Genomic DNA, 60,405 nt, shown 5'->3' with positions numbered 1-60,405 from the left:
TATTTTGTAACTGTTGATATTTTCGTTCAAAATGTGCTGTTGATAATGACCAAGTTCTTCCCTTAGAAAGATATTTCTCCACACTGTATAGACATACATACATATATATATGTATGTATGTATGTATGCATGTGATGTTTCTGTTACTTCGGACCCTTTCTTGTCATGTGTCTGAACTAGATCAATCCATTTAATGTTAGGAATCATTGAATATCTTAGTACTTGTATTGGGCTTCTAGGACATATGGTTTTCTTTTTCTTCTTTTTAGCTGCAATTTTACTTGGAAATTTATGATGAAAAACTGACAGGTGGCATTTACATTTGACGCTGGGCCGAATACAGTTTTAATTGCACGAGATAGAAAGGCAGCTGCTCAATTAATTCAGCGGCTGCTTTTCTACTTCCCTCCAAAGTCTGATACTGATCTGGACAGGTAAATGGAAATGCAGGTGCTAAGAGCATGATACCGAAATTGGATTATTCCCATACCATATTATCATAAGAAAAACATCCATTCATGTATTTTATAGGTTCATTTGTCACTGCAATCTCTCCCCTTTCTCTTACATGAAAGACTTGTCAGATATTGACTTTATTTACTTCTCATTTTCCCCGTTTTATTCAGCTACCTTCTCGGTGATAAGACGATACTTAAAGATGCTGGACTTGAGGGATTGAAGGATGTGGAAGCTTTGTCCCCACCTCCTGAAAATGGTTCAGCTCAGAAATACCCTGGGGATGTCAGTTAGTTCATCTGTACAAGACCTGGGAAAAGCCCTATTCTGCTTTCAAATGACACACTGGCTCTTCTTGACCCAGAAACTGGACTTCCCAAGTAAGAAGTGCCATACTTTCTCTCAGCAACTTTGGTAAAACTTATCTTCAAGGAGAGTTGAATGTCTCTGAGCTGCAAAAGTGTCAGATAGGTTATTTCTTCAGCTTGTTTTCGTTTTATTTATGTATTTGTAGTTTTCTTTTTTTGCCCTTATGTCCAATTGAGGTTTGAATCCTCACCATGATTGAAACAATAATGAATAAATTGGTTGCTTTATTGACCCTCTAAACCTCTGCTACTTCCTTGTAATTTCCAATTGGTAATGCAAAAGACTTGAATTATGTTGAAACATTGGTATAATTCTTTTGTTCTTGAAAGAGTTGATGGTTCCAACGTAAGCCATTCCTATCTTTGCTTGGCCCAATGTATCAACTTTTTTTTTTTTAATTTGAAAATATATATTAAAGTATCACCTTACTTATTCCTTTCTAAATTTTAATTAGAGCATATAAAAAACAGTTTCTCATTTAAAATGTCAATTGCCAAAACATAAAAGTGCATGCCTTTGAATTATTTATTACTCATTAAAATAAATGAAATTAATAAATTTTATTACGATCAACTTTAATAATTAATTTACTAATTTGATCAATTAAAGATAAAATTATTTTAATGTCCGGTTGCTATGCATATAGTCGATGGTGAATTAGGCATTAAGAAAAGTAGGAGAAAATGATTCAATTGTTATATATTGCAATAACATGTGTGCAACAATGTATATTTGTTTCATTAAAAAGAAAGGAGATTAAACAGTCAATCCATAAGCACCTTTTGTCAATCATTAAGACACAAAAAGTTATAGTTTATTAATAGTTAATTGAGTTAATATATTTATTTAAGAAATTTAATAGTTTATTAAATTGATATATTTAATTTTAATCATTAAAATGATTTTATTTAATAAAATATTACTAGTATATTTTCTCACGTGAAAATTAAATATTTTATTAAAATAATATTTTAATTAATATAATTTTATTTAATAAATTATAGTTTTGGTACAACAGTAAAGTTTTTAGTAGAATTAATTTTTATATTTTAATGTTTAATTCGATATATGAAACTTTTTATCAGTTTTAGATACCTCTTTCAACAGCAATACGTTTGCTGGAAATATTTATTTTTATATTTTAATGAATATACTTTCATGATTCCTGTTAAAGGACCAAGTTAAGTATTTATTCTTTCAACATACCCATCTCAGCCTGGACCCCATCTATCAACTTTTCTTTTAAGTTGAAAATATATCTTTAAAATTCCAATTCGGAAAGATAAAACGTAAAACTATTATATTTATTTAACTTCAAAATAATTAAAATTATTTATTTATTCAATGTATAATTGTATCAAAATAAATATATTTGAGATTTTTATCTAATTAATTTTAAGGATATTACAATGAATTTATACTTGACATACACGGAGAGAAGAAATTTTATGTTTTAAAAATGATGTATAGAAATATTTTAAGAAATAATTCTTTAAATTTTTTTACAAAATAATTGTAAATAAAATAATTGCTATAATTCCTTTCTTCTAGATGGGATACCATAGTTGCTTATTACGATGAACTTTAACAATTAATTTATTAAATTGATTAATTAAAGAATGAATTCTTTTAATGTCTTGGTTGCTTCAATGTTAGGCTAGCATAGAATCAGCGGTGAATTAGGCATTTAAAAAGTAGGAGAAAATTATTCTATTGTTATATATTATAATAACATGTTAACAATCCAACAATTAAACTTATCATATATATGTACTTATCATGCGGTAAATTTTGAATCGATCCGATAGCTCTATCATATCTATCTAAAATACCATCTATATTTTTATACATTTAAAGATTGAAAGTTATTTTTTTACGTAAAATGAATTGTTAAAATTTTTAATTTATGCTAAACTTGACATACATGATCAACATGAATAGGCGTATATGACAATTTGAATTGTTAAAATATTAATAATATAAAAAGTTATGAAAGAGAAAACTATTTAAATTTTACAACAGTATAAGTAGATCTCTCTCTCCAAACACATATTCATATATAATATTAATCCTTGAATGCCCAAATAACAAAAATGATGTTGGGTAACAATTTTAAACCTACCCTGGTAAAGATTACTGAATCAAAGAAAATAAATATTTGTATGTATAAATAACTAAACATGAAATTATCTTATTGTTTAAATTTTATATGAATAAAATGTTGTCATTACTTTTTGAGGATCACAACTTATTTGAAAAAGAAATTCCGAAAAATCACGGATTGAAGTTTATCCAGAAATTTAAAAATTGCAGCTGAAAAATATCCTACTAAAGCGCATTAGATTACACGAAGGACAACGGGTATTAGAAGCAAAAATGAAGCAATTAGAAGCAAAAAGGAGGCAGTTAGAAGAAGACATATATGGTGTGAAAAACGAGATGAGGAAGACAGAAAGCATGTTAGGCAACCTAGTGAGAGGTAGCTTAGACTTCGTTAAAAATATTAAGTCTAAAAAATAGTATTAGATAAAAAATTATGTTTGTTTAAAATATAAATAATGGTTGGTTTCAAGATTCGAGTGAGTCTTTTTTTATTAATTTTATAATGAAATTTATATTATATGTAAACTAAATATATGATTTTAAAATGTAATTATGGAAAACATATATTAAGTTGCTCAAGTTTAAAAAATTAATAAAACGAGAATGTTGGAGTTGTAACCCAAATTCTTCTCCTTGTAATCTATTATATTTTTTCTTCTCGATGTGATAAGATAGTTGCTTACTATGATAAACTTCAACAATTAATTTATTACTTTTATTAATTATCAACAACTAATGTATTACTTTGATTAATTAAAGATGGGATTACTTTATCGTGTTGTTTGCTTGCAATATTAGGCTATGCATAAAATAAGTGGTGAATTAGGATGGTGAATTATTGATATGGATTTTGGAGTGTCGAACAATGCTCGAGGCCGGATAGGATGGATAGGTGAGAGCTTAATCCATAAATTACATTGCATCATATAAAAATTGATTATACATTGATTTATTATATGTTACATGAAGAATGCTTAGTTCACTACTATGCTATTTATTATATGCTTTATTGTTTTTCAATTATATGTAATGATTTAGAATTTAGTCTGACACTGAGCCGTTGTAAGCTCACTCCCCCTTTCATTACCTCTTAGGTAACATAGAAAATTAGGACTCATAATAGCAACCTATTTGTAACGCCCCAATTTTCAGGAATTATGTGAATGTTGGAATAGGTTTAATTATGTTAGTGGGCCTCTAGAAGGCCCAAGCTTAAGATAGAACCCGGCAATTTTAGTTAATTTTTTTTGTTCCATAAGAAAAAGGGGGTGAAATTATGAAATAGGACCTATGTGAAAATGTTTGAAAATGCTATAGGCTAAATTGAAGTGGCCAAATAAATAGGAGTGCAAAATAGGAGGATTTGCATGACAAACCTCCTATTTTACATGAAGTGGCCACCATCATGTTGTTGTAGACAATATGAGCACTTGATATCCATAATTCATGGTACAAATTGATAATGGGTTAGGTAAATGTTCCATGATAATGGATTAGGTAAATATTCCATGATAATGGGTTAGGTAAATGTTCCATGATAATGGTTTAGGTAAATGTTCCATGATAGGCATTTCATGTCTTTTGTATTAAAGAATTAAATGGATGAAATATGAAATTTTATTAAAAGAAAAGGGGTGAAAAGAACAAAGTTTTGTCCATCTTTGTTCATCATAGCCTAAAGTTAGAGAAGAGAAAGGAGAGGAGAAAGCTCTTGAATGTTCGGTCACTTGGGAAGAAAATTGAAGGTAAGTTCATGGTACCTTGCTTCTATTTTGAGGTTCATGAGTTCTTCTTGATTCTACCTTAACTCTTGAAGCATATTTTGGTTTTAGTTGTGTTGTGAGCATTTAGTCATGAATTAAAATGAAGGAAATGGTTGTTGTTTCATGTTCTTTTGATGAAAAATGGAAGATAGGTGAAGTTGAGCCAAACAAATGAGCATGCATGTGCCTTAGATGCTAAGGGAAAAAATCGGCTAACATGTTGTGCTTTAAAATGATGAAATGGAGATTATACTTAAGTAAAATCATAGATATGTGATGATTGATTGGTGATATACATGTTTAAATAACAAGCATGCAAGTTAGGTGTGAAAGAGTGATTTGGTAATAAATCGCTTGGGACAAAGACGATAACGTGACTTTGGAAAATCATCATAAATTGTGGGAGATGAGTTAGAAACTGCATAAATTATGTAATTAAAGATTAATGAGTCTAGTTTCAAATGAATTAAATTAAGTTTTTCGATTTAACTCGAATATGAATTACACAATTTGAGTTATCCAAAAATTCGAATAGGAAAAGGCAAAACTATGCCATTTTGATAAATGTTTACCTTTTCTAAAGTTAAAAGTCAAAACCATTAAATTAAAAGGCAAAACTATGTTGTTTTGATAAATGTTTACTCATTAAGTTAAAAGATAAAATCATTATATTGTTTATGTAGTTAAATAATTTTATACATCGTTTACTAGTTAAATAATCTGTTCATGTAAACGCAACATTGAGTATAAATAATAGGATTCGTTAACTCGACTCAACTTGACTCGAAATTTTTTGACTCGATTCGATCCAATTCAAAAAAAATTCAAATTGTGTTCGGTTGCTAAAATAGGATTCGTCAACTCGACTAACTCGAAATTTTTTGACTCGATTCGACTCGACTCGATCGAATACTCACCCCTAGCTTTTATATCATAGATTTAGGATTGTTTAGCTTATTTATTTTAACCATGACATTTAATTATTACTCTGATATTTGCATGCTATTCTATTTAGAAAACCTTAACCGTTTTTTAAAACTCCACATTAATGAAATTGTAATTAAATTGTTAAGTACAATCAGTTTAAATTAATGAATTTTTTTCCCTACAAATTGACAAAAGAACGATTTTCAAACAAATCGATTTTAAGTAAAAAAATGGCTTTACAAGACCAATTTGATGATTGAATGTAATCCCTTCGAGCAAAGCTAAGTATTTGTTTTTCCAACATAGCTGTAGCACCCCAAACCCGGCCCAGAAGTTATGGCCGGATCCGGCATGCCACATCAAAAACGTTAAAAAAAAAATTTCCATTCTAAGTCCAGAAAATCATACTTGATGTTCAAAAGATTAATTCATTAAGGGTTAAAGTGAATGGAAGTCATGCACCGTAGGAAACCGGAAAAGAGGTGGTGAGTCCATCGATCGCTAAGTACCAAGCTCCTTCGGATCTAATCCTAGACATGCATACTTGCCATTGCCACACCTTAACGTCATGGATATTTCTAGGAAACCGATTTGATTAAGTCATTTTTAGGAAAAGTGATTAATTTTGGAAAATACTTTCATTGCGGAAGCTTTGCTTGTTATCGTGTTATTTTGAAATCAACTGTTGTTTTTGAAAACGCGCCCTAAAGCTATCCAATTTCAACAGTTAAAATAAGTATTTCCTATCTTAGTAATACATATTAAAAACCATCAAAAATAAATAAGCGGACTTATTACATTTAAAAACCCAAAACTTCAAACGTAAATAAAAGGATGTCTAGTTCACGAGAAGAAAATCAAACTTCCAGAACGGGTGGCCACTCCGAATTCCCTCACGACTCCAAGCCCACTATGGTTGGAGATTTCTGCGTGGATGAAAATAAAAGGGTGAGTTTGGGAAACTCGGTGTGTAAGGAAAACCCATTCAAAGTCCAAGTCACTCAAGCCTATTGGGCCTAAGCCCATTCAGTAATAGATGGTCTTGGGCGAGCCCTTTTCAGATTACAATAAACCGGGCCTTAGCCCTTATTCAGATAACAATATGGCCCATACGCCCATTTCAAAATACATGCAACATCGGTAAACATATGCAAGCCCATTTGGGTAATAGTGGTCTTGGGCGAGCCCTTTTCAGATTACAATAAAGCGGGCCTTAGCCCTTATTCAGATAATGAAGATGGCCCATAGGCCCATTTCAAAATACATGCAACATCTGTAAACATATGCAAGCCCATTTGGGAGACTACTCAACCCACCAACCACTACACGCCACCCGTACCAGCCATACACTCCATGTGGGAATAGCTCAACCCACCCATTAACACTCCACGATTCTGGTTGTAGCACCCCAAACCAGACAAAGAAGTTATGGTCGGATCCGGCATGCCACATCAAAAGCGTTAAAAAATTTCCATTCTAAGTCCGAAAATCGTACTTGATGTTCAAAAGATTAATTCATTAAGGGTTAAAGTGAATGGAAGTCATGCACCGGTAGGAAACCGGAAAAGAGGTGGTGAGTCCATCGGATCGCTAAGTACCAAGCTCCTTCGGATCCAATCCTGACATGCATACGCCATTGCCACACCTTAACGTCATGGATATTTCTAGAAACCGATTTGATTATGTCATTTTAGGAAAAAGTGATTAATTTTGGAAAATACTTTCATTGCGGAAGTTTTGCTTGTTGTCGTGTTATTTTGAAATCAACTGTTGTTTTTGAAAACACGCCTAAAGCTATCCAATTTCAACAGTTAAAATAAGTAATACCTATCTTAGTAATACATATTAAAAACCATCAAAAATAAATAAGCGGCCATATTACATTTAAAAGCCCAAAACCTCAAACGTAATTAAAAGGATGTCCATTCACGGAAGAAAATCAAACTTTCGAGCGGTGGCCACTCCGAATTCCCTCACGACTCCAAGCCCACTATGGTTGGGGATTTCTGCGTGGATGAAAATAAAAGGGTGAGTTTGGGGAAACTCGGTGTGTAAGGAAAACCCATTCAAAGCCCAAGTCACTCAAGCCTATTGGGCCTAAGCCCATTCAGTAATGATGATCTTGGGCGAGCCCTTTTCGATTACAATAACCGGGCCTTAGCCCTTATTCAGATAACAATATGGCCCATACGCCCATTTCAAAATACATGCAATATCGGTAAACATATGCAAGCCCATTTGGGTAATAGTGGTACTAGGCGAGCCCTTTTGATTACAATAAACTGGGCCTTAGCCCTTATTCAGATAATGATATGGCCCATAGGCCCATTTCAAAATACATGCAACATCGGTAAACATATGCAAGCCCATTTGGGAGACTACTCAACCCACCAACCACTACACTCCACCCGTACCAGCCATACACTCCATGTGGGAATAGCTCAACCCACCCAAATTTACTCCACATTTGCCCTTGCACGCTCGATTATCATAAATTGAGGCAAAGCCTCCGAGACGTGGACAAGCCACTTTCATACTTCCTCCGTCAATATCCCAGTCCATGCATCGATAATAACAACATGGCATGCGATAAATAACAACAATCAAACATGCATTTAGGTCAATTTAACCCTAGGGGTATTTGGTAATTTATCTCCTAGGGGTAAACGTAAATTTTCACTTTTAAAGGTATTTCAGTAATTTATCTATTTTAGGGTTTTTCATGCATATTCTTACCTTTCACGTACTACGAATCACTACTGAGGGTTCTTACTCAATTGGGCAGTTGGTCCATCATTCCAATTTTGGCCCATTAAGCCCAAAAATATCGAGGCACGAAATCATGCACTTTGCGGTCCAAACATTGCAGCTTACCAAAAACATTAATCGATTTACCTCACGAGCATTCGCTTTTCTCGCAAATCTACAAAATACCGTTTTCGGCATTTCGCTTTTTGGCTTTTGCCGATTTAGACTAAGAAAGAGGGTGTTAGTTACACACCTGTTTGTGACGATATGCTGACAAGATCCACACACGAACCGCCTACAATTGGATTACTAACACGTTAATCTAACTATTCAAATACAAACTACGTATTAACCCCTTACAATATTCGGCCAACCACACCTACAGATCATAGTAAGCTTATAAGAAATCAATAAGCAACTCATTAACAAATTTTTGTCAATGTTTACCACATAATCATAATTTCACTGCAAGCTGTCTTCCTGAGTAACAGTCACTAAATCATTTATAACTGGAGCTACGAAACTCCAAATCAAGTTCCGTTAATTTTCCTTGAAAATATACTCATATATCTTCTATCCATAAAATTTTCAGAATTTTTGGTTTAGCCAATCAATACCAGATTTTTCTCAAAGTTTCCCATGTTTCACTGTTTGACTAATCTGACCACTCTTCATTACGAATCAAATTTATCATTGTACAGAATTCAAAATATGTTCTCGTTTATTTCATTAGAAACTAGACTCAATAAGCTTTAATTACATAATTTATTCAGCTTCTAATTCTTCTCCCACAATTTATGGTGATTTTCCAAAGTCACATTACTGCTGCTGTCCCAAGCAGATTTATTACCAAATCACTCTTTCACACCTAACTTGCAAGCTTGTTATTTAAACATGTATATCACCAATCAATCATCACATATCTATGATTTTACTTAAGTATAATCTCCATTTCATCATTTTAAAGCACAACATGTTAGCTGATTTTTCCCTTTAACATCTAAGGCACATGCATGCTCATTTGTTTGGCTCAACTTCACCTATCTTCCATTTTTCATCAAAAGAACATGAAACAACAACCATTTCCTTCATTTTAATTCATGACTAAATGCTCACAACACAACTAAAAATCAAAATATACTTCAAGAGTTAAGGTAGAATCAAGAAGAACTCATGAACCTCAAAATAGAAGCAAGGTACCAAGAACTTACCTTCAATTTTCCTCCTCCTAATGACCAAATACTCAAGAGCTTTCTCCTCTCCTTTCTCTTCTCTAACTTTCAACTATGATGAGCAAAGATAGACAAAACTTTGTTCTTTTCACCCCTTTTTCTTTTAATAAAACTTCATATTTCATCCATTTAATTCTTTAATACAAAAGACATGAAATTCTTATCATGAAACATTTACCTAACCCATTATCATGAAACATTTACCTAACCCATTATCATGGAACATTTACCTAACCTATTATCATGGAACATTTACCTAACCTATTATCATGAAACATTTACCTAACCTATTATCAATTTGTATCAATTTGTACCATAAATTATGGATATCAAGTGTACATTTTGTCTACAACAACATGATGACTAGCCACTACATGTAAAATGGGAGGTTTGTCATGCAAATCCTCCTATTTTGCACTCCTATTTATTTGGCCACTTCAATTTAGCCTATAGCATTTTCAAACATTTTCACATAGGTTCTATTTCATAATTTCACCCCCTTTTTCTTATGGAACAAAAATTAACTAAAATTAGCGGGTTCTATCTTAAGCTTGGGCCTTCTAGAGGCCCACTAACATAATTAAACCTATGCCGACATTCACGAATTCATGAAAATTGAAGCGTTCTGACATGACCTTGCTACTCGATTAACGATAAGTTGAGGCAAAGCCTCCAATCGTGGACAAGCCACTTTCAGACTTCCTCCGTTAATATCCCAATCCCATGCATCGATAATAACAACATGGCATGCAGTAAATAACAACAGTCAAACATGCATTTAGGTCAATTTAACCCTAGGGGTATTTCGGTAATTTATCTACTAGGGGTAAAATTGTAAATTTTCCACTTTTAAAGGTATTTCAGTAATTTATCTATTTTAGGGTTTTTCATGCATATTCCTACTTTTCACGTACTAATAGAATCACGTACCGAGGGTTCTTACCGAATTGGGCCCATTGGCCCATCATTCCAATTTTGGCCCATTAAGCCCAAAAATATCGAGGGCACAGAAATCATGTAGTTTGCAGTCCAAACATTGCAGCTTACCAAATACATTAATCGATTTACCTCACGAGCATTCGCACACTCGCAAATCTACAAAATACCGGTTTTTGGCATTTCGGCTTTTCGGCTTTTGCCGATCTAGACTAAGAAAGAGGGTGTTAGTTACACACTGCTTATGACGATATCTTGTGAGATCCACACACGAACCGCCTACAATTGGATTACTAACACGTTAATCTAACTATTCAAATACAAACTACGTATTAACCCCTTACAATATTCGGCCAACCACACCTACAGATCATAGTAAGCTTATAAGAAAACAAAGCAACTCATTAACAAATTTTTGTCAATGTTTACCACATAATCATAATTTCACTGCAAGCTGTCTTCCTGAGCAACAGTCACTAAATCATTTATAACTGGAGCTACAAAACTCCAAATCAAGTTCTGTTAATTTTCCCTGAAAATAGACTCATATATCTTCTATCCATAAAATTTTCAGAAGTTTTGGTTTAGCCAATTAATACCAGATTTTTCTCAAAGTTTCCCATGTTTCACTGTTTGACTAATCTGACCACTCTTCATTACGAATCAAATTTCTCATTGTACAGAATTCAAAATATGTTCTTGTTTATTTCATTAGAAACTAGACTCAATAAGCTTTAATTACGTAATTTATTCAGCTTCTAATTCATCTCCCACAATTTATGGTGATTTTCCAAAGTCACATTACTGCTGCTGTCCCAAGCAGATTTATTACCAAATCACTCTTTCATACACCTATCTTGCATGCATGTTATTTAAACATGTATATCACCAATCAATCATCACATATCTATGATTTTTACTTAAGCATAATCTCCATTTCATCATTTTAAAGCACAACATGTTAGCCGATTTTTCCTTTAGCATCTAAGGCACATGCATGCTCATTTGTTTGGCTCAACTTCACATATCTTCCATTTTTCATCAAAAGAACATGAAACAACAACCATTTCCTTCATTTTAATTCATGACCAAATGCTCACAACACAACTAAAAATCAAAATATACTTCAAGAGTTAAGGTAGAATCAAGAAGAACTCATGAACCTCAAAATAGAAGCAAGGTACCAAGAACTTACCTTCAATTTTCCTCCTCCTAATGACCGAATACTCAAGAGCTTTCTCCTCTCCTTTCTCTTCTCTAACTTTCAGCTATGATGAACAAAGATGGACAAAACTTTGTTCTTTTCACCCCTTTTTCTTTTAATAAAACTTCATAGTTCATCCATTTAATTCTTTAATACAAAAGACATGAAATTCTTATCATGAAACATTTACCTAACCCATTATCATGAAACATTTACCTAACCAATTATCATGGAACATTTACCTAACCTATTATCATGGAATATTTACCTAACCTATTATCAATTTGTATCAATTTGTACCATAAATTATGGATATCAAGTGCACATTTTGTCTACAACAACATGATGGCTGGCCACTTCATGTAAAATGGGAGGTTTGTCATGCAAATCCTCCTATTTTGCACTCCTATTTATTTGGCCACTTCAATTTAGCCTATAGCATTTTCAAACATTTTCACATAAGTCCTATTTCATAATTTCACCCCCTTTTTCTTATGGAACAAAAATTAACTAAAATTGTCGGGTTCTACCTTAAGTTTGGGCTTTCTAGAGGCCCACTAACATAATTAAACCTATGCCAACATTCACAGGGTTCCCGAAAATTGGGGCGTTACAATAGCCATCTCAGCTTGACCCAATGTGTCAACCTTTTTATTTTTTATTTTATTTGATGATCAAATGTAATCCCTTCGGACGAAGTTAAGTATTTGTTCTTCTAACATAGCCATGTCAGCTTGACCCAATGTGTCAACCTTTTTATTTTTTATTTTATTTGATGATCGAATGTAATCCCTTCATACGAAGCTAAGTATTTGCTCTTCCAACATAGTCATCTCAGCTTGACCCAATGTGTTAAACTTTTTATTTTTTATTTTATTTTAAAAATATATCTTAAAGGTATCACCTTATTTATTCGTTTGTAAAATTTAATTAAAGCATATATAAAATAGTTTCTCATTTAATTTGTAAAAGTAGATAATAATTTTTTCTATAATTATTTCTATTTTCTATTTTTTAAAGTTATATTTCAAATATTTTGTTATACTTAAATTAAAATTTAATAATATTCATAATCTCTTTTATTATATTAAAATTTATTTTATCATGTTACACATCAAATTAAAAATACATAAAGCTAAAGGAAATTCTATGTTTTAAAAAATTTTAAAAATATGAGTAGCATTTTAAAATAATTATTTAAAAATATTACTTTTAAAAGTTAATCTCTAATACTGAATCACAAGATATAATAAATAATGAATAACATGGTTTGAAACTAATTAATAATACACATGAAATATGTACCATATTAAAATTAGAAAACAGATTAAAAGAGTAAGAGAAAATAATTGGATTGTTATATGTTGCAATAACATATTTACAATGATATGTGTATTTTTATTGTTTCATTAAAAGAATGGAGATTGAACATATCAAGCATAAGCACCCTTGTTAGATACAAAAAGTTAAAATTTATTAAGAGTTAATTAAATTGATATATTTAATTAGGAATTTAATATTTTATTAAATTTATATATATTTAATTTTATTTATTGAATTTTTTATTTAATAAGATATTATTAATATACTTTTTGTGTGAAAAATTAAACATTTTATTAATATAATATTTTAATTAATATAATTTTAATTTGATAAATTATAATTAATAAGTTTACTTATATGGAATAGTTATAAATTTACTTAAAATTTTAAACAATATGTTATTATAGATAACTAATTTAATAAAAATGCACATTCTAACTATGGATGTCGCTATTATAAGTGAAAAGTTGTTATAGAGGATTAGAATAAAACACAAAAAATTGGTTCTACTAGAAACTTGGTTGTTGTTGTTGCTATAGAAAAATGCTATTATAGTAGATGGTTGTTATAGGGAGGTTGGCTATATTAATGCATTGTGTGTATATAGACGGTTAATTTTATGATGTAAGCTATTAAATTTTTTTTATTTAAAAGAGGGACATAACGTATAATTCGATATATATGAACTTTAGTTTAGTGCAATCATACACATGAAACTTTAATTGTGGTTCAAATGTGTTTAATTTTGATTCAATCGTGCACATTTAAAGAAATAAATACATCAATTTATTTTTATATTGGATAAACATAATTATTTGTGTATGTAATATATAAACATAAAAGATACTATATCAATAATTATGTTAATAATTTGCAAGAACTAGGTCATATTAAAATTTCATGTATAAAATTATACATTAAACCAAAATTCATATATAGTTTTGAGTTTTATCCCAAAATAAATTAATTATATAAATTTGTTTAGTGAAAAGATTAGATTCGATGATATGAATATTGGTTTTGTGTTAATAATTTTTGGGGTTGAATTAAAGTTTTTTTTTTTACCTTTGTTGTAAAAATTTTAGAGATTAATTCTTTTGGAATCCATGATAACGGATTTTAAAGTTATTTTTATTATTCATAATTCTAAATGGAACTAAGAAATGTTATTATGCAATAACTTTAATGTTATTATGCAATAACTTTCATTTACGTGAAAATAATTAAATTATTTATTTATTAAGTGTATAATTTTATTATATTAAAACTTACTTTATCATGTTACACATCAAAATGATTGTTTATATTAAAATTCTTTTCTTCCCGATAATTACTTATTATGATGAACTTCAACAATTAATTTACTAATTTAATTAATAAAAGATGGAATTACTTTAATGTTTTGTTTGCTTGCAATGTTAGTCTAAGCATAGAATTAGTGGTGACTTATGCATTAAGAAAAGTAAGAGAAAACTAAATATTTTGAAATTACACTTTTCGATTGTTATATATTGCAATAACATGATTGCAACTATGTATGTATTTTCTATTTTTTCATTAAAAAGAATGGAGATTCAACGTATCATCCAACTCTCATCATTAATTGAGGAGGGGAATAGAGAGAGATGGCATGAAAGAAAGGAGATTCAACATGTCATCCATCGCCACCCCTTGTCATTCATTGAGGAGGGGATTAGAATGAGATGGTGTGAAGCATGTTTGGGGTCCTTAACCGGCCCGACCTATGGTTGCATATCTTGTGAGTATTTTATTCATAAATCTTGTCTTGATGAGCAGAAAGCAGAGGTTCAATGTTTCTTTCATCCATTCCCTCTTACCATCTCCACTCGTGCTTTTGGTAGTTCTTGTTTTGTTTGTTTCAAAACTATCGCTTCAAACTTTGTCTATAAATGCAAGTTAAGTCGGTTTCAAACGCATGTCGAATGCGCCCTAAAGCCAATGGTAGAATATTCAGATGAGGAGTGCACCATTCAACATTTCACTCATGCTCATCCATTAAAACTTGTTGATTCCAACCAGAAAGATGAAGTGATCTGCTCCATTTGGGAAGAGCTCTGCTCTTCTTCTTCTTCTTCTTCTTCTACCTACGGTTGCATGGAATGCAAGTTTTTCCTTCATAAATCTTGCATGAAGAGCATTCCGCGAAAGTTGACCAATCATTACATCCATCCATGCACTCTCATATTCATCACAGATCCTTACGTTAGTGACGAATGTGGTTTTTGTGGTGAACGTATTGTCCCCGGCATGAAGTTCAGCTGTGGACCATGTGTATTCGATCTCCATGTCAAATGTGCCTTATTTCCCACCATAGACTCTGACGATGCCAAAGAGATCCAACATTTCACTCACCCGCATACACTAGCTCTTGTCCAAAACGATGAAGAATATGGCAGCGAACATCGTTGTGTAGCATGTGCACAGATTTGCTTAGCTCCCGCACCAACTTTCAGGTGTAGCAGATCATGCAACCACTTCTTTTTACATAAATCATGCGGTGTTAAATTATTTTACAACTCTGTAAATTTTAAGCATCCTTTTCATCCCGAACACCCTCTCACCATCAAATCCCTTCCATACAATGATCATATCCGCACTTGTGATGCATGTTGTCGGGGCATTGATTCAACACTCTTAACATATAGCTGTCGGAAATCTGAGTGTAAGTTTAACCTTCACTTGGATTGTTATAAGCTGCTGCCCTCTATTACGTTTAGTGGCCATCAACACCTTCTCACTCTCTTTGAGAAAACAGCCGATCTTTCTTGCCATCTTTGTTTTGTGAACTGCTGTAACTTCGTCCTTCGATGCGTGCCATGTGACATTAACATGCATCTCCAATGTCTTCCTTCAGCACCTAAAAAAATACAGCACAAATCTCATCTCCATCCTTTAATCCTTACAAAATCTCCTTTTGAATATGAATTGACCTCATATGAAGAAGAGGATGAATTTTATTGTGATGTTTGTGAGCAAAAAAGAAACCAAAAAGAGTTGATTTACTATTGTGAGGAATGTAAATTTATTGCTGAAGTCAAGTGCGTGCTTTCAGAGGTTAGTATATTTTTTATTATTATTCAATTTAAACATTTAATTGAGTTACTTTTAAGGGGAGGGATCTACATACATCGATATAAAATTTAAGAGGTTTTACACCATTCTATAACTTTTTGCATGTTAATATTTTAATAAATTCATTCAGTCATGTTTCATGCTCTATTCATTTATGTTAAGTTTGGTATAAATAAAATTTTATAACTATTCATTTTATGTAAAAAAATCTCAATCATTAAAATATATATTAATATACACAATATTCTTTATCACTATGATAGAGAATTCAGATCGATTAAAAGATTTAGATGCATGAAAAGTATAAATATATTGATAAATTCAACGGTTGGATTGTTAAATTATTAATAGTGTAAAAAGTTATTGAAAGGTGTTAAATCACTTAAGTTTTACAATCAAGTAAATAGATCCTTCCTATTATTTTAATTAAATGTTTAACATAGAGTTTTAACTACTTGTTTCTTTGAGTTTTTGGCTATATATATATATATATATATGAGATTCACTTATACCAATGTAAAACTTAATCGGTTTTACAATCTTTCGTAACTTTTATAAAATTAATATTTTAAAAATCCAACCATTAAACTTATCAATATATTTGTACTTGTTGTGCATGTAAATTTTTAATCGATCTCATATCTCTATCACATCAATCTAAAATATTGTCTACATGTATATATATTTAACGATTGGAATTTCTTTTACATAAAATGAATGAGTAGAAATTTTTATTTATGTCAAACTTGATATGTATGATTTACATGAATAGAGCATGAAATATGACGATTGGATTGTTAAAATATTAATTATATAAAAGTTATGGAATGATATAAAACCTCTTAAGTTTTATACCGATGTAAGTGGATCTCTCACCGTATATATACATACATACATACATGCATACATACATACATACATTTTATTTATACTTTTTAAAATATTTTACTATACTCTATAAAACACTTGTCATCAATCCAATCGTACTTGTAAAATTTAAAAATTCCACTAATAATGTAACAACTATTTTTCTATAAAATATCTAAAAATAATATTCATATCAAATGAATATTCTTATATAATATTGATCCTTGAATATATGAATAATAACTAAACATAAAATTATTTTATTATTTAAATTGTACGTGAATTAGGTGTTACTAGAAGGAATTCCAAAAGACAATATTGGTGGAACGGAAATCCAAAATGGCATGTGAAAATTCTCTACGAAAAGTGCACCAAATTACGTGAAAGACGAGAAGAATTAGAAGCAAAAATGAAGCAATTGAAAGGAGAATTGGATGATGTGACAAAACAGACAGAGAAGACAAAAAATTTGTTACTTGTTAGACTACGGGGTAGGGGTGTATAAAATTCGAGTAAAACTAAAAAAATTTAGTTAATCGATTGAATTCGGTTAATCGGTCGGTTAACAGAATTAATTAGGTCAGGGGACGGTTAATAATTTTTTAAGTTTTCGGTTAACGGTTAATTTGGTTTGAAATCGGTCGCTTAACTGAATTTTTTCAGTTTAACCAAAAAAATTAATAAATAAGATTATAATATATAAATAGCTCACTATTCACTCAAACCCAATCCAACATAAACCAAAATATCCAATCTAATATATATTAACCTAAGTACCCAACCCAACCCAATTACTCAACTCAATCATAAAATTACAAATAATTTAATAAATAAAAATAAAATCTAAAACTAAAAATAAAAAAATATATAATTTTATACAAATAATTCGTTTAATTTGGTTAATTCGGTAATTTAGGTAATTCGATTAATTCGGTTAATTCGTTAATTTTATACTTATTTTAACCAAAAATAAAAATACATATAATTTTCGGTTAATTAGGTTAACCGACCAAATTAACCGAAAAAATTTCTGTTCGGTTAATTTTTTTGAAAACATTTCGGTTCAGTTAACGGTTAAAAATTTTGAAGGGTCAATTAATTCGGTTAATATTATTTCAGGTCAGTTAACCGATTGAACACCCCTAGTTAAAAGGTACTGTCAATTGGATTTAAAATTATATTTATCAAGATAATGAATCTTACCCAACAACATTCTAAATTTATATTATATAAAAATAATAATTAAAATACATTTAGAATATGTAATTTTAAGTTTTTTATTTACAAATTCATAGTATTAAAACTAGAGATTTACGACGTGCAATTATGCATGATAAAATTTGAATCTAAAATTTTAAAGATTCAAAACTTCCACTTTAACCAACAATATCAAAATGTTGGCGGCTTCAATAACATGTTTGTAGATATCAGAAAAAATGAAGTAAAAGACATTGCAATGGGATAATATCGCCACTTTACTCTTTGAATTGCAATGTCATGGTTTTATAGTATAGTAGTCTAAAAACACTTCAAAATATATCCAAAACACCTTCATAATACATCAACGAGTTTCAAATGATAATAACGCAAATTTTAAACACATTTAAGCTCAAAATACAAGTCTTAGGTGTAATGACTTAACTTTAGCCTTTGTTAAAAAATACGATTTCAGAATTCAATTCTGTAAACTGAGTTGATGAAAATATGAATAGAAGTATTTATAAAGTTAGTGTGAAAATATATTAAGGGTGGATTGAATAATTAAATTATGAAAAATAGTTAATTAAATGTAGGGATTAAGTTGTAAAAAATTAATCACTATTGAATTTTAAATTTAAAAATGTTCAAGGACCTATATGGTTATTTAACAATTTTGTGGGAAATGAATTATGGATGTTTATTTTTTAGGTTTTAAAAGGACTAAATCGATGAGTTTTGTATTTTAATGATTTTAGAATTTATTTTTCCCTAAATTACATGGAAATTATGTGTAACTTTATTTTGTTTTAAAATTTCAAGTCATGTATTTAATAATCATGTCACCATTATGTTATTGATTTAACAAAAGTGGACTCAAAATAAATTTCGATAATTCATGTGATTATTTTATAATTTTTAAAGTTAAGTTAAATAATTAAATTATTTATTTATTAACTTACTTTATCATATTACACATCAAAATGATTATTTATATTATAATTCATTTTTCCGATAGTTGCTTATTATGATAAACTTTAACAATTAATTTACTAATTTAATTAATAAAAGATGAAATTACTTTAATTTTGTTTGCTTGCAATGTTAGTCTAAGCATAGAATTAGTGGCGACTTATGCATTAAAAAAAGTAAGAGAAAATTATATATTTTGAAATTACACTTTTCAATTGTTATATATTGCAATAACATGATTGCAACCATGTATGTATTTTCTATTGTTTCATTAAAAAAGAATGGAGATTCAACATGTCATCCATCCCCACCCCTTGTCATTCATTAAGGAGGGGAATACAAAGGGATGGTGTCAAGCATGTTTGGAGGGGTCCTTATCCGGTCCGACCTATGGTTGCGAACCTTGTAGGTATTTTATTCATAAATCTTGTCTTGATGAGCTCAAAGCAGAGGTTCAAAGTTTCTTTCATCCATGCTCTCTTACCATCTCCATTAGTTATTTTGGTCATTGTTTTGTTTGTTTTAAAAATATCACTTCATACATTTCTTATAAATGCAAGTTAAATTGTTGGTTTGAAACGCATGTAGAATGTGCCCTAAAGCCAATCATAGAATATTCAATGAGGAGTGCACCATTCAACATTTCACTCATGCTCATCCCTTAAAACTTGTTGATTCCAACCAGAAAGATGAAGTGATCTGCTCCATTTGTCAAGAGCTCTGCTCTTCTTCTTTTCCTACCTACAGTTGCCTAGAATGCGAGTTTTTCCTTCATAAATCTTGCATGAAGAGCATTCCGCGACAGTTGATCAATCATCACATCCATCCATGCACTCTCATATTCATCACATGTCCTTATGAATATGACGAATGTGATTGTTGTGGCGAACATATTGTCCTCGGCATGAAGTTCTGCTGTGACATATGTGATCTCAACCTCCATGTCAAATGTGCCTTATTTCCCACCATAGACTCTGAAGATGCCAAAGAGATCCAACATTTCTCTCACCCGCATACACTAACTATTGTCCAAAACGATGAAGAATATGCAGTGAACCTCGTTGTGTAGCATGTGCACAGATTTGCTTAGCTCCCACACCAACTTTTAGGTGTAGCAGATCATGCAGCCCCTTCTTTTTACATAAATCATGTTATGTTAAATTACCTTACAAATCTTATACAATTAAGCATCCTTCTCATTCCGACCACCCTCTCACCATCATATCCACACTTGTGATGCATGCTGCCGGGGCATTGATTCAACTCTCTTAGCATATAGCTGTCGAAAATATGAGTGCAAGTTTAACCTTCACTTGGATTGTTATAAGGTACTAGCCTCTATTGGTTTTAGTGGCCATAAACACCTTCTCACTCTCCTTGAGAAAATAGCCGATGTTACTTGCCATTTTTGTGGTGTAAACTGCTGTAACCTCGTCCTTCGATGTATGCCATGTGATATCAACATCCATCTCCAATGTCTTCCTTCAGCGCCTAAAACAATAAAGCACAAATCCCATCTCCATCATTTAACCCTTACAAAGTCTCCTTTTGAGTATAAATTAAACTGTTGAAGTTAGTTCCCATGCAACACATGCAGCAACAAAGGTGGATATGCAGCTCATGCAGATAAGGAGTTGATCACAAAGCATAAGTTATCCGGTTAAAATATGAGTTAACCAGATGAAGAACCATGCTACTGTTTCAGTTTTCATGGTTTAGTTTGTTTAGTCCATATTTTGTGTTCTAGTTCATTTTGAACTTAGTTTAGTTTATGTTTGATGTAATTTGATGGTGATAGAGCTGATCACTAGCTTTGTTTATGATTGCAAGCAAAATCACCTAGTCCCTATGTAACTAGTGTTGTTAGGTAATATTTAGGTGATGAATTTATTATTTTTGACCAGCCAATGTCTGGTATATGTAATGACTTTAAGCCTATGTTTCTTTTGAATGAAAGCATCAGATTTTCTTTCCATATGCTCCATCTTTGTTTGCCTTCAAAATTCTGTTCTCTATTCCTGGCAGTAGCTCAAAGCTTGAATTCCAAGCATTTTTCTTTCATTCTTTATCCGGGTATAATACACTGCTGTTAAAGTCCAGATTGAGGTTCTTACTTTATCCGGTTAAAGTGTGTCAAATCTCCAACATAAACTCAGACGAAGAAGATGATGAATTTTATTGTGATGTTTGTGAGCAAAAAAGAAACCAAAAAGGATTGATTTACTACTGTGTGAAATGCAAATTTATTGCTGAAGTTAAGTGCGTTATTTATGAGGTTAGTATATCTTTTATTATTCAATTTAAATATTTAATTGAATTACCTTTAATTAAATGTTTATCTTTTAAAAAATTTGCTTACAAAAGCTTACATTAAAATTTAAGAAGTGATGTTAACATTAGGATTTGACCTTAGACTTTAAGCATATATATATATATATATATCTTAGTGTTGTTCATACATATGTATATATATGGGAATAAATTATATTAGGATCATCTTAAAACCATAATTTTAGGCACTAATAAAATAATGTCACCTTATTAAAATTTAAAGATAAAGTATTATTATACACTCATGCATATCTAATATCTCTCCAACTTAATTTAAATTTAATTAAATTACTTAAAATAATTAATTTTTAAATTATAAACAAGCATCTTTTCTTTTTTTTTTACAAATTTTAATCATTTTTTTTCATAAGTTAATTTTTTTGAGATTCAGGGTTTAGTTTCAAAATTTAAGATTTTTTTGAGATTCAGGGTTTGGTTTCAAAATTTAAGATTCATGGTTCAAGTTTGGGTTTCAAGGTTCATGTTGAGGGTTCGAAGATTCGGGATTTAAGGTTCAATGGTTTAGGGTTCAAAGATTTAGGGTTACGAGTTTAGATTTAAGATTATGGGTTCGAGTTTGGATTTAGGGTTCAGGGTTTAAGTTTTATACCAGTATACATGGATCCGTCTCTCCCTCCTCACCCCAAACACGTATTCATGTATAATATTGATCCTTGAATATCTAAATAACATAAATGATAGTAGGTAACTATTTTATACCTACCCTAGTAAAGATTAATACTTATAATGAATTAAAGATTAGTACTTATAAATAACTAAACATGAAATTATCTTATTGTTTAAATTGTATGTGAATCAGGTGTTGTCATTAATTTACGAGAACAATTCTTTTGAAAAAGAAATTTCAAAAGGTGATGTGAGTCAAGAAGTTGAATTTTATCCAGAAATTCAAAAATGGCATGCGGAAAATCTCCTACTAAAGCGCATCAAATTACGTGAAGGGCAACAAGAATTAGAAGCAAAAATAAAACAGTTAAAAGGAGAATTGGATGGTGTGGAAATAGAGATAAGGAAGACAGAAGATATACTAGGTAACCTAGTGGGAGGTGATTCAGAACTGTTAATTGAACTAGTTAAAAATAACTCTCAATTGCGAGACTTGCTCAATGATGCCGAAAATCAAGGTTTGAGCATTGACCTGAGTCGGTAAAAATAATTAAAAATATTTGTAAAGATAAATATGAAAATAATATTCTATATTTGATTATACTTTTAAATTAATTTACTAATTTGATTATTTGTTGTTGTTTTTTCACTATTTTGTTACAATTTCACAATTATATTACTACTATTTTATTGTTATTATTTGAATATTGTATAACTCTTGTTTTATAGTTAATTTTGTTACTATTTTTCACATTTGCTTGTTAAGTTGCATTTATTTTAATGTTATTTTAATATTTTTAGTAATTTTGATGTATTATGTATTTTTAGCGTATCAGGTTGGGCTCATTTCAATTTTAATATTTTTATACAGGTCGGGCTTAGAAAAAATTTTAGGTCTATTTTTCAGGCCAGGCCCAAGCCTAGTAAACGTGCCTAAATTTTTTGTTGGGCCCAACCCAAATCCAGCCCGGCCCATAAACACTTCTAATTGTACTGTTACATACCACAATGAGTTTTATTGCAAATAATAGCAATAAAATATTAATAAATAATAAATTATAGTAATATATATAAATAATAAATGAAACTAATAAAGTATAATAAAACATGAAATTTGAAGTTAACCTCAGCTTGAACCGGACGAAATACAAATAGATAGATGGATAGATATATTTTATGTATTATGATAGAGGCTAAGCAGAACAATTGTTTAGGGGCGAATGAAATTTTAATTTTTATAATCTATATCTTTATAATTTTAAAAGATTAAATCAATTTTTATAATTTTAGGGGTCAAAGTATAATTTTATCTTTACTAATTTATTTTTTTAAAAATTAGAGGTCAAATAGTAATTTTCCATTTTAAGGGACAGGAGCTCATGCCAACCCTCTCTAGATTCGCCTCGATTATGTATTAATTAATTATAAGATATAATGTATTAAAATTTTTATTTAAACAAATTAGTGAAATATTAGCATATGGTTCATTGTTATTATATAAATTTATTTAGTAAAAAGATAAGAGTAATTTTTTATTGAATATTTTTTGTACATTTGTTTTTACCGTTCATATAGATTAATTTTTAAAAGTTTGTGGTTACTCTTTAATAATATCATTTTCAATGTTGAAATTTGAATTTTTTAGAATATAATGTGTTTTTATCACTTTGTTATTTTTCATTAATTTGAAAAATATATGTTAAAGGTCGTTTCTAAAATTTAATTAAAGCATATACAAATTTAATTCTACAACGGATTTATACTTGAAATAAAAACAATGTTGGTGAAAGGAAAAATTATCTTAAAAAGTTTATGTATAGGAATATTTTAGGAAATAATTATTTAAAATATTTTTAAAAATAATCTCTAATCCTGTACCAACATCACAAATTGCTATAAAATTTAAAATAGATTGTAAACAAAATAATTGTTTATATTATCTGTTATAATTCCTTTCTTCCCGATGTGATAACATAGTTGTTTATCGTCATCAACTTTAACAGGATGGAGTTACTTCAATGTCTTATTTGCATGCAATGTTAGACTATGCATAGAATCAATGGTGAATTAGGCATTAAGAAAAGTAAGAGGATATTATAGACTTTGAAGTTAGAATATTATATACATGGTGATTTATTTATTATTCATTAAAATAAATGAAATTAATAAATTTTATTACGATGAACTTCAACAATTAATTTACTAATTTGATCAATTAAAGATGAAATTATTTTAGTGTCTGGGTTGCTATGCATAGAGTCGATGGTGAATTAGGCATTAAGAAAAGTAAGAGAAAATGATTCAATTGTTATATATTGCAATAACATGTGTGCAACAATGTGTATTTGTTTCATTAAAAAGAATGGAGATTAAACATGTCAGCACCCTTTGTCAATCATTAAGACACAAAATGTTATAGTTTATTAATAGTTAATTGAGTTGATATTTTTATTTAAGAAATTTAATAGTTTATTAAATTGATATAGTTAATTTTAATCATTAAAAATTATTTTTATTTAATAAAATATTATTGATATATTTTTCACTTGAAATTAAATATTTTTAAAATAATATTTTAATTAATATAAATTTTATTTAATAAATTATAGTTAATGGGCTTGCTTATATGAAAATTTTAAACAATATGTTGTTATAGAGAACTATGTATGTTGTTGTTATAAGTGAAAAGTTGTTATAGAGAATTAGAATAAAAACAGAAGAAAATTGATTCAACTAGAAACTTGGCAATTATAGCAAAATATTATTATAGCAGGTGGTTGTTATAGACAACTTGACTATATTTAATGCATTAATGTGTGTATACAAATGGTTAACTTTATGATGTAATTTAATAAACTTTTTATTTAAAAAAGAAGAAGAAAATTTTAAAATTATACATAAATTTTATTTTAATGAATACTTTCATAATTCCTCTTAAAGGACCAAGTTAAGTATTTATTCTTCCAACATACTCATCTCAGCTTGACCCCATCTATCAACTTTTCTTTTCATTTGAAAATATATCTTTAAAATGCCAATTCCCAAAAGATAAAACGTAAAACTATTATATTTATTTAACTTCAATATAATTAAAATTATTTATTTATTCAATGTATAATTGCATCAAAGTAAATATATTTGAGATTTTATATCTAATTTTTAAGGATATTGTAATGAATTTATACTTGAAATACACGGAGAGAAGAAATTTTATGTTTTAAAAATGATGTATAAAAAGATTTTAAGAAATAATTCTTTAAAAATATTTTTTGCAAAAATAATTGTAAATAAAAGTTAAAATAGATTGTAAATAAAATGATTGTTTATATTATTTGTTATAATTCCTTTCTTCTTGATGGGATACCATAGTTGCTTATTACGATTAACTTTAACAATTAATTTTTAAATTGATTAATTAAAGATGGAATTATTTTAATGTGTTGTTTGCTTGTAATGTTAGGCTATGCATAAAATTAGTGGTGAATTAAGCATTAAGAAAAGGAAGAGAAAATAATTCTATTGTTATATATTGCAATAACATGTTTGCAATGAGGTAAGTAATTTCTATTGTTTCATTAAAAAAGAATGGAGATCCAACATGTCATCCATCGCCACCCCTTGTCATTGTCATTCATTGAGGAGAGGAGTTCAATAGCATGGTGCAAAGGATGTGTGAGGAAGTTATCCGGTCCGACCTATGGGTGCGAACCTTGTAGGTATTTTATTCATAAATCTTGTCTTGATGAGCTCAAAGCAGAGGTTCAAAGTTTCTTTCATCCATGCCCTCTTACCATCTCCAGTAGTTATTTTGGTCCTTGTTTTGTTTGTTTTAAACTTATCACTTCAGACTTTTCCTATAAATGCAAGTTAAATTGTTGGTTTGTAATGCATGTAGAATGTGCCCTAAAGCCAATCATAGAATATTCAGATAAGGAGTGCACCATTCAACATTTCACTCATGCTCACCCTTAAAACTTGTTGATTCCAACCAGAAAGATGAAGTGATCTGCTCCATTTGTCAAGAGCTCTGCTCTTCTTCTTTTTCTACCTACGGTTGCCTGGAATGCGAGTTTTTCCTTCATAAATCTTGCATGAAGAGCATTCCGCAACAGTTGATCAATGATCGCATCCATCCATGCACTCTCATATTCATCACATATCCTTACGAATATGATGAATGTGATTGTTGTGGCGAACATATTGTCTCGGCATGAACTTCTACTGTAACATATGTGATCTCAACCTCCATGTCAAATGTGCCCTATTTCCCACCATAGACTCTGAAGATGCCAAAGAGATCAAACATTTCTGTCACCCGCACACACTAGCTCTCGTCGAAAACGATGAAGAATATGGCAGCGAACCTCGTTGTGTAGCATGTGCAGAGATTTGCTTACCTCCCACACCAACTTTCAGGTGTAGCAGATCATGCAACCACTTCTTTTTACATCAATCACGCGTTGTTAAATTACCTTACAAATCTTATACAATTAAGCATCCTTCTCATCCCACTCACCCTCTCACCATTACATCCCGTCCATACAATGATCATATCCGCACTTGTGGTGTATGTTTCCGGAGCATTGATTCAACTCTCTTAGCATATAGCTGTCGGGGATATGAGTGTAAGTTTAACCTTCACTTGGATTGTTATAATGTGCTGCCTTCTATTACGTTTAGTGGCCATGAACACCTTCTCAATCTCCTTGAGAAATCACCCAATGTTACTTGCTATCTTTGTGGTGTTAACTGCCGTAACTTCGTCCTTCGATGTGTGTCATGTGACATTAACATCCATCTCCAGTGTCTTCCTTCAGCACTCCAGTGTCTTCCTTCAGCACCTAAAACAATAAAGCACAAATCTCATCTTCATCCTTTAACCCTTACAAAGTCTCCTTTTGAATACGAGTTAAACTTGGATGAAGAAGATGATGAATTTTATTGTGACGTTTGCGAGCAAAAGAGAAACCAAAGAGAGTTGATTTATTATTGTGCGGAGTGCAAATTTATTGCTGAAGTCAAGTGCGTAATTTCAGAGGTTAGTATATTTTTTATTATTCAATTTAAACATTTAATTGAATTAGATATTTATCTTTTAAAATATTTGCATAAAAGCTTAATTAAACTTTAATTGGAAGTGATGTTAACATCAGGATATGACCTTGGACTTTAAGTGCTAACAAAGAGTTAACTACTTATTTGTTTGAGCTTTTGGCACATATATCTTTGTATTGTTGATACACATAAACATGGTAAGGATCCACATATTCCGTGTAAAACTTAAGTAGTTTTACACTCTTTTATGACTTTTTATATAATTAATATTTTAACAATCCAATAATTAAACTTATCATATGTTTGAACTTGTCATGCAGGTAAATTTTTGAATCGATCCGATATCTCCATCATTTCTATCTAGAGTATTGTCTATATTTTTATACATTTAGAGATTGAAAGTTTTTTTTACATTTTACTTGACATGCATGATCAACATGAATAGAGCATATATGATAGCTGAATTGTTAAAATATTAATAGTATAAAAAGTTATGAAAGGAAAACCATTTAAGTTTTACAATAGTATAGGTAGATTTCTCTCCCCAAAACACATATTCATATATAATATTAATCCTTAAATGCCCAAATAACATAAGTGATATTGGGTAACAATTTTATACCTACCCTAGTAAAGATTACTGAATCAAAGAAAATAAATATTTGTATGTATAAATAACTAAACATGAAGTTATCTTATTGTTTAAATTGTATATGAATCAGGTGTTGTCATTAACTTTTGAGGTTAACTTATTTGAAAAAGAAATTTCGAAAAATCACGTGATTGAAGCTTATCCGAAAATTCAAAAATGGCAGCTGGAAAATCTCCTACTAAAGCGCATTAGATTACACGAAGGACAACTGGTATTAGAAGCAAAAATGAAGCAATTAGAAGCAACAAGGAGGCAGTTAGAAGAAGACTTGAATGGTGCGAAAAAATGAGGTGAGGAAGACAGAAGGCATGTTAGATAACCTAGCGAGAGGTAACTCAGAGTTGTTAATCAAACTAGTGAAAAATAACTCTCAATTGCAAGATTTGTTCGATAATGCGAATAATCAAGGTTTGATGATCGAACTATTGATATAAAAAAATAAAAAATATTTGTAATCAAATTATTTGTAAAAATAATAATTTAGAAATAAATATGAAAATAATATTCTACATTATACTTTTAAGCACATTAAATTAAGTGAAATATATGAATATATTAAAATAAATCTTGTAGGTTATCCGGTCCTTGTTTTGTTTGTTTTAAACTTATCACTTCAAACTTTTCCTATAAATGCAAGTTAAGTTGTAGGTTTCGAGCGCATGTGGAATGCGCCCTAAAGCCAATGGTAGAATATTCAGATGAGGAGTACACCATTCAACATTTCACTCATCTTCATCCCTTAAAACTTGTTGATTCCTACCAGAAACATACAGTGATCTGCTCCTTTTGTGAAGAGCTTTGCTCTTCTTCTTCTTCTACCTACGGTTGCATGGAATGCAAGTTTTTCCTTCATAAATCTTGCATGAAGAACATTCCGCGATAGTTAATCAATCATGACATCCATCCATGCACTCTCATATTCATCACAAATGCTTACGGTAATGACGAATGTGATTGTTGTGGTAAACGTATTGACTTCCGCATGTTCAGCAGTCGAGCATGTAATTTCGATCTCCATGTCAAATGTGCCATATTTCCCACCATAGACTCTAAAGATGCCAAAGAGATCAAACATTTCTATCACCCGCGCATACTAGCTCTTGTCGAAAACGATGAAGAATATGGCAGCGAACCTCGTTGTGTAGCATGTGCAGAGATTTGCTTACCTCCCACACCAACTTTCAGGTGTAGCAGATCATGCAAGCACTTCTTTTTACATCAATCATGCGTTGTTAAATTACCTTACAAATCTTATAAAATTAAGCATCCTTCTCATCCCTCTCACCCTCTCACCATTACATCCCGTCCATACAATGATCATATCCGCACTTGTGATGTATGTTTCCGGGGCATTGATTCAACTCTCTTAGCATATAGTTGTCTGGAATATGAGTGTAAGTTTAACCTTCACTTGGATTGTTATAAGGTACTGCCTTCTATTACGTTTAGTGGCCATGAACACCTTCTCACTCTCCTTGAGAAAACACCCAATGTTACTTGCCGTCTTTGTGGTGTTAACTGCCGTAACTTCATCCTTCGATGTGTGCCATGTGACATTAACATCCATCTCCAGTGTCTTCCTTCAGCACCTAAAACAATAAAGCACAAATCTCATCTCCATCATTTAACTATTACAAAATCTCCTTTTGAATATGAGTTGAACTCGGATGAAGAAGATGATGAATTTTATTGTGAAGTTTGCGAGCAAAAGAGAAACAAAAGAGAGTTGATTTACTATTGTGCGGAGTGCAAATTTATTGCTGAAGTCAAGTGCCGTAATTTCAGAGGTTAGTATATTTTTTATTATTCAATTTAAACATTTAATTGAATTACTTTTAATTAGATGTTTATCTTTTAAAATATTTGAGTACAAAAGCTTACATTAAACTTTAATTGGAAGTGATGTTAACATCAGAATATGACCTTGGACTTTAACTGCTGACAAAGAGTTAACTACTTATTTGTTTGAGATTTTGGCACATATATCTTTGTATTGTTCATACATATATATATGGTAGGGATCCACATATTCCGTGTAAAACTTAAGTAGTTTTACACTCTTCCATGACTTTTATATAATTAATATTTTAACAATCCAATAATTAAACTTATCATATATTTGTACTTCTTATGCGTGTAAAATTTTAAATCGATCCGATATCTCCATCATATCTATCTAAAGTATTGTCTATATTTTTATACATTTAGAGATTGAAAGTTTTTTTACATTTTACTTGACATGCATGATTAATATGAATAGAGCGTATATGATAGCTGAATTGTTAAAATATTAATAGTATAAAAGTTATGAAATGAAAAACCATTTAAGTTTTACAATAGTATAGGTAGATCTCTCACCCACTAACACATATTCATATATAATATTAATCCTTGAATGCCCAAATAACATAAATGATATTGGGTAACAATTTTATACCTACCCTAATAAAGATTTCGAATCAAAGAAAATAAATATTTGTATGTATAAATAACTAGACATGAAGTTCTCTTATTGTTTAAATTGTATATGAATAAGGTGTTGTCATTACCTTTTGAGGACAACTTATTTGAAAAAGAAATTCCGAAAAATCACGTGATTGAAGTTTATCCAAAAATTCAAAAATGGCAGCTGGAAAATCTCCTACTAAAGCACATTAAATTACACGAAGAACAACTGGTATTAGAAGCAAAAATGAAGCAATTAGAAGCAACAATGAGGCAGTTAGAAGAAGACTGGTATTGTGTGGAAAACGAGATGTGGAAGACAAAAGGCATGTTAGGCAACCTAGCAAGAGGTAGCTCAGAGCTGTTAATCAAACTTATTAGAAACCAGGTAAAAAATAAAAGAAACTGCTCTTCTTTGATTTATTAAACTTGCTTGACTACATGCTCTCTTAAAATCCTTTTATATAGACTTCCTCAACTGCTCTTAACAGCTTAACAATATTCAACAGCTAAACAGCTAATTAACAGACTAACAGCTAACAATCTAACTAACTGATCCTTTACATTCATCCAACTCTCCAACTGAGAAGACCCGGAGAAACTTGCAAAATCGCGAAAACAACGTCGCAGATAATAGTTTCGTGAAAATATCGGCAGCTTGGTCACAAGCAGGAACTTCACTCACAAAAATGGACCCATCCGCAACTTTCTCACGAATAAAAAATAAGTCAAGCTCAACATGCTTAAACTTGGAATGGAGCACAGGATTGGCCGCAACAGCAACAGCACCTGAACTGTCACACCAAATAGTAAGAGTATCAGTGGACTTGAGATGTAGTTCCTGAAGTAGTGAAAGCAACCACATAACTTCACTGGTGGCGGTGGCAAGACTCACAGATTGCTTTTCGGTAGAGACGGAAACCACTTGTTGCTTTTTAGATCCCCAAGACACAGGAGCAGCCCCAAAATAAACACAGAATCCTGAAGTGGAACGACGATCATCGAAGTCCAACCCCAGTTTGCATTCGCATACGCAGTCAGGTATAAACGATCAGTCGGCTGAATGAAGATTCCAAAATCAATAGTACCGTATAGATACCGTAAAATTCGTTTCAAAGAAGTCATGTGCAAACTAGTAGGGTTGTGCATAAATTGACAGATCCTGTTCACAGCGTATGCTATATCAGGACGAGTAAGGACAACATATTGCAGAGCTCTTGCAAGACTCCGAAATTCAGTTGGATCCACTAAACACTCTCCATCGTCTTTAGACATGACTGAGGAGCTGACCATCGGAGTGGTGACACTCTTTGCTGTTGCCATAGACGCACGCGCAAGGATATCACGAATGTATTTTGCTTGACAAAGATGAAAACTTCTAGTGGAAGACCGGGTGACTTCAATCCCAAGGAAAAAATGGAGATCACCCATATCTTTGAGCGAGAATTCCTCATGCAGTAACCGAACAAACCAATCAATAGTAGTAGATGAGCTGCCAGTGATAATGATGTCATCGACATAAACTAAAACATAAAGGGTGGACTTAGACTGGGTCCGAACAAACAGCGAAGCATCAGATCGGGAAGCAACAAACCCAATGGACACAAGAAAACACTTCAGTTTGTCAAACCAGGCGCGAGGGGCCTGCCGAAGGCCATAAAGTGCTTTCTTCAGGCGGCACACTAGTTACTTGCCATCCAAGTTAGTTTGAACATATCCTGGAGGTTGATGCATAAACACCTCAATGTCTATATCTCCATTTAAGAAGGCATTGTTCACATCTGCCTGACGTAAGGGCCATCCTCTTGAAACCGCAACAGATAGAATAACACGAATAGTTGCCGGTTTAACGACGAGGCTAAATGTTTCTTTGAAATCAAAACCAGGAACCTGAGAGCACCCCTTAGATACCAATCTGGCCTTCCGTCTGGCAATAGTACCATCAGGATTTTGCTTAATCTTGAAAAGCCATTTGCATCCAATGACTTTGCGACCCGGAGGAAGAGGAACCAGATCCCAAATGGAATTTCGTATAAGGGCCTCATACTCTGCTTGGGCAGCAGCGCGCCACTCAGTGGACGACAGGGCTTCCTCAATTGTGGATGGTTCCATAACCTCGACTGATAAAGCTCGAGGTTTAAAGATACCTGCCTTAGCCCTAGTTACCATTGGATGAGTATTGATGTTATTCAAGACATCATGTGAACCACGAGATGCAGTAGAGCCATCACTAGGAGCTTGAGACTCAATAGAACCATCACCAGGAGCAGTAGGCTTAGCAGGAATAAGAGGCATAGAAAGTGACTCAGAATCATTACTGGGAACCGCTGGTGATGACGCAGACGGCAGAGTCGGGGAATCAGCAACAGGTACCACTGGTTGAGAAAAGATCCCTCGAACAAGAGGAACAGTGGTGGAAACAATTACGCCAGGATTCAGACCAAGGGTTGTGCAAGGATCCTTGGAGGACAAAAACTTAGTTTCATCAAACATGACATGGCGAGAAACAACTATCTTATCATTGGGCAGAAGACACTGATAGCCCTTATGCTGAGTACTATAGCCAAAAAATGTGGATGGTTGAGACCGAAACTCCAATTTATGTGACACAAACGGTCGTAAATAAGGATAACAACAACACCCAAAAACACGTAAATGGTCATAGGTAGGATCCTGGCCATATAGAGCTTGAAAAGGAGACTTTCCTTGTAGTACCGGAGTAGGAAGACGATTGATTAAATGAACCGCACAACAAAAAGCATACCCCCAATATCTCATGGATAGATCTGCTTGAGCTAAAAGGGTAAGGCCCATTTCAACAATATGACGATGCTTGCGCTCAGCAACGCCATTCTGCTCAGAGGTATAGGGGCATGTCAACCGATGAACAATTCTTTGAGACGCTAAAACACGAGTGAAGGCTCGGTACTCCCCATCCTAGTCACTCTGAAATTGTTTAATCGTCTTACCAAACTGTGTTTTAATCAACTACTGAAACCTTGTAAAACACTCCAGAGCCTGAGACTTGTCAGTAAGCAAATATAACTATGTAAATCTAGTGCAAACATCAACAAATGTCACATAGTACCACTTATTCTCACATGCAACTGCCCCTGGTCCCCACAGATCAGAAACCACTAACTCAAAAGGTTGATACACAGTAGTTGAAACAGAAAAGGGCAACTTATGTGACTTTTCTTTTTGACAAGCAGAACATACACCATCAACACAAGACTTATTGAAAGCAATATTACGTTTTTGTAAAACACTACGAACAACAGTACCAGAAGGGTGACCAAGTCGACTATGCCACAGAGCAAACACAGGGCAGTCCACAGGTTTATTTTGCAGCTTTGTATGAGCAACAAACGGATCCACAGCAGACACCGAAAAATGATACAAGCCATAACGAATGCGGCCCTTCAGCAAAGTGTCTTTGGTCTTGATGTCCTTTATTACACAATATGTCGGATGAAATTCAAAAAACACCTCGTTATCCTTAGCAAATTGGGACACCGATAATAGATTCTTTTGTATACTTGGCACACACAGCACGTTAGATAAACGGAGTAGCTTAAGCGGAGTAGATAAATTTTTAGAACCAATCAAAACAATTTTAGCAGGAGTTCCATCTCCCATTAGGAGAGAAGACGTACCTGAATACAGAGTAGTATCACAGAGAGCCATCGGGTCACGACAGACATGATGACTAGCACCTGAGTCAGGGTACCAAGACGAGGTACCAATCAGCATCGGAAGATACAAATCACCACCAACATCATTGGAACCTACTTGAGCAGTATTAACATTAGACCCAGATGCATCAGAATAATCAGAAGCATTAATATCACCAACTCGAGGAAGACCAATACACGGATCAGAACCAGAGTAAACCCGAGCCTGAGATTTTGTGAGCCAAGGAACCGAGGCACCACCCGGTCCAACATTCGGTCCAGGCTCCCACGGCGGACCGACTTGTACATGATTTGTGATAGGTCCACTTGAAGCATCCGACCTTGCTACATAGTTCTCTTTAGTAGCCGGCCCAGGTCCACGAAGTGAACCACCTGCAGACCCAACATCAAGGCCAAAAGGAATTGGCCCAGAATACCTTGGCAAAGGTGCCAAACGTGGATCATTATAGGCATAATGTGGCCCACGTGCCATTTGAAAGCTTGTATCATTATGGGCAAAAGGCCCACGTGCCGATTGATAGCCATCACCACCTGCTGAATCAGGCACCTGATTTTGACCAAAATATAATTGATTTTGACCAACGCCAAACCTATTTTAACCGATAAATGGGGAATAGCTAAACCTAGTAGCCTTAGCATGACAGCCCCACTCATCTTCCCCCTTACCATCATTCGGCGCACCAAAACCATGCCCAGGCAAGGAGACCTCTGTAGGAGCCCAAATTTGACCCAAATACATTTACTACCCAAACCCAACTAACTAACCCAATTCCTTACCCTTAACCCACTTACAACCCAACACCAGCCCAAATCTTACTAGCCCACGATTAACCTAACCCTAAGCCGAAAACAACCCTAACCCCAAATCCCATCAGCAGCGCCGCAACCACCCCACCCACCGGTCACGTCTGCTACCTACTCTGCCACCATCAACACTGGCCATACCCTGCAATCAGACAAGCACATGCAAACAATAAACAAATATTTGTAGAAGGGTTATAAAAACCCGAAGGAAAGAGTGTAAGAGGGTTCCTCTTTTCTTTTCTGATTTTTGGTATTCTCAATACAAGAAACGATAGAAATTAGAGATTTTTCAGCAATAGCAGAGCAGATTTAAAATGATAGAAATTAGGGATTTTTCAGCAATAGCAGAGCAGATTTAAGTTAGAGGGAACAGTAAGCAGTAATCAAACCGAATCTAAGGTAGTCAATGTCCTTTCTTTCCCATACTTACATCTATACACCGCATACATAAAGATTTCATTTTTATCAGTAATTATACGGAAATACATATATTAAAACGTATAAAAGAAATAAAGAAATAATTTTTTTTTAAAAAAGAGAGAAATTACCTACTCCAGCCACCGTGTATGGTGGCCGGCGCCGGCGCCGACGAGCCTCCGATGACCGGACGGTCCCCTTCCCCCTGGCCGAATTTCTCCCCTCCCCCTCCTCTCTCTTCCTTTCTTTCTCTTTTTTTTTCTCTCCACGGTGCAAGATGATTTTTTTTTTAAATTTTTTTTGACTTATATAGAGGTCCAAACGCACTGCTTTAGACCCCCTCCGCTTAAGCCAAACGACGCTGTTTGGGCCCCGGTCGGTCGACCCGACCCGCCTCAACAGATCCGCGTGTTTTTAGAGAGGGGTTATTCGAGCGTTTAACCCCTCCGCTTTTTAAACATCTTGCAATTAAGTTTTTCGTTATTTTAATTCGGCCCTAGAATCTTACCCGTTTTTCAATTTAGTCATTACTGCCACGCTGCGTTTTGAGGATCGTAATATTGTTGTTTTGGTCCTTTCACGTTCCTCGCGTGTTCTAATAAGTCCTTCCCTGTTTACTTATTTTTAAATTTTGCCCCAAAATAGCGCTTTTATGTTCAATTTAGTCCTCTTTGTCGATTTATTGTTTTATTTTCAATTTACCCGCTTTCATTTTCTCGTTATTTATTGATTTTAAAATTTATATTTATTATATTAAATGTATTTATTGCATGTCTTAATGTATAATTATTTATATATGCATGTGTATGTATGTATTTGTATTTAGTCTTTTAATTATTTTATTTTACTATTTTAATGCTATATTTGTCTTTATATATCAATATTATTATTATCCCTATTATTATTATTATTATTATTATTATTATTATTATTATTATTATTATTATTATCATCATAGTACATGTTTTGTTATATATGTAATTTATATATTATGTATATTATCATTTTATTATATATTATGTATATGTTGAATGTTGTATTGTCCATGTATTTTACTATATATGTACATAGCTTTAATATATATATAAGTATATCTTTATGTAATATTTTTTTTAATATGTATTTAACCTTGAAATCATATGTGTATATATTATGTAAATGTTTTAATATTATATTATATATGTTTTTCATATATGTTATGTAAATAAATTTTAATATTATATAAATATATTTTATATATATTATTATATATATTTTAATATTATTAGTTATATATTTTTATACCATTATATGTATATTTCTAATATTATATTGTATATTTCTAATACTATTATATATATATATATGTGTGTGTGTGTGTAAGTATGTGTGTAGTGTACAAAATAGTTTTCTTATTATTATTATCATTTCTAAGGTATGTATGTATTGTATATGTTCTATATATGTTCTATATATTTTAATATTACTAGTTATATATAGTTCTTATACATTTCCATGTACATATTTTTATGATATCTTATGTATATATTACCTTATATTATTATTACTAAATGTACTTTATATTTATTCATGTTTGGTTTTTATTTCTCTTTAAATATTATTATTATTGTTTTGCTAACGCTCTAGTATTATGTTAATATTTTTCATTGATAATGTCATTGTTTGCATCTTTGATTTATTTTAAATTCTTATTTCATGAATATTTTTATGTTTTAATTACTAATCGAGGCAATATATCGATTTAACATTAAGTCGTAAATTTCATCGCTATGTTGGATGGAATTTGTCTACTCGTGTTAAAACGGTATATCCTTCTCAAAAATCAAAATTGAAAGTTCTCGCTTTTAAATCGGATCACGATTGGAATTTAAATTGAACTAGCATTTTTGAAAATTAAGACAACACATGTTTAAAAGAAACCAATTTTGGGCGTCGCGAGGGTGCTAATACCTTCCTCGCGCGTAACTGACTCCCGAGCCCTACTTTGTCTCTGGATTTTGACGTGGACCTAAACTTAGCCTTCTTTTTATTTTAAAAATAAAGAGATCTAGTAGGTGTCCGATCACACCTAGGAAAAAGGATAGGTGGCGACTCCTTGTTTATTCTAAAATGAAATTTCAGTTTCCAAGTTTTCAATAAATCGCCACAATTAGCGACCAAGCTAAGCCAAATTTTTTTTTACGTCACTACAGGTGGCGACTCTACTGGGGAACCCTTTTTTGAGAGTCGTGTCTGGAATTAAACTCGTGTTGTCAAAATTTTTAAAGTTCTTTGTTCAAATTAACATTTAGTCGTAATCCTCAAATTGTTGTTTTCAAAAAAATCATGTATTTGCATCGTGTTGTATATATTCTTCTAACTTGTTTTATCTGGTTATTTTTCAGCTTTAAATTTTTATGGTTTTAGTTTTTGGTTTAGTTTTTAAATAAAACGTAAAGGTCTGTGAGTTTCTCCCCACACACCGTGCACTTGCATTTTCGCATAACATGAGCTCTTTACCCGGGCCCCGTCCGTTTAAGTGAAAGTAAACGCTACGCCTTCGTGAGTTAAGTCGTCCCTCCGCATAGGCTAGTGAATACTTTCGGGTTACATATGACTTATGCTTTCGTGAGTTAACTTGTCCCTCCGCATAGGCATAAGTAAATGTAATCCCTCGAATTGAACTCGTGAGTCTGTGATGGGCTATGACCGAGGCTTCGTACTAATCTTAGCAGATGATAGTACGGACAATTTGAGTACCTATCTAGAACCAAAACCGCATATAATGAACCATACAAGCCACCTAACTAGAGCCATGCCGAACCTCCGTCCGTTTAGTAGTCACCAAAATAAGTGCACGGGAGGAACGCCTCTTGCCATTTGTATTTTCACTTTCTATACAAGGGAATTGGGTCTGTTTAATAAACTAGATTTGGGTAGTTCAATTCGTTAAATTTTCCATATTTTTTCTGTCTGTATTTAATTACTAATCAAGGTTGTTTTTCATCATGCATTATAGACATCATATTAGAAAGGTGTTGACTAAAGATCGGTTGCCAAAAAACGGGTTTCTAATGGAAGAGTCAATTATACAAACAACCGAGAAAAATGCCGTAGTCTGGGATTGGTCTCTAAAAACTCAGAAAGAAAAAGGGGATAGTCTAGTAGAGGGATATATTGCCAATCTGCCCGAGCACGTAACTGTGAATGTTCACCAGAATAACCTTGAAGATTTGGTTCGGGTTTGGAATTAGTAGGACTCGGACACTAGGGGTATCTTCACTGAGAGATATGGGGACATAGCCAACTTGATTGCTGTCAACATAGACGAACGATTGATCCAAGCCATGGTCAGATTTTGGGATCCGGCTTGCCAATATTTTACTTTCAACCAGGAAGACATGACCCCGACTATAGAAGAGTACGCTGTTCTGCTTCGTATCGATAATGTACAACCCTATAAGATATATGTGAAAGAACCTAAGCCGATGACCTTCAAGAAAAAGTTGGTGAGATTGACAGACATGACTGACGCATGGGCCAAAAAACAGATAAAGAAGAAGAATGAAACCATTTGTATTCCATGGTCTGCCCTACGAGATTTGGTTCTGAACCATTTCGACATGTTGAAAAGGATAAATCTATTCACTTTGGCCATTTACGGTTTGATCATTTTTCCGAAAGTTCTTGGACATCTTGAAGTTGCAGTAGTCGATTCCTTTGAAAGGTTAAAACAATGAATCAACCCTGTCCCGACTATCCTAGCTGAGACCTTCAGATCCCTGAACAGTTGTAGGAAAATAGAGAAATGACGCTTTATCGGATGCGCCCAGTTACTAAATGTCTGGATTTTGAGTTACTTTTGGAAAGTAGAGCGTACCCTGTTCCATATGTTTTCAAAAACATTTGCCCCGTTGGAAGCTTATCTCAAGAAAGAATGGCCAAAGGAAGTCATGAACAAAGATTGGGTCTCGCCGTTTCGAACCTTCGAGCTGAGGATATAACGTGGAGAGCACCGTGGATACGCCCTTCGGTTCTGCTATACAAGGTCGGAGATCAAGATTGGGTACCACTACTCAGATTATGGGGAGTAGTCGGATATGCCCCACTATTAGTCCAAAGGCAATTTTCTTCGCGACAATTCATACCTGCCACTGGAGGATTGGCACAATCCGAATTCACTTTCGCAGGTGAAGGGTATATGAAGAGGGTCCAAGACACTGTAAAGTCTTGAAAGAAAGTTTATCTCATGGAATTGGCTCTATATGCTGATACCCTCACCCAAGATTACGACATATGGAGAAAGCAACGAGCGAACAGTCAGCAAATCTCATCAACGAACTACACCGTCCAGAATCCTTTCTCGGAGAAAATGTCGTTTGAGCTAGAAATGACAAGACAAGAATTTGAACGAGAAAAGGCCAAGATGTCTCGGGACCTTAGTGCTCTTCAAGAGAAAAACTACCAATTGAAGATCGACGTTCAGATTAAAAGATCCAGAATCAAGAAAGTGCAAAAAGAAGTTGAAGTCGTGAGAAATGACTTAAGAGACCTCCATCTGGAAAATAAAAAGTTAAGAGGCACAATAAAAAATAGTGGGCTGGGCAAGTCGTCGGCAGAATGGAAAGAGGAGATAAGCAACATTAAAGGCGGGATGGAATTTTGGAAAGGAAAAGCGAAGAAAGAGGAAGAAAAGGTTGCGCAGGCTATGATAGAATTGAGGAAAAAAACGTCGAATATGAAGTTGTGTCTGCCGAGGTGATGACTAGTCGATCTAAACGTCAAGAACTAAAAGAAAGGATACGAGAGTTAGAAGATATGCTGCAAGATCATCAACAACAGTTAGATACTCTCTTGAAGGCTTTGGAAGAGAAAAATAGTCAGTATGATAGAGACGTTCGTGCTTACGAAGAGGGCCTCCAGGAAAAAGAAAGGCAACTTAGCTATTTGATCAATGAAGTTCGTGGGGCAGCCATGCACATGGTACAATTGTCGGAAGAAGCTGAAAATCTCAGTTGCCAATTCCCACCAAGCCAATGATCGAACATATCAGAATTCTTAGAGCGAGTAAAGAAATATGGCGATATAGCTAGAAAGTTTGTGTAATAGCTGAATCAAAAATGGCAAAATGTTTTGTAATGAACTCTTTTGATGAATGAAATGCCTAAATAGGGGCTATCTTGAAATCAACACCAACTCCTTACATGTCATTCATGACTAATATTCATTTGGCATTCAAGCATTCATGCATTTATTCATCCATTCATGGCATATCCCGTACTCATTTGCTGAGGTTAAAACGTACAATTCTCAGTTGCAATACTTCAAATTTGGAACCACGCCACTCGTATAGAACGCGTCGACAAACTAGAACAATGGAGGCTGAATTCAATGAAAGGATTGAAAGAATGGAAAAAATCCAAAATGAATTACAAGAGCAGTTGGCTAGGTCACAGCAAGAGACGAGAGACTTAATGGTGAGATCACGAGAAGAATCGCTCGAACAGAAGGATCAAATGGCCAAGATGATGGAGATGATATCAGCTTTAGTTAAAGGAAAGGGACCCATGCAGAGCCCTGACATCGAGAAACCTCGGTTAAGAGTTAATCATAATCAAGACCCGCTCTATCCCTCTGGATTCACTCCACCACACGCCTGCACAGCACAAAGAGGGTACACCCAAGGAGAACCCACAGACCCAGAGCAACGGCCGGTGCCACATAATCATTTAGGGCAAGGAATATTCATATCAAATCCTGGGGCTAATCCTGCCAATCCAATTGTTCCAGATTTGGACGATCCAGCGGAAATAGCCAGGTTTAGAACGGACGATCACGAGGCTCAAGAGAAGTATAGGAGCTTAGAGGAAAGACTCAAAGCAATAGAGGGTACTGAAGCCTTCTCTGTACTAAGTGCCAAAGAACTCAGTTTGGTGCCCGATCTAGTTCTACCTCCGAAGTTCAAGGCGCCTGATTTCGAAAAATACGATGGCACGAGATGTCCAAAGGCGCATCTTGTCATGTTTTGCCGAAAAATGACTGGTTACGTGAATGAAGACCAGCTAATCATGCATTGTTTTCAGGATTGTCTAGTAGGATCGGCTCTTCGGTGGTACAACCGGCTTGGTAGGGAAAGGATCCGATCTTGGAAGGACTTGGCATCAGCATTCTGTGAGCAATACAAGCATGTATCGGATATGGTGCCAGACCGGATGACTTTGCAAATGATGGAGAAAAAGCCAGCAGAAACTTTTAGATAGTATGCGCAGAGATGGAGGGATGTCTCAGCCCAAGTGGAACCCCCACTAACAAAAACGGAGATAACCGTTCTTTTCATCAACACTTTGAAAGTACCGTTTTATGACAAACTAGTGGGAAGTGCCACGAAAGACTTTGCGGATATTGTAATATCCGGTGAGCTTATAGAGAATGCCGTCAAGAGCGGTAGAATGGAAGGTCAAGAAAGTTCAAGAAGGGTAGCGCCCATGAAGAAGAAAGAACCAGAAGCTCATATGGTGGGAATGAGAAGCCGTTATAACCCTAATACATATCCAAACCAACCCCGACCTCGAAATTATCCTCCTCCGAATTTCTATTATCCTCCTCAGACCCCTTACTACCAAACACCACCTCCTTCCTACCCCGTTTACGCCATGAACAACTAAAGGCCCGTTACTACATTCCCACAAAACACTCTACCCGCTCAAAGCCAACCCAGAAATGAACCAAGACCAACAAGGCCCAATCCCGAGAAACAAAGAATTCACCCCTATTCCTCGTGTCGTATGGGGAGTCAGATCCAAAACTCTTGGAGAAGCGCAGTTAATATCTCCCATTACATGGCACCCTTAAACCTCCATACCCAAATGGTACGACCCAAATGCTAGTTGTGCATACCATGCCGGGAACCAGGGGCACTCTACGGAAAACTGTCTAGCCTTCAAAAGGAGAGTTCAAGGGCTCATCGATGCGGTATTCGTGATTTGATGCATCAAGGCGGTATCTCGAGAACCCATTCCCAAACCACGCTGAAGAGAATGTGAGCGCAGTGGGAGAGGAGGACAAACGACAAAGTAGAAGATGTGTTTTTGAAATAAGAACACCTCTGCAGAAAATCTGGGAGGTACTAGCTAAAAAGGGGTTGCTCTGTCATCTTAACAGAATATTCGAAGGAAGAAATGAAAAGGGTCAAGGTTTTTGCGGTTTCCATGAAATCATAGGGCACGACATTCAGTCATGTGAGGAATTTAAAAGGGTAATTCAAAACATGATGGATAATAAAGAGATTGAGATCTTTTATAAAGGCGAAGAGGCAGATGGAGGAGAAATATGCGCCTCTAACCATCAATCGTCAGGTTTTTCGTATAACACCGGCCGACGTTAATAATTTATTATGACGCGAAGAAGGAGCCGGTGAAACCAAAATTGATAATCGAGGTACCATCTCCTTTCCCCTACAGGGACAATAAAGCAGTACCATGGAAATACGACGTCAATATCGTCACACTGGAAAATGAAAAGCCCAAGGCCATGACTGGAAGTGTTGGGGAAGTAGGTCATTTCACTCGTAGTGGAAGATGTTATTCGAAAGAGGTTGAACCAGTGAAGAAGAACAGTGACTTGAAACAGAAAGGAAAAGCACCAATGCGTTTGACCGAAGATGAACATGAAACTGTGCCTGAACAAGAAGCTAAAAAGCCTGTGGACGAGGAGGAAGCACAGGAATTTTTAAAATTTATTAAGCACAGTGAGTACAACGTGGTGGAACAGTTGAGTAAGCAGCTAGCACGAATCTCGATATTATCTCTACTGTTGAATTCAGAACCACACCGGAACGCTCTACTGAAAGTGTTAAATCAAGCTTATGTGGCAAACAATATATCCGTTGAAAAACTGGATAGGTGGGTGAACAACTTGAATGCGGATAATTTCATTTTTTTTAGTGATGATGAAATACCGCCCAATGGTAGAGGCTCAGTGAAAGCATTGCATATCACAACCCGTTGTAAGGGCTATATAATACTGAACGTGCTCATCGACAATAGATCGGCACTCAATGTCATGCCTTTGGCCACACTTTCTAGGATTCCGATGGATTTGTCCTATCTAAGGCCCTGTCATTCTACAGTAAGGGCATTCGATGGAACAAGACGAGAAGTCATGAGAAAAATCGAGATCCCTCTAGAAGTGGGTCCCTATATATATGATGTTGAGTTTCAAGTCATGGACATTACACCATCATACAATTGTCTCTTGGGAAGACCTTAGATCCATTCTGCTGGAGCAGTCCCATCATCCCTCCATCAAAAGGTGAAATTCATCATGGATGGCTGTTTGGTCACCGTCGAGGGAGAAGAAGATATTGTAGCATCTATTTCTACCGACGTACCATACATTGAAGTGAGTAAAGATGCTTTAGAATGTTCTTTCCGATCCCTTGAATTTGTCAATGCCACATTCGTCGCTGAGGGAAACAGAATTCCTGCACCAAAATTATCAAGAAATACCAGGATAGGTGTTAAACTGACTGTAGGAAGGGGAGCTCGAGCGAGAAAAGGTTTAGGGAGATATTTGCAAAGAATAGTCTAGGCTCTAAAGCCAGTGCACCACAAGGCCCGATACGGTTTGGGGTTCCAGCCGGACATGCGTCAAAGAAGAAAAGAGTGGAAGAAGGATCAAGAGAGAAGGATTGCGAGAACTTTGGGCCGAGAAGTAGAATGGGAGCCCATAACATACCCTCTTTTGTCAAAAACATTTACATCTGCGGGATTGATATACCCCGGACAGGATAATATACAAAGCACGCTGTTATTAATTGAAAAGGGTCTTCAGAATGTCAGTATAAATGTCATTGACAAAGGAAGTGAGGCTATTAAAGATGTTTCAATGATACGCCCTTGTCTTCATGGTTTCATGTTGAACAATTGGACTACCGATGACCTTCTTGTAGTTTATAAGTCGTCAGAGTAATGCTCAAACATTAACCCTCTATTGTGTCCTTAGATATAATAGAATTCTTTTGTAAGAGCTTGCATTCGTTCTTTATCATTTAAATGAATATCAATGAAGATGCATTTTGTCACGATCTTTCGCATTATCACTAATTTCATAATCATCTCCTCATTTCATAGCCTATCTGTACATTTGCCTCATACCATGCCATAACATTTCATTTGTTGGTTCCAATACTTGGATGCCCCTCTATAGTTTCTTTTTCCATTCAACTTTTAGGTGCTCGGATATCAACAGCATGAACAAACCCGTTACGAGTCCTGAAATCGATTTTGAGAAGATTGTTTGTTTAGGAGAATTGAAGTCGAAGAAAATGCTGAAGACTATGTCTCGTCTCCTGACTTGCTAAGAATGGTGGAACAAGAGGATAAACAGATTTTGCCTCATCAAGAATCTGTTGAAACAATAAATTTGGGAACTGAAGAAAACAAGCAAGAAGTGAAAATTGAGACTTCTATTTCAGAGGACACCAAGCATAATTTGATTGCTTTGCTCCACGAGTACAAAGATGTATTCACTTGGTCATATCAAGACATGCCAGGATTGGATGAAGATGTAGTGGTCCATAAGCTCCCATTAAAGCCAGAATGCAAACCCATTCAACAAAAGTTAAAACGGAAGAGACCCGAAATGTTGTTGAAAATAAAAGAAGAAGTCAAGAAGCAATTTAATGCTGGCTTCCTACAAGCATCCAAATATCCAGAATGGGTGGCTAACATAGTCCCGGTACCAAAGAAAGACGGCAAATTACGAATGTGCGTGGATTATCGTGACCTGAATCGAGCAAGTCCCAAAGATAATTTTCCCTTACCACACATTGATACGTTGGTGGATAACACAGCAAAGCACTTTTTGTTTTCTTTCATGGATGGATTCTCGGGGTATAATCAGATCAAGATGACCACTGAGGATATGGAGAAAACTACTTTCGTAACAATGTGGGGAACATTCTGCTACAAGGTGATGCCATTTGGGTTAAAGAATGCTGGGGCAACATATCAGAGGGCTATGGTAACATTATTCCATGACATAATGCATAAAGAAATAGAGGTCTACGTCGATGATATGATTGCTAAGTCCCGAGGGAAAGAAGAGCATGTAGCAAACCTGAAAAAGTTGTTCGACAGACTGAGAAAGTTTCAGCTAAAGCTCAATCCGTCCAAATGTACGTTTGGGGCTACCTCAGGAAAATTACTTGGCTTCATTGTCAGCGAGAGAGGCATTGAAGTTGATCCAGATAAAATAAAAGCCATTCAAGAGTTACCACCCCCGCGCACACAAAAGGAAGTCAGAGGATTTTTAGGGAGATTAAACTATATCGCCCAATTTAACGCTCAACTTACCAACCAATGTAACCCAATCTTTTGACTCCTTCGAAAACATAATCCCAGAGAATGGAATGAGGAGTGCCAAGTGGCTTTTGACAAGATAAAGTAGTATTTGTCTAATCCTCCAGTGCTAGTACCACGAATGCCAGGAAGACCATTGATATTGTATTTGACTGTGTTCGAGAATTCAATGGGTTGCGTACTGGGGCAACATGACGAGTCAGGAAAGAAAGAAAAGGCGATCTACTACCTCAACAAAAAGTTTACTAAATATGAGGCAAAGTATTCGTCCATAGAAAAATACTACTGCGCTCTAGTTTGGGTAGCTCGGAGACTCAGGCAATATATGCTGTATCATACGACATGGCTAATTTCAAAGTTGGACCCAATAAAGTACATGATGGAATCACCCGCACTCTCAGGAAGAATAGCACGGTGGCAGATCTTACTATCAGAATATGACATCGTCTATGTAAGCCAAAAGTTGACAAAAGGGAGTGCAATAGCTGACTTCTTAGCAACTCGAACAACGGATGAATATGAGCCATTGAAATTTGATTTTTCAGATGAAGACTTAATGTGCATTACAGAAAAAGAATGTGAGTCATCAAAAGAAAAGTCATGGAAGATGAGCTTTGATGGTGCATCGAATGCATTGGGGCATGGGATTGGAGCAGTCTTAGTATCACCAGAAGGGAATCATTAATCGTTCACTGCCAGGCTAAATTTCTTCTGTACTAATAACATAGCGGAATATGAAGCTTGTATCATGGGACTTCGTGCAGCAATTGAACGAAATATCCAAACTTTAGAGGTATACGGAGACTCAGCATTAGTGATTTATCAGATCCGTGGAGATTGGGAAGTGAGGGATTCAAAATTAGTCAAATACAGTGATCTTGTGGCAGGGTTGATTAAAGAATTCAAAGAAATAACTTTTAATTACTTCCCACGAGAAGAAAACCAGTTAGCTGATGCCCTGGCCACTTTGGCTTCAATGTTTAAAGCAAACATAGAAACAGAAATAATGCCTCTTCAAATGAGCATATATGAAGTCCCTGCACATTGTTTCAGCATTGAGAAAGAGCCAGATGGGCAGCCATGGTTCTATGATATCTTAGAATACATCAAGAATCAAAGGTATCCCGAGCAAGCAAATGTGAACGACAGGAGAACAATCAGAAGAATGGCAGCGAAATTTATTCTTGATGGGGACATCCTATACAAAAGAGGAAAAGATCAGGTGCTCTTAAGATGCGTGGATGCAGTTGAAGCCAGGAAAATACTTGAAGATGTCCATGAAGGAATTTGTGGAACACACATTAATGGTTTCACTATGGCCAGGAAAATTATGAGACTTGGTTATTACTGGCTGACGATGGAAAGTGACTGCATTAGTTTCGCACGGAAATGCCACAAATGTCAAATTTATGGTGATAAAATTCATGTAGCTCCTTCGCCCCTTCATGTCATGACTTCTCCGTGGCCGTTTTCTATGTGGGGCATGGACGTTATAGGGCCTATCTATCCAAAAGCTTCTAACGGACACCGGTTCATTTTTGTGGTTATTGATTACTTCACAAAATGGATAGAAGCTGCTTCGTTTGCCAACTTGACAAAGACCGCAGTTTGTAGGTTTTTGAAAAAGGAAATCATTTGTCGATATGGTTTGCCTGAAAGAATCATTTCAGATAACGCCATGAACTTGAACAACAAGATGATGAAAGAAGTATATGAACAATTTCAAATAAAGCATCATAACTCATCACCTTATCGCCCAAAAATGAATGGAGCCGTTGAAGCGCCAACAAGAATATTAAAAGGATTATTGGAAAATGACCGAGACATATAAAGACCGCACGAAGCTACCCTTTGCTCGCTTTGCATACCGCACATCTCAGACGGACATCTACGGAGCAACTCCTTTCTCTCTAGTCTATGGAATGGAAGTCGTGCTACCTATCGAAGTTGAGATCCCTCTCACGAGTCTTAATGGAATCAAAATTAGAAGAAGCAGAATGGGTTCGAGCTCAATATGACCAGTTAAACCTTATTGAAGAAAAACGTCTGAAGGCAATCTGCCATGGATAGATGTACCAGAAGAGAATGATCACAGCCCATGACAAGAAAGTACGGCCAAGAGAATTCCACGAAGGAGAACTCGTGCTGAGAAAGATTCTCCCAATACAAAAAGATTTGCGAGGAAAATGGGCACCAAATTGGGAAGGTCCATACGTCGTAAAGAAGGCATTCTCGGGTGGAGCTTTGATTCTCACTGAGATGGATGGGAAGGAGTTACCGAATCCAATAAATTCAGATGCTGTAAAGAAATATTATGCTTGAAAAAGGAAACCAAGATGAAAACCCGAAAAGGGCATCTTAAAAAAAAAAGGGGATCAAGGTGAAAATTCGAAAAGGGCGTCTTGATTAACACAAAAGATTAGGATGAAAACCCGAAAAGGGCGTCCTAATGAAACAAACACTGGGCTTAAAGAGCAAGGCATTTTGAACAGTGGGTCAAACAGCGAGACTATAGCATTTGAAGCATTTTTGGAAAGCTCGAAATCTTCTACGCAAGAAGCCATGCTCGAAAAAATTCTAGATGAAGGAACGTGGAAGAGTTCATGTATTGAATACCTAGAGCATTTGCATTCGTTGAAATGTGACCCATTTTCTCTTTATGACATTTTTTTACTATTCGTAGTTAACTTTCTTTGTTTGTTACCGTTGAAATAAATGAATGTGAGGTATCCTTTTTATCCCTACCTGACTATTTTCATGCATCTCATTATGTGTTTATTTACATGATAAATAGTGAAATGACATACTCTAAACAAAAGAAATGTTAAGCATTACCTGGATGAAAATGTGACAAGTACAAGAGTCTCAAACACTACAGGAAAACAGACTTTTAGCGGCGTTTTTTTTTTGCCTTTAGCGGCGCTTTCCCAAGCGCCTCAAAAAACGTCGCTATATACACCGCCGCAAAAATTAGTGGCGTTTTTTAAAAAAAACGCCGCTAAAGGTCCTGGTCTTTAGCGGCGTTTGTAGGAAAAGCGTCGCTAAAGGTCTCGGTCTTTAGCGGCGCTTTATAAAACGCCGCTAAAGACCAAGACCTTCGCGCGCTTTTCCTACAACGCCGCTAAAGGTCATGACTTTTAGCAGCGCTTTTTTAAAAAACGTCGCTAAAGACCAGGACCTTTAGCGGCGCTTTTCCCACAAACGCCGCTAAAGGTCATGACTTTTAGCGGCGCTTTTCCTAAAAACGCCGTTAAAAATATGACCTTTTAAATATTTATTTTATTTTAATTAAATAATATTTATTTCTATGTTAAAATATTATATTATGTTTAATTTTGAAATTTGAAATCTAAACTATATACTTTAAGGATAAATAAAAATATTAATTAAATGAAATTTTCAATTAAAATTTAAATTTCAAAACTAAATATAAAAATTAATGAATTTAAATTTAATACATAAACATTGATTTAATATGTAATTTAATACATAAAAATAACACACACAAACACATAAAGTATTACAATTTCTAAAACAAAATTCATCCTCATGAGAAAAGAATGCCAATTCATCATCACCTCTCATTAATCAAAAGAAAAGATCAAAAAAGAAGAAGAAGCAATATACAATGTAAGGTGGTTCAAGCTTATATGAAGCCAAAGTATTGCAATGCTCATATAACTTAGAGAAGTCCTTTGATGCTTTCAATTCAACCGCCAGAGAATCCAAAACACCTAACAGAAAGCCAAAGTATGCACTGTAAGCCGTAGTCGCCAATAAGGAAATCACTTGTACGACCCTCAAAGCCACATATGTCAAAGCACATTATCTGATCTCTTTGAATTATGATATGGAAAAATAAATTTTTAATAATGCCACCATAATGCAAGAATTAGAATTTGTTTCGACAAAAGTCATTGTTCATGTTATTAATCATGTGCCTTTGCATGTACATGTGTTGCATCTAAAACCTACATAGTTTAAATAATAAATATCACCAAATCCATGGCCTATCCTCAAACAATCTATTATTTAGATATGTAAACAAGTCAAATAGAAAGCAGCTCATGTCAAAGCATTTTCCTGATCCACTATGTTAGTTGTTTTTATATTTATTTCTTCCCTGAGTTCAATTTCAAACCTCAAAATATCTAAATATATTGATGCTCAGAATGCTTAATATTGCGGACAACCAATACAATAGTCTAATTCTGCTCAAAAAATACTAAATTGTAAGTTACATAGAGAACAATTTCAATTATTTTCACTTCAGAAAGCACCAAAAGAGTTGAACAACCTGCCTAAATGCTCTAATAGAGTTGAACAATTTCAATTATTTTCAAATGTGGCGGCTAGCAATAATAAATAAAATCAACTAATAGAGCTAAAACATCATTTGGCTAAGAATGCTCTAAATGAAACTCCAAATCAGGCACTTACATAATACTTGCAATAAAAGTCTTAAGCTATACATTAAATAAATTATGATTATTTACCAAAGCATAATCCATAAATGAACCTAGCTTCCATGTTAGTATGTTATTTTCTCCATCAAATTAAAATTTCAGGCTGAGAGGAGTTTGTTTAAAATAGTATAATGAGTCTGTTGTCCTATCAAATCTTGAATCTAATTGCAATTGAAATCTTAGAATTTTAAACTATAGAGTTAATGCATGGTAGAATTAAAGCTAACTGTTCACAATTGCGGGAACTATAACTCTAAAATGTGAACATTATTTCAATATTCCTTCTTCTTTCTAGTAAATTTTAATAACATTCACATCTGTTACCTAGACCTAAGTTTTATTAAGAGAAGCTGAAACTTAACTTATGCTGACCATGTAATGAGAGAATGTAAAATTATTATTACGAATATGAAGGAAGAGCAAATCACCTTAAAAAGCCAATGGGGACTCTCTACGAAAACTCCATAAAAGAGCAAGTATAGCAAATAGGAGCAACAGATGCCCGTAAACATATGCGCCACCGCACACATTATCAAGTTATGAAATATGTTATTACTTTAAGAGTCAGCAAAGCACAATCCCGAGTTGTTAAAATATGTTCTTCTCGATGACATTTTTTGAAAAGGCCTTTTCATGTTGACCAGCTTATAAGATTAAAATATCAAGCGGTCATTGTACTTAGTCAAAAGTACAATTTAATCCACTATATTACGTAATTGAGTCCTTCAATCTTTTCCATGTTTGACATTGGAGAAATAAGTAAAATTGATAGCAATGTTAACGGGAAACCATCTAAAAGCTAGCATAGACCCCCGAAATCTGACAAAAATATTGATCTCTAGATGGAACTGAAGTAGCAACATTTTTTCAATTAAGAACATACATATTGTCGGATTTCAACTCATGTACAACTCATGTACTATGTAAGATTTGAGAAGAAAAGTCCACATCAAGATTTAAATAATTTTACATCAATATTGTTATCAATTTTACTTGTTTGCGCTATATCAAATGTTTAAAGATTAAATTACTCGGTTCTATAATACAAGGATTAAATTGCATTTTAGCTATAATATAGGACGCCAAGATACTCTAACCCCATTCTGAGATGCAAAGTAAAAGCAAAGTATAAAAGTACAAGAAAATTCAGATATCATACCCACTCATAAGAACCTTCTTGAGAGCCGTCCAGAATTTTGACCCCATTTGCCTCGGATTTAAGGGTGCTTCTACTTTTCAAAAGTTCCCTAACCTAAATACATATTTAAATTGCACTAGCTTGAGGAAATGGTAAAGTAAATGTCAGGGCCATAACAAACATGTATCCAAAATAAAATTACCGATTGCAAATTTTATCAAATGCCTCGCCTCCTAATGCCCTCAGACCAGCAGTTGCCTACACAGATAGCCCCATTGTTCAGCAAATTAAAAGGCTTAGAATGCATAACGCATGAACGTAATACCTACCCCAACTCTCACAGCAGTCTTTGATCGTAAATCTAGCGGAACAACACTTTCTGCCTTGTCAAGAAGAGAAGTTAATGAATTTACAGCAGCCTGTGGATCTTTTGCATAGTAGCTCAAACCTGGTTTAAGCTGCAGCAAAACAACCCACATAAAAATAACTAATACTTGGACAAAAACCTCCATAAAATTGAAGAAAATGGTCCACAGCACACAAGTAAAATGGTACCTTGAAAAGAGATCAAAGAATTGATGTTTTGAACTCTTTTTTTTTTGTTCAATTCAAGTAAAATCCTTTTCTAGAGGATACAAGTTAAAATCCTACCTTACAATATTTGAGTCAAACTATGTCACAATTCACAAATATCAAATAAAGGTCACAATATTCTCAACCCCTTTCAACTTATGTTTAGAGGAAAGAAAAACAAAAACAATAATCATACAAATAAAGATTACTAGTTGTCAGTTACTTTTGTTAGAAGTAGCTTTCTAGTGTCTATTCGTCTGGAATGTTTTTTATTGAATATTTTATGAATTATGTTAAAAATTACTATTTAAATACATCTTTTACTTAATTATTTATTTTTTCAACAAGTTTGACAATTAAGGTTCCATTTCCTCGATACTTTTGCTTCTTAAAATCTCGCTATAAAGTAAACCTAAAAAAAGTTACGATTGATTAAAAATGAACAAAAAAAATTCAAAATGTAACACTAAAAGTAACATCATGCAATTCGTTATCTATCAATGTTTATTTAATAATACTTCAAAAACATTGTTTCTCTTGTTAATCTAGCGTACAGCAGACCAACTAGTTACCATTAGCAAGTTTTAAAATTACGATCAAAGCAGGGGAGTATCAGACTAACATTTCAAAGGAAAATAATTTAGAAAAAGAAAGAAGGAAATTGTAAAGAAATGAGTTTATATAAGGAAAAATATGGTTATTAGAATCCTATGATTGTTGGAATTGTGACCATTCGATGATTTGTTACCGTTTAGGCGGACGACATGGCAAAAATTTTGGAGAAGAATGCGGGAGGGTGGTCAAAGTTGAAGATGACAAAGACGGACATGCTGGAATCTGGACTAATGTATTTCCAACCATTTTCAGAAATTTCAAAGCTAAAACGCTATGAATACTTCAAAACCCGAACTGCTAAGAATACTATCCCTTTAGCTAAATACGAGATCTAAACAATACAGATTCTCTCTAAATGTTCAGCACTAAGGCTTCCATTTAACTCGAAAGGCAACACAATTGAAATTTAATCAGTTGAACGAAGAATCCATTTTTTCCAATACAACATTGAAGTTAAATTATATACTTAAAATCCATCAATCACGCTTGAAAAAAATCAAATCAAAGTTAGTGACTCTTCTAAATAGCATTAATCACCACCACTTAAAGGAATGAAATTAAGAAGCAAAACCTAGGTTGAAGTTGAAAGAAACAACTCCAAAGATTCTATTATATTCAATTCATTGCGCTTTAAAGGAAAGTGAAGAGAAAGAAATCGCGAAGGGGGAAATTAAGTCCTTAAGACGTAAAGAAAATTCATCAATTTTTTCAACAAGACAATTAGAAGACAAGTGATCGTAGTTCATAAGATATTACCAGTTCACTAATAGGAAGTTACGAACCTAAGATTTCACAGTGAGAAGCAGAAGTAAAAAGGGCGATATTCTTGAAATTTTCTCGATAACCAAACACATTGAAAAGAAGATGTAAGGTTTCGTGAGTGAAGAGTGAGTACCTTCAGAGCTGGGTAGGGCTTTTCCCTTCACGAATCGAAGGCCGTAGTTCAGACATTTAACTGATTCTAAATATATAGATGAGAAAAAGAGGGACTAACGAGCGGGTAAGAGTGAGAGGTATTTTGATTTCCCTTTTTTTTGGGATGGATGGATGCATGGATTTTTATGAAAGAATCAGTAAAACTGAAAATGAAAGGAAAATAAAGGAAATTACCTTGACAGAGACACACATTCGAAGCCCTCCGGCAATCCTTTTCTACTTTCAGCCAATCACTGCGTTAAACCCAATAACCAAATTAAACCAAGAAAACAGAGACACACATTCGAAGACCTTTCTCTTTTCTTTTTATTTTTAGGCGGGAAAAACCATTTTTATCAAAAGTTCACTCCAAAAGATCGAGAGCGTACATACTTCTTCCTGCGATGGCAAAGAGCGCGGTTCGTCAATATACAAGAACATCGGGCATAAAGTAATCGCTTTAAACTCAAAATATATTATATTTAAAGGAAGAAGGGCTTTTTGTGTATCTTAACTTTTTGCAGCATTTTTAGTATAAATGCCACTATAGTTTAGTTGGTTAAGTTTGCTTGCTCTTTACCTTAGTACCTGGGTTCAAATCTCGTTGTTAGTAATTTTGAATCTTTTTATACCCTTTCGTACTTTGCTCTTTTTGTACTTGCATTTATTATTTTAATCAATTAACTCTTCAATATTACATTAATATATATTATTAGTACAATAATATAGACGGATTGACAATTTAAGCTACATATTACAAGAATACATTAACATTAATATACAGCACATAATACATTAATATATATTATTAGTACAATAGTATAGAAGGATTCACAATTGATATACGGGCACATACATAATTTGAGCTACAATATTATGAATATTAAATCGCTAAAGCTAAAATTTTAGAATTGTTGTATAAATTTTAAAATTTAATAAGTGTAAAGGATAGGTGCAATAAATTATACACTATACAAGATTTGTGTTTTTAAGATATTATTAGAATAAAAAATATATCTTATACAAAAATAATGACGGTACTAAAATATACAATAATATTGCACATAATTCATTCCTTGTTTCACTGTAATAATCTTACAATGGTATTTCTCTATATTCAAATTTTTTGCACTTCAATTTTGTTTTCCTCTATTGTTTCATGTTCACTTGAATGTGTACATTTGTCTACTTCTCAATTGTTTTGTACATCGAAAGTTTATCTATTATCTCTTAAATAATTTAAACTATAATCATAAGTTTAATATATTCAAATTAAGATTATCTCTTTTACAATTATATAAGAAATCATTTAATATATAAATTAAAAAATACTAATTAATCTAAGCCCTAAACCTCTTAACCCCTATCCCATAAACACTAAACTCTAAACCCTTAACTTTTAACCCCAAACCCTTACACCTTAAACTCTAACCCTAACCCCTAAACCCTAAATCATAATCCCTAAACCCATAATTCATCATAAACCTTCAAATACTAGTTAACTCCTAAACCTTAAACCCTAAACCATATATCTTAAACTATAGTTAACTCATAAACCTTAAACCCTAAACCATATATCTTAAACCATAAACCATAAACTATAATGATAATTAATTCGATATTTTAAATTCAATACTATCTCTTTTACGATTATATAAGAAAATATTTAATATATTGTATAACCATAAATTTTAATAATTATTGTTTTAGGGGTTATAGATTAGTGTTTATGATTTTTTGGGGTTTAGGGGTTATATGACTTTTAGCGGCGTTTTACCAAAAACGCCAAAAACGCCGCTAATGCTCTGGTTTTTAGCGGCGTTTTTCCAAAAGCGCCGCTAATGCTCTGGTTTTTGCGGCACTATTGCTCTGTTTTTAGTGGCGTTTTTGGTAAAACGCCGCTATTGCTATGTGTTTTACAATTTTTGCGGCGTTTTTTGATAAAACGTCGCTAAAAACGCCGCTAAAGCCCTATTTTCCTGTAGTGAAAGCAAGGACAAAGTTCAATCAGGGGCAAAAGAGTGATATTTGAGAAATGATGATTACTCGCGAAGCTTGAAGACGGGTACAAGGCTTGAAGAGAAATGCGAGAATCGAAGCAATGAATGCAGATCATCGCAAGGATCATAACAAAAAGGACATACGACAAACATGCCTAAGGCGCGCTGCATAATCATATAGGCATAAAGGCATTTAGGACAAACATGTGCATATCATGATAACATCATACATGACATATACAGGTACTTCAGTAGAGCAAGAAGATGTGATGATAACTGTATCGAATCAAAGGAAAAGACGCCTGAGTTCTACCAAATGACAGGTTTTGGTATTTTGATGTTTTATTTCTGTTTTTAAATCAACTCATATTGCGAGAGGTGAGTTGAGCCTCGGGACACGCTGAGGTATTTTTAAATTCCTGTTTAATTTATTTTTTTCAAAAATCAACTCATATTGCGAGAGATGAGTTGAGCCTCGGCTCACATGCTGAGGAATTTTTAATTCTTGTTTAATTTATACTTTTCAAAAGTCAACTCATATTGCGAGAGGTGAGTTGAGTCTCGGGACACGCTGAGGTAATTTCAATTTCTGTCTTTAATTTCTACTTTTCCAAAATCAACTCATATTGCGAGAGGAGAGTTGAGCCTCAGCTCACATGCTGAGGTATTTTCAGTTTCTGTTTTTTTAATTTCTGTTTTTCAAAAATCAACTCATATTGCGAGAAGTGAGTTGAGCCTCAGGACACGCTGAGGTAATTTCAATTTCTGTTTTTTTCAATTTATATTTTTCAAAAATCAACTCATATTGCGAGAGGTGAGTTGAGCCTTTTAATTCCTGTTTTTCAAAAATTAACTCATATTGCGAGAAGTGAGTTGAGCCTCGGCTCACATGCTGAGGTATTTCCAATTTCTATTTTAATTCATGTTTTCAAAAAGCAACTCATATTGCGAGAGGTGAGTTGAGCCTTTTAATTTCTGTTTTCCAAAATCTACTTTTCAAATTAAGTTTCAAAAAGACCAACTCATATTACGAGAGAGTTGAGCTCAAGATCACATGCCGAGTAAAGAATAAAGATTGAAGCTGATGGAAGACGCCAGATTACCCTAAAGTTGCAGTGGAGCTGATCAAGGATATCAAATCTTGCCTTTCTAAAGTTGCAGAAGAAAATACCACAAACCACATCTGATTGAAGCAGATTGAAGCTGTAGATCTTATCTTTATGAAGCTGCATAGAAGCAGGTCGAAGCCACAAATCTCATATCCTTGAAGCTACATTGGAGTAGATTGAAACTACAAGGCGTATGTCAGAAGATGCAATGGATTGAACCAAAGCTACAAGATGCGATGGAATGGAAGGAGACTCTCTGAACAAGAAGAGCACTAATGAAGCCAAGACTCAACAAGACTGGGCAAATTTGGTCTTCCTTGAAAGTCTTTGCTATATTCCCGTTGTATGACAATGAGCAAAGAGGGGCAGTTATAGGAGCCCAAATTTGACCCAAATACATTTACTACCCAAACCCAACTAACTAATCCAATTCCTTACCCTTAACCCACTTACAACCCAACACCAGCCCAAATCCTACTAGCCCACGATTAACCTAACCCTAAGCCCAAAATAACCCTAACCCCAAATCCCATCAGCAGCGCCGCAACCACCCCACCCATCGGTCACGTCACACCGCTCGCCACCATCAAGACTGCCATACCACTAAATCGACAAGCATACGCAAATAATAAACAAATATTTGTAGAAGGGCTATAAAAACCCGAAGGAAAGAGTGTAAGAGGGTTCCTCTTTTCTTTTCTGATTTTCGGCATTCTCAATACAAGAAACGATAGAAATTAGGGATTTTTCAGCAATAGCAGAGCAGATTTAACTTAGAGGGAACAATAAGCAGTAATCAAACCGAATCTAAGGTAGTCAATGTCCTTTCTTTCCCATACTTACATCTATACACCGCATACATAAAGATTTCATTTTTATCAGTAATTATACGCAAATACATATATTAAAACGTATAAAAGAAATAAAGAAATAATTTAAAAAAAAAAAGAAGAGAGAAATTACCTACTCCGGCCACCTTGTATGGTGGCCGGCGCCGGCGCCGGCGAGCCTCCAGTGACCGAACGGTCCCCTTCCCCTTGGCCGAATTTCTCCCCTCCCCCCTTCTCTCTCTTCCTTACTTTCTCTTTTTTTTTCTCTCCACGGTGCAAAATGAATTTTTTTTAAAATTTTTTTTGACTTATATAGGGGTCCAAAACGCACCGTTTTGGACCCCCCTCTGTTTAAGCCAAAACGACGCCATTTTGGGCCCCGAGTCGGGTCGACCCGACCCGCTCCAACAGGATACGCGTGTTTTTTAGAGAGGGGTTATTTGTGCGTTTAACCCCTCCGCTTTTTAAACATCTTGCAATTAAGTTTTTCGTTATTTTAATTCGACCCTGGAATCTTACCCGTTTTTCAATTTAGTCTTTACTGCCACGCTGCGTTTTGAGGATCAGATAATATTGCTGTTTTGGTCCTTTCACGTTCCTCGCGTGTTCTAATAAGTCCTTCCCTGTTTACTTATTTTTTAAATTTTGCCCCAAAATGGCATTTTATGTTCAATTTAGTCCTCTTTGTCGATTTATTGTTTTATTTTCAATTTTCCCGCTTTCATTTTCTGTTATTTATTGATTTTAAAATTTATATTTATTATATTAAATGTATTTATTGCATGTCTTAATGTATAATGTCGAAACCATTTTCAAATCGAGTTTTGGAAAATGGGAATCGATTTTAAAAAACAAAAACGGGAGTCGCCACCAATCTTTTTAGGTGTGATTGGATCACCTTTAAAACATTTTGTTTTAAAATCATTAGTTTTGGTCCACGAAATAAAAGAATGGGTTCGGAGTCGGTTACGTCTGAAGAAGGATTAGCACCTCGTAACGCCCAAAAATTGGTACCTAATTGATTATCAAATGTCTTTAATGTCGGAAATTTAAAAATTTTAAGATATAATCCTCTTTAAAATACTTTGATTTTGAAAATTTGGGTTCACTCAGATCAAAACATTGACACTAAGTTAACCGTTTGGAAATCCCTATCTCAAACGACAAATCGCCACATCCAATAAGTTAGGACACAACGCTTTGAAATTCCAAGACAGCTTGCTCGTATTTTGAAAATCTTAAAAACTTAGAAGGGTACTTGACTATTCGAACTCAACGAGAAAAGTTGCAACCCAATAAGTTAGGGCACTACTTTTCTCGAAGCTTTCAAATACTAAGCATTGCCTTTTTTATTTTTATAAAACTTTTAAATATTGTTTTAAATGACCTTTTAGAGTGACAATTCTATATTATGAAACATAGATATTCAAATAGCGATATTATAAAGTATTATAACACTTTATATAAATGCAATCACTATATAGAGGTAAAATAGAATAATAAAAATAATCATGCTAAGCAAATAGGAATATACCAAAAGAAAACATAATAAATGCACTAATTATATACAATATATCATAAATAAAACATTAAATAATATAAAAAACATGGTAAATATTAATGTGTAAAATATGTATGAGTAAAATAGATGACATGCATAGCAAATGGATAAATAAAATCTACATAAAATATAAAATCCAATAATTTAATGTACACATGAATGGATTAATAAATAAAATGATGCATATAATACAATATATCAATGTACATATATAAAAATATGCATTTGAAAGTAAATTATAAAAGTCTAAGATATTACATAACATATGAAATACATAACATAACAATAATACATTAATGCTAAAGTAAAACAAATATTGTATAATAATAAAAACCATAAGTTTTAAAAATATATGTATAATATAAACAATTGATAAATAGAATGAGCATATAAAAAAATGTGATATTTAATAATAAATTTAAAATATAATATATAATAAAAATATATTTATAAGAATAATAATTATATAAAAATATAAAATATATTGGTTTAGAAAAATAATGTATAAAATATCAAATATGTAAAATAATTTATATTTATAATGAAATGATTATATAATATATATACATGCATAGAAAATATATATTTGAAAATAAACTATATAAAAGGTTAAATATTATGATATATAAAATACATAATCAAATGTATAAAAGATAGGAAAAATATACATATTTGAAAAATGAAGAAATTAAAATAAAAAGAGTTGAAAAACTAAGATAGACGAAGAATAAAATAAGAACAAACCACGAGAGTAAGAACGCAAGAGGGAGAGAAATTTGAGTGAATGCTCTTCAAGAATTCTTATTGCTTCCCAAAACTCAAGTGATTTACAATGAAGGAGAGGCCTCTATTTATAGTTGAGCCTCCCCAAATCCAACAATATGATCAATTACATCAACGGTTAAGATCAAAGGATATCTACAAATTAAATCTCCAAGATTACAAAATCATATCTTCTAAGATTGTATATCATATCTAAGATTGCAATCATATCTAAGATTGTATCATATCTAAGATTGCAATCATATCTAAGATTGTATCATATCTAAGATTGTATCATATCTAAGATTGCAATCGTATTTAAGATTGTATCATATCTAAGATTACATATCATTGAAGATTATATTTCTATATGAGTCAAGCTTGTAGATGGACCTTAAATCTTTTCAAGTAATGGGCCATTCCGATCGGGCCAAATTATATTTGTAATTCTGGACTGAACTTGGACTTCGTTTTTTTTGGGGGGTTTATTATTTTAAATACTGAAATGGGCCGGGAAAAATTGAGTGTCTACACAAATGAATATCAATGAAGATGCATTTTGTCATGATCTTTCGCATTATCACTAATTTCATAATCATTTTCTCATTTCATAGCCTGTCCTTACATTTGCCTCATGCCATGCCATAACATTTCGTTTGTTGGTTCCAATACTTGGATGCCCTCTATAGTCTCCTTTTTCATTTAACTTTCAGTGCTCGGATGTCAACAAAGATGAACAAACCCGTTCTGAGTCCCGAAATCGATTTTGAGAAGGCTGTTTATTTAGGAGAATTTGAAGTCAAGAAAATGTCAAGACTATGTCTCGCCTCGACTTGCTAAGAATGGTGGAACAAGAGGATAAACAGATTTTGCCTCATCA

At 33.5% G+C, this 60,405-nt stretch overlaps 4 long non-coding RNA genes across 4 annotated transcripts; 3 read left to right on the top strand and 1 right to left on the bottom strand.

Moving 5' to 3' along the window:
* The first annotated feature begins 349 nt into the window (after nt 1-349).
* Nucleotides 350-1,127, top strand: LOC128286948 (uncharacterized). The gene is made up of 2 exons (XR_008277637.1): nt 350-434; nt 627-1,127. It is a non-coding gene; the product is annotated as an uncharacterized LOC128286948 (long non-coding RNA).
* Nucleotides 1,128-8,569: 7,442 nt separating this feature from the next.
* On the bottom strand, nt 8,570-11,943 carry LOC128286920 (uncharacterized). Its single transcript, XR_008277608.1, has 3 exons — nt 11,730-11,943; nt 9,578-10,813; nt 8,570-8,661 (listed from the first exon to the last, which is right to left on the bottom strand). It is a non-coding gene; the product is annotated as an uncharacterized LOC128286920 (long non-coding RNA).
* A 3,501-nt stretch (nt 11,944-15,444) lies between these two features.
* LOC108465882 (uncharacterized) lies at nt 15,445-17,658 on the top strand. Its single transcript, XR_008277016.1, has 2 exons — nt 15,445-16,136; nt 17,309-17,658. It is a non-coding gene; the product is annotated as an uncharacterized LOC108465882 (long non-coding RNA).
* A 7,850-nt stretch (nt 17,659-25,508) lies between these two features.
* LOC128286525 (uncharacterized) lies at nt 25,509-28,315 on the top strand. The gene is made up of 2 exons (XR_008277122.1): nt 25,509-25,864; nt 28,019-28,315. It is a non-coding gene; the product is annotated as an uncharacterized LOC128286525 (long non-coding RNA).
* The last annotated feature ends 32,090 nt before the right edge of the window (nt 28,316-60,405 follow it).

The sequence above is a fragment of the Gossypium arboreum genome, chromosome 13, assembly GCF_025698485.1.
Source record: "Gossypium arboreum isolate Shixiya-1 chromosome 13, ASM2569848v2, whole genome shotgun sequence".
In the NCBI taxonomy this organism is placed as follows: Eukaryota; Viridiplantae; Streptophyta; class Magnoliopsida; order Malvales; family Malvaceae; genus Gossypium; species Gossypium arboreum.
Note: the sequence above shows the minus strand (reverse complement) of the source record. Positions and strands in the feature narration are given on the sequence as shown.